Below are 72,089 nucleotides of genomic sequence, written 5' to 3'. Positions count from 1 at the left end.
TTTTTTAACAAATCTAGGTGTTTAGTTAAAAATATTGATAACCCCGAAGTCATACTTAAGGGATTTAGGAAGAATAACATCTACACAATTAATCTACCCAAATTATCAATAAAGTGCCTCTTGACACAATAAGAGGAAACCACCCTGTGGCACAGAAGACTAGGTCATACTCATGTCAAACTCATTTCAAAAATGAGTCAAAATGGCTTAGTTAGAGGGCTACCCAAATTAAGAAACCTAGAAAATACAGTTTGCCAAGCTTGCCAACAAGATAAGCAAACCAAATCAACCCACAAGTCAACCAACCTAGATAGAACTGATTCCTTACTTGAGCTCCTACATTTAGACCTATTTGATTCACATGGAGCCAAATCACTAAGTAAGAACCAGTACTGTTTAGTCATAATTGATGATTACTCTAGGTTCACTTGGGTAAAATTTCTAAAGACAAAGGATGAAACCTTTGAAATTTTTAATAATTTATGCAAGTTAATAGAAAATGAAAAAGACACCAAAATTAAAAGAATAAGAAGTGATCATGGAGGTGAATTTGAAAATCAAAGGTTTACCCAATTTTGTAAGATTAATGGATACAAACATGAATTTTCATGCCCTACAACCCCTCAACAGAACGGTCTAGTGGAATGGAAAGATAGAACCCTACAAGAGGCCGCTAGAACCATGTTAAGCGAGTATAACTTAAGTCATCAATTTTGGGCGGAAGCAATAAATACGACAAACTATATTCAAAATCGAATTCTAATTAACAAACTTCACAATAAAACCCCTTATGAAATATATTATAATAAAATTCCCAACTTAAACTATTTAAAAGTATTTGCATGTAAAGTTCATATTTTAAACACTAAACATTACTTAGGAAAATTTACACCCAAATCAAACCAAGGAATCTTTTTAGGATACTCTTCAACTAGTAGGGCCTTTAGGGTATATAACCAAAATACTTTAAAAGTTGAAGAAACAACTAATGTAATCTTTGATGAAGACAATAACCTACCTAATATAAATGAAAACGTTGACATCAATCCAAAAATTACAGAAGACGATGAAATTCAACCTAACATTAGTAAACCAGAGGAACTAACTCCTAACACAAATATAAGACCAACAAGAATAAGTACTACTCACCCACCTGACCAAATTTTGGGTGACCCAAACCTAGGAGTTAGAACTAGGTCTTCTTATAGAACTTGAGCCAGATTACCCTTATTTCTAAAATTGAGCTTAAGACTATAGAGGAAGCCCTACCTGACCCAGATTGGATCATTGCTATGCAGGAAGAGTTAGCTCAATTTGATAGAAACCAAGTCTGGGAACTTGTACCTAAATCCGTAGATAAGTCCATAATTGACACCAAATGGGTATTTAGTAACAAATTAGATGATCAGGGTGAAATAGTTAGAAACAAGGCCAGACTAGTAGCCAAAGGTTTCAGTCAGGTTGAAGGTTTAGATTATGACGAAACCTATGCACCAGTAGCTAGACTCAAATCCATTAGGATGCTGCTGGCTTATGCAGCACATAAAGGATTTAGATTATACTAAATGGATGTCAAGTCAGTCTTTTTGAATGGATTTATTAAGAAAGAGGTATATGTAGGTCAACCCCTAGGTTTTGAGGACTTAGATCATCCAAACCATGTATTTAGACTAAAAAAGGCCTTATATGGACTAAAACAAGTACCTAGGGCATGGTATGAACGGTTATCTAATTACCTAATATCCAAAGGCTTTAACCAAGGTCAAATAGATCAGACTCTATTTGTCAAAATCATAGAAAAAGATATTTTTATTGCCCAAATCTATGTTGACGACATAATTTTTGGCTCAACCAACACTAAACTTTTAAAAGAATTTGTTAATTTAATGGAAAACGAATTTGAGATGAGTTTGGTGGGGGAACTCAATTTTTTCTTAGGCTTACAAATTAAACAAACCAAAGATGGAATCTATATTTATCAAACCAAATATGCTAAAGAACTAATTAAAAAATTTGGCATGGAAAACTCAAAAATTCTAAACACTCCAATGGCAACAAATAGCAACATTGATTCTGACCCAGAAGGAAAACCAGCAGACCTAAAGTACTATAGAAGTATAATAGGTAGTCTACTCTACCTAACTACAAGTCAACCCGATATTTTATTTGCAGTAGGTATGTGCGCAAGAAACCAATCCTGTGAAAAAAGAGTCACACCTAACATATGTTAAAAGGATACTTAGGTACATTAAGGGCACCCTAAATGTAGGACTTTCGTACCCTAGAACTTGCACCCTTAACCTTTTTGGCTATTCTGATTCAGACTATGCTGGGTACAAATTAGATAGAAAAAGCACAAGTGGTAGCTGCCAAATTCTAGGTTAGTGCCTAGTAAGTTGGTCAAGCAGAAAGTAACACTGTGTTGCTCTATCCACTACTGAAGCTGAATACATAGCCCTAGGAGAATGTGCTTCCCAACTTTTATGGATGATGCATACACTAAAAGACTATCAGATAGAATACAAAAATACAAAAATTTTAATTGATAATGTGAGTTCAATTAACTTAATCAAAAATCCAATTCACCACTCTAGGACCAAACGCATAGAGGTAAAACACCATTTTGTAAGGGATCATGTAACTAAGGGTGAAACTGAACTCAGCTACGTTGAGTCCAAATCAAACCTAGCTGACATTTTCACAAAACCCTTACCTGAACTTGAGTTCAGTGCACTTAGAAGGCAAATAGGAATGTGTTGGATAGAATAGTTTTTGATTTTCAAATCAGTTTCCTACATTTTTTTACTTATTTTCAAAATCATCTTATGTTTTAAAATTCTAGGAAAATATTGTTTTTAAAAATTCCAATTTTACTAGATTTTCAAAATATGGAATTAGCTTAGGCTCTACCCTAGAAATCTTGCTCCCTTAGAATTCAGCCAGAGCATCTCACAAACACTTAGGTGTACCTTGATTGTGCCTGAAAATCTTAGAATGGTGTGAGATGCATAGGGTACAGCCTAGACTCAAGAATGCTTATGTCTGTGCATCAATATGAGTCTGGGCGTTAAACACCTAATTAACAGTAATCAAGTCAAGTCATCCAGCCCTAGTTCAATCTAACTAGATCTATTGACTTAACTTGACTAACCAAGTGAAAGCTGTTGCCCTCTAGGTAATCAATAAGTAGCTAAATGGTTAGACATGTGGCCGCGAACCTAAGTGCTTGACTGTTAAATTTTTTTTGTTCACTTAGGCTTGAACATTAGGGCTCTGATACCTTACGTAAAGAAATTAGCTAATTTACAATCAATCTAACTCAACTAATGCTTGGACATTAAGGCTTTAAGCTCCTCTTTTGCCTTCAAAAATTTTAAATTGACTATTCGTTTAAAAGAAAAATCCTTTCAAATTTAGCTAAGTTTTTGCAAAATTTAGCTTATTACTTTAAAAAATTTCCTTTCAAAAATCATTTTGTTCTTTTTAGCCTTAGCCGTTCTTAAAAGTCTTTTTGAAATTATTAATTGTCAACAATGCTTTTTTCGAATTTAGCTAAGTCTTTTAAATCTCTCCCTTAATAACTGTTGACAATTTAGCTCTAAAACATGTTTTTCAAAGAATTCAACTAGGCTTCAAAATTGGCTAAAGTTACATCTCAAAGTCAACTTTTTATTAGCCTTTTAAACTTAGTTGAATGAAAAATTGCCCTTTCGACCTTGATTTCACTTAGCTAAGACCTTTATAATGAATTATAAAAAGCTAAGTGTCCTAAGGAATTTTTTTAAAATGTTTGAAACTATAGTTTTTACTATATTGCAAAGAAAAATCTTTCTCTAAGCTAAATTAATTGATAAAGTTTTAGAAAACCAACTTTGAGCTCAAACTATCTTACTTAACGAATTTGATTTACAAGAAATATGGCTTTTAAAAAATAAAGTAACTTAAAGAATCCTTACTTAGTCTTTTTCCTTTTACCTTTTTCCTAAAATCTTCATAAAAAGTTAAATTTTTTTCAAACATGTTTATTTTTTGATAAATGGCAAAACGGGGGGGGGGGGGGGGGGGGGGGGGAAATTCAAAAGAAAGTTTTATAAAGAAAGCCTTTATTAAGGGGGAGCCTGACAAAGTTTAAGTTTTAGCTTAACCATGTGTGCATTCAAAATTTATTAAGCTTGCTTACTTAAACTTTATGCATCTATTTTACTTAGCTTTGAATTTCAGTTGCCATAATCAAAAAGGGGGAGATTGTTGATGCGGGAAGCATCCGACGATCGACCGTTGTTTTGATAATGGAAAAGGAATTCAAAGTTAAGTTGTTTTGTGATCTAAGGTACTTAATTGAGTGTTTCATAAAAGTCCTAGTTGTGGTTAGGCAAGTGGAAAACCCTAGGGGGTGGTAACCCTATGCGGGAAGTCTTGGCGGGTCGACAACTTCAGGCAAATGTCCTGGGGGGGTAACCCTAGGTGGAAAGTCCTGGTGTCGCGAACCAGGTGAAAGACTGGACCGGCCAGGAAAGTCTGGAAGCTTCAAACACTGAGCAAGTCTGGAAGCTTCAAACACTGAGCAAAAGTCCAGTCGATCTGGAGGATCGCACTGGCAACAGGTAAATCTCCTGAGTGGAGTAGGTGAGGACGCGTTCCCCATAGAGGGAACAGTAGGCGTCGAGTCGACCTAGGGTTTCCGGTTGAAAATCTGAAGTCAGACCCGGACAGTCCGATGACTATCAATTATGTCTATCATATTGTTTCTGTGCTAACTTTGTTTTTCAGGGTTTATGTTTGGGACTAACACATTTTATAGGAACAAAGAAGCACACTTATCCTCAGATGAACAGTGTCTGAGGCGCCTCCATAGGGCTTCGAGGCGCCTCAGGTGCTAGCCGAAGCCAGCTGTCCAGAGAAGCTGGAGGCACCTCGGAGGAAGCTGGAGGTGCCTTGGACCAGGCTTTGGAGGTGCCTTGGAGCAGCTTGGAGGATCCTTCAATGGGATAAGGTGTGACTAGATCAGAGCTGATCCACGCGTGCGACTCGGTGGCCTGGAGGCGCCTCAGATAAGCTTGGTGGCGCCTCCATGACTGTTTATAAGGAGGGTTCGAGCAACACTAAATTCAAGCATTCACAAGCGATCCTTCTGCGTTCAACTGCTAACAAGTTCATCCCGAAGTACTGCAGCAACTTTCCGACGACCCGGAGCTTCGCTGTTTTAGAATCTGTCGTTCGATATAATTTACATTCTCGCACTCATTGTAAATCTTAATCTGTACTATTGTTTTGAGCTTATAGTTGTTGCCCACCGGAAGCGATCAACGATCGCGGGCCTTAGAGTAGGAGTCACCACAGGCTCTGAACCAAGTAACTCCTCATGTCCTTGTGTATTGTTTTTGTTCCCTTTTCTTTATTCCGCTGCTTAAACTCATACGATTTATGAATTCGAAAATAGTGAAAGCCACGAGCGCTATTCACCCCCCCCCCCCTCTAGCGCTTCTCGATCCAACATATTCTTGTCAACCTAACTTTATGACAAATAAAATTAATAGTTGGTTTTTCCTTCGATCGCACAAATAATAGCAGTGACTTTGATGGGGAGGATACTATTAAATGTGTCTAAGTGTATACCATTACTTGATACTTAGTCCATTAAATAGGATTGTGCCCCTTCAGATGGAGAAGATCACATGCTCCTAAATAATTTCCTATAACCATCCATAAAGGAAGTTTGATCTAGTGATCTGCAAACCCAGATGGGGAGACACTCGAGGGGAGCAGAACACTAGACAATAGATACCGTAGAATTTATTTACTAATCCCTCTCCTACTTAGTTATTTAAGGTGAGGAATTTTAACTATGTAAACACACATCACAGCAAATAAAGCAACAAATATGGAAAAAAATAATTTTTCAACTATTATGGCCTTTTCCATCACTGTCCTCCGTGTGCTGCCAACCCTAGTTGCTGTCATCTTTAGCCACCGCAATCGGGTCCAGTCGCCGCATCTAGCATGCTTCTTTTTCCACTACGCCTCTGGTCCACAAAAAGTGCCACGCCTCACAAGGATACAATCCGCGACAAAAATAGAATTTTACATATATCGATCCTATATACTATAAAGGAATGTACATGTAATCTAGATCGAAACAAAAATGAAAAATCCTAAAACTAATACAACTCCTACTTATTTAATACATACAATCATGTGCACATAAAAATGCCCTTGACATGTCCAAGGGTCCAATCACATACAATATCTATAAGTCATAATAGTTTGAGTCTGCAACCACAGAGTTAGCACTGTTGGAGTATATACTGAAAGCCTAAGCTTTGTAAACATTCATTATGAATAAAGAATCACATTTGGTCAAATTGTCTACATTTAGTTGTAGTTGTTCAATTAATTTATACTGTAGATAACATAGTATGTGGTGTCACATGCAGAAGATGATGTTATCAGTACCTTATAAATTATAAACAGTAGCTCACGACCAAAATGGAAAGGAACAAACCATTAGAAGGTCGTAGTGTAATTAGGTATCAGTTTATCTTGACTGTATAATTACACTAGTACACTTAGAGTGTATTGAGTAGGACCATTTGAGATCGTTTCTTTTATACTGATTTTATAAAGAAACAAAGACCTCGGTTATTATGGAAGTGTGTGCTCTTAATCCAAATATAATAACAAGCATATATATTTGATATTTATTTCTTTAATTTATCAATGGGTGAGATTTAGTTCGATGAATCAATAAGCCCAATAAGTTGGGAAATGGTATCACTTATAGTGTGTGTTGTTGATTATAGAAGGAAACTGTGTCCTAGAGATACTAGGTTGATAATGTCCCCAAGAGGAGCTCATAAGGATTGTCATGTTAAACCCTGCAGGTGGACTTAGTCCGACATGACGATAAGGTTGAGTGGTACTACTTTTGGACTAAGATATTAATTAAATGAGTTGTCAGTAACTAACTTAATTAGTGGACATTTGATATCTTAAACACAGGGAGACTAACACACTCATAATAAGAAGGAGCCCAAAAATGTAATTTGGGATTGGTGCGGTAGTTCAATAATAGTTCTCTAGTGGAATGAATTATTATTGATAAAATTAAGTTGTGTGTTCGGGGCGAACACGGGATGCTTAATTTTATCGGGAGACCAAAACTAATTCCTCCTCTCGGTCCCAATCGTAGCCTCTTATTTATAGAGTACTATACCCACCTATACCCACCTTCTATACCCACCTAAAGGGGGTCGGCCAAGCTAGCTTGGGAACCAAGCTAGGGCTGGCCTAGGTATAAATTGGGGTGGCCGACCCTAGCTTGAACCCAAGCTAGAGGGGTCGGCCAAATCAAATTCAATTAAAAAAGAATTTTTATTTTTATTTTTATTATGTGGAAGATATAATTTATTAAAGAGAATTAAAATTAAAATATCTCTCTTGTAAAAGATCTACAAAAGATTAAAGAAAGAGATTAGATCTCTTTCCTTATTTGTAGATTGGTGAGATATTTTATTTTCTCTTTAAAAATTATTCACATGTTGTAAAATTAAAATTATGGAAATTTCTTTTTATCAACCATGAAGATATTTTTGAAGAGAAATTTTAATTTTAAAAATTTCCGGAAACAAATTAGGAAGTTTTAATTGTTGATTAAAACTTGTCTAATTTATCTCTTTTAATGTGGCCGGCCATTAGAGATTAATTGGGAAAATTTTATTTTATTTTTCTCAATTAAATCATGTCAAGGGAATTAAGGAAATTTTATTATAATTAAATTTCCTAATTTGCCTAGGCTAAGGAATATAAAAGAAGGGTTGAGGGTGCCTTCATGAGATACAACCTCTATTATTTCTCTCACTCTTTTATTCCTTGGAGTGGCCGGCCATCCTCTTCCTCTCTCCCTCTTTGTGGTGGCCGAAACTCTCAAAGGCTTGGAGCTCTCGTGGTGGCCGGATACTACTTGGAGAAGAAGAAGAAGAAGAAGGAGAGAAAGCTAGCATCTCTTGGAGCTTGGTTGGTGTTTTGTTCTTCATCCTTGGTTAAGCTTTTTGTGGCCGAACCTAGCTAGGAGGAGAAGAAGGTGGTTGGTGGTTTCTCATCTCGGAAGATCGTTGCCCACACAACGTCCGAGGTTAGAAGAGGAATACGATAGAAGATCAAGAGGTCTTTCTAGAAGGTATAACTAGTAGTTTTTCCTTTTCCGCATCATACTAGTTATTTATGGAAATAATACCAAATACAAGAGGCTTATGTTCTAGTATTTCGAATATGTTTTTCGATGTTGTGTTCTTTAGTTTTATTTTTCCTTGTGATTTGATTGTTCTTTTCGGTTAACCTAAAGTTATTTTAGGAAATTAAATATTAGCTTTCTATAAAAGGTTTTGTCTAGTCGGTGGTGGTTGCTCCCATATCCAAGAAGGTCATGTGCCTCGCCACGTCAGTACTGGGAACCAATTATGGAAATTAATATTTAATGGAATTAATAACTTAAGGTGATTTGGGTCGAACGTGTTAAGTTCCGCAGGAGACCCAAGTCAAAACCTAAAAGAACGAATAGATTAAGTTTTGGATCAAACATGTTAAGTTCCGCAGGCGGTCCAAAATTTAATTTAAAAGAACACATGGTAGCTAGGAAAAGGTTCAGACCTTTGTACAAAATTTTTGTACAGTGGAACCTCTAGGTTTTCCAAGTAGCAACCAACAAGCACATCCTACTATTATCCTACCTAAATTATGTATGACATGTAACGATCCAAATTTCCTCATTTTGAGCCCCCAAAAAAAATAATTCAAAAATATTTTTAAATGCTATAGAAAAATTCTAGAGATTTTTAGAAATTTTTAGAGTATTTTTATGTAATTTTTGGAGTTCGTTTGGTATTTTTACCAAGAGGAAGAAGTTTAAAAAAAAAGAAAAAAAAAAGTGTTGAAGCCGGGTTTTGAACACAAGACCTCGGACTCAGCCCGAGTCTCAACCGAATCCAGCTAGCCAACTAGTCTGCAACCTGTTTGTGAACATATAAGGGATGAAATATATATAAGCAGTATTTAGGAACATTTAAATAAATTGGAAATAAAAAGTGTGCGGCTGAGGAATCGAAGCTGCGACCTGGGATTTAGTTAAAGCCGGGCTGACCAAGTGTTCTAGCGATCGTTTGTTATTAAAGAAAGAGAAAAATTATATTTAAGCAGTAGTTAGGAAATAGAGAATAATAGGAAATAAAATGGTTGCAGCCGAGACTCGAACCCACGAACCGAGTTTTAAGCGGAACGCAGCCAACCAAGTGTTCCACGAGAGTTTTATTAATCAAGTATGGAATAAATGTATATAAGCTATAGTTGGAAACGAAAATAACCTTAAGTATAAGATTTAAATCTTTTTCCTAAAAGCTAAAAATTTCTCTCAAAATTCCTCCTCTCCTCACGCGTGCGACGACGACTTTGTTGTTCGGGCGAAAACGAAGACGACGAGCCTAGAGCTTTGTCTCCGGCGGCCGACGAGGACCTTTCCCGTGAGATATTCACACTCTCGAGACCCCTTCATCGAGGAGAAGGTGTAGACGCAAGAGATCACTGAGATCCTCACCTCTCCGAAACCCTAAGTTGTCACCTTCTCGGTTGTAAGTCCCGAAAGCAAAGGTAAGTTGCTTACTCACCTGCGGTAAGAGTAGTTCCAGGATTTCTTTTAGTTTTCTGCCATATGTTGAGGTTTCGGATTCTTGTTTCCTTTTGGATTTCGAAGCATGTTTTAAGGGGTTTTGTTTTTGATGCTTACTACCATGAACCCTAAGGAAAGGAAGATAATTGTATAGGTTCAATTTGAGGTTTCCGTGAGTTTTATAAAGAAGATTGTTCTTCCCTTTTAGGCTTTTGGAATTGGTCAGATTGTTGGGGTTCTCGGGTTTGATCAAGGATGTTTTTCGTATAGTTTTAGAGTGTTAGTGAGGAATTCATTTTATGTTGTTCAGTAGTTGAGTTTCCATGAATCTGATGTGGATGTAATTCCTTGTAGTTCAGTCTCTACCTGTAAGTTTCAAAGAAGTGTTTTACATTAAGGTGCTTTTCGGATCTGTTGACATATTTGGTTTCATAGGTTGATTTCGATGATGCTATTCTTCTGCTCCATGAGGGATTCCAGGTTGTAGTCAGATCGGATGTTTGTGTAGCATATTAGCTTCCCTGTTTCCTTACTGCGATTCTAAACATGAAAAAGGATTTAATTTTCCGGCTTGAGTTTATGGTTTGGTAATCCGGTTTACATCATGCTGTACATGCTTAAAGATCTCTATTGCTCTTTAAAGGTGTAAGTTTTTCATAGGTAGGTTTTACATAGATTTTACAATCTGAACCCTACATAGGTTGCCTGAGACCTTAACCGGATTTAGTTGTGGCGTAGAACTATTGAACATGAACAACCATGTTTTTAAAGCCTTTCAGTTTATTCTTAGCATTGCAGAATTTGGTTCTTTTGCAATTAACTGAACACGAACAGCCTTACTACTTGTTTCGGTTTGTGCCATGCATTGAAAAGAACAACTCTTATAGTTAGCATTTCAAATTTAGATTTCCCTGTTATCTTAGTGGACAAATTTTTATTAAGTAAATAAGTGCAGACTTTTACTAAGAAGAGCAGTACAGATTTTATTAAGTAATAGAGTGCAGTTTTAGGTCTCCTTATCGTGTAATTTAAGGAATTCAGATTCAGCTTTTTCAGTGGGTTTCAGTTCCAGAATTTTCAGTAAACCATCTGTTCTGATTTTTGTTATTTATACATGTATCATGAACAGATAGCCTTAGTTTCTAAGGATTATGAGTAGCTATAAGTAAGAAAAGACCAAGGTCTTGATAGGATCTCTAAATTTCAGAATTTGGGATCAGCAGCACGCCAAGTGCTCGAAGAAATGCCGAGGCATTCTATATTAAAAGAATTAGAAGATAAGAAACATTTTAGTTATTTCTTTGCTTGTGGAAATTTCTGGTGTAGATTAAGAGGTTTCAAGTATATTCCTTTGCAGATTTGTGAGGTTCTGTTGAATTAAAGATGTTGTTTATATGATATGATATGATAAGTTTTGACGAAGTCTTTAATGAAGATCTCATCACAGTAGCTTAGATTTTAGCGTTGTAGTTTAGAATTGAGTAGTTAGGGATTTAGCCCTCCTTCCTTGCTTTTGGATTGTGTTTGTACAGAATTGAGGAAGTCTTTAGGCACGCTTTCTGATTGTATTTGTACAGAATTGAGGAAGTCTTGCAGTTTAGAATTGAGGAAGTCTTTAGGCATGTTTTCTGGATTGATCTTCAAAAGAATAGATAACTACATTTGATGAAGATTCAAGTTGGTTTGTTCTTTAAAGGATGACATTCTTCTTAATTAATATCTTCATCCTTAATTCTCTTTCAAACTGGAGAATTGAGAAAATGGATAGAATTGGATTCCAATATTCATATTTTGACAAGCAATTAATTAGAAGAGAGATTCAATATCTAAAATTACGCTACAGACAATGAGAAGATATCATGCGTTAGATTGAGGGATGATTTGGCATCTACTTGAGAAGAAGAAATGAGCTTATCTAGACCTTGCGTTATTAATTGACTAACCTACTGTTAGACCCATTTTGTTATTAATTCTTTAACATGCAGTGTTAAGTTGTTTAGTGGTGTACATTAGCAATCTAGTACAGATTTCTGTTAAGCATTAGTGCAGATTTCTGTTAAGTCTTAGTGCAGATTTTTGTTAAGCTTAATATGCAGATTTTTGATAAGCTTAGTATAGTGCAGATTTTTGTTAAGTATCATAGTACAGATTTGGGTTAAGAATTATAGTTTTAGAATTTGTTTAAGCATACAGATTTGAGTTTATTTGCTACTTCAATATGCATGATTGTGTGTTACTTAGTTGATTTCACTTATAGATGCAGATGGAAAAATACCCTAACAGTATTTTGGGTTTAAGAAAAGTATAAGAAAGATAAGGAAAAGAAAGAAAAGGCCAAGACCTTAAGTAAATCCCAAAGTCAAGACTTTAGGGATTTTGGCACACAAGGTGCGTATTAAAATGACAAGGCATTTAAAGAAGAAGTAATTAAGATTATAAGTATTTTACTTTTAAGAAGAGGCTAGTACCCGACTTCATAAGGTTGTCGTTAAACAAATCCAGGTGTCCAATTCTAAGGTCTTGGCCCTGGTAGACCAAGGTCTGCTCTTTTAAGATTGGTGGCTCGCTACCCCAACCTATTAGGGAACGCGCATAAGATGGTACTAAGCCTGGGCCCAAGAAGAAGTTGATTATTATTTTGAAGTATTATAAATATAAGTTTTTGAACAAGTAAAACGAGTTTTACATAAACATAAAGTATTAAAGATTAAGTTTAGAACAAATGAAATAAGTTTCATATAGTTCTAAAAATCTGTAAATTTAGTTCTTTATTCTACCATGTTTATCTAGTAGATGAGTAGTTTTTCATGTTTACCTATTAGATGAGCAGCATGATTAGCTATTAGAATTCCATGAGTAGTTTCCTTAGCTTTTCTTTGCTATTAATTTGACATGAGCAGTTATGTTTATGCTTTATTTCCTTTTAGAGCATATAGTTTCTAGTTCTTTCTGTATACATGCATATTCATGTTTTTATGAGTTAGATAGCGCTTACTAAGCAAATTTTGCTTATAGTTTGCATTTCCTCTTACTGCAGATATAGGAAAGGAAAAGATATAGAAAGGAAGGCAACAAGGAGGTGTACGAAGGATGTGTGATGCCAGGACTATGGAGAGACCTGGGAAGTTTTGAGTTTTCATGTTTAGTGGATAGAAATAGTTGAGTTGTACCTTATGGTTTATGTCTTTTGAGATTGTATTTTCATTCCGCATTGTTAGTTTGGTTATTTTCCACTGTTGGAGTTTTATTCATTTGTTATTGGTAGAATAGTTTTTTTTTTAGTTGTTGTGTCTTATAAACTGCGTGGTTGTTTGATAAATGTTCCAGCTGCCTGTGGCTGTGTATATTATGTTATGTATTAATGATTATGGTCACCGGTACAGGGGAGACTCTGTCGAAATTTTTTGGTAGGGATTTCTCGTGGTTTTTAATTATACCGGTTATGTAGAGTTAGTAGTTAAGCAGCGGTCACTCTTAGAGAGTAGTAGAGTATTAAGAAGGGTGGTCGTTACAGTTGGTATCAGAGCAATTCCCATTCTCCAACATCACACATCTGCACTAGCCTTGCCGTCTTCAAGTAAGAAAGTATTTAATTTTCTTTTATTCTTTCTTTATTATTTGCAGTATAGAGTATCTACTTATATGCGCTTTGGAAAGAAGAAAGTTCATGTTTTAATTTTCTATGTTTTAATACATATGCTTAGGAAGAATAGAGATGATTTTAGCTTTATTTCTCTTCTACATAATTAGATGTCAAGATGGAGGACAAGACAGTGGGGAGTCAGAAACCCTAGTTAATTAATTAGAGCTAGAAGGACAATGATAACAAGAAAGACCCAAGCAGGAAGACGTTTGAATAGTCTGTGAGTATCCAGAAGAGTTACCTGAACTACTGTAAAGCCCAAAAAATTCCCGAATTTATTTTAGAAATATCCTATTATTTCTCTAGATTTTTAGGATATTTTTACATAATTTTTGAAGTACCGGAAGTAGCAAAAACAAATAAGTCGCAAAATATCTTAGGCGGGAATCGAACCCGAGACCTATGGTGTAAGGGATAATGTTAGTAACCAGTTGAACCCAGCAGGGCCGTGCTGAAAGAAGAGGGAATCAATTATATTTATAATTGATTTTTGGATGAATTAATTAGTAAATATAAATAAGGAGTTAAGTGAGAAGTTTTAGATTATTTCTCACCGTAGTTTTTCCTCACCCGAAACCTAAAACCGCCGCACCTCTCTTCTTCTCCTTTTCCTCACGCACGGCACACCAAGCCAAGGGGCAAGGGAACATCTTCCAGCGACGACTCCAACACGAAAAAGGTTCTTCTCCGCGAGAGGAACGCGAGGACGTAAGCGGTTCGTCGAACGGAGCAGTTTCCGGAAAACATAGCGGATAGAATCGTAAGAAAACCTTGCGATTGAGGTAAGAAACCCCTCACCTGCAGTATAATTGCTCTCGCTTGTTAGTTTTGGGCGTTAGTTCAGTAGTTCTCAGCAGGTTTTAGGGTGTGCTTGTAGTGCACAAAGTATTCGATAGAATGCCCGATTCGAAGGATGCACCAAGAAGGCCCTAACATGTAAAATGTATTAGAAACATTTTATTCAGCTTATTATCGTTATTACAGCTATATGGATCAGATATCCATTGGGTGGGCTCCCAAGCCTCTAGGTTCAGATAACCTAGCTCTAGGTTCGATAACTTAGAAAAAAGTAAAATAAACAAGATTCATTGATTTTACTTTTATTCAGATGGCAACTTGGATCAGATATCCATGGCTGGACTCCACAGTCGTCCCTAGGTTCGGATAACCTAGTAACCCTTGGATTCGAACTTGCAATCCGGGTCTCGTAGGGACGCGCCGCATACAAGTCTGATTGTCGTGGCCCCAGTATGTCTAGTATTTTCATCTATTATTATATATAGTTTTCCAAATATGTAATCAGTGATGGAAACACTAACTTAGTTTCAGTTTCAGTTAATTATCTCAGTTAAGTGTCATGATTTGAGTTCATGACCAATTAGATGTATATGCATGACCGGTTCAGTATTCCTGCTTAGTTTCAGATACAGTATGCTATGCTCAGCTTGTTTGTATGCCATGATTAGTTCAGTACATGTTTGTATGCCATGCCATGTTGTCATGCTCAGTTCAGTTTTCAAACAGCGTGTTTTAAAAACATTATCGCATCGTTGCATGTTTTTGTGAGGTAGATGGTTTTTACTAAGCTCTTTAGCTTACAGATGCTACTTTTCTTATACTGCAGATACCGGTAAAAGAAAAGTGGACTAGAGGAGGCTGGAGGGCGATGCTACGATGATGTGTGTATGCAAGGGGTCTGGAATAAAGATCATTGGGATCTATACGCTTTTATTTCAGTTTTAGTACTTAACATGTCTAGTTTTATGACTTAGTCTTGTTACTAGGTGTTATAGCTTAGTAAACTATGTCTTGTTTAGTTTATCATGTTTAGAATGTTAGTATTTACATGCTAGAGTGGTTTTCATGTATCTAGAGCTTGTGTATGGGATTTTTGGCACGAATCAGTGCTGGAAACCGAAATTCGATTTCGTTAGACTCTCGAACACTGATCGGTCCGCCAGACCGATCCAGTTATTCTTCCTGACGGTGCCACCGACCGATCCAGATGGATACGAAGAGCCATCAGATCTCCACGATCGGTCACCGACCGACCCAAAGATCGAACAATAGGCATCCCGTCTCGTGCTCGGATCGGTCTGCAGCACCGATCCGACACACCGAATCGGTCTTCCGATCGATTCCTGATGGTCATCGATCTTGACAGCATCCGCAAGAGGAATCGCGGCAAGTTTGATCGATCCGTGGATCGAACATCAGCTAGCTGGGAAGTTAGCTTTGAGTTCTAGCCCAGATGGGAGGTCAAGTATCCTCCTTAGTACATATACCCCAACCGGAAAGGTCTTGAACCCTTCCTTATAACAGCATGGGTGTACCAGTTGTCAGTTTAATAGAGTCAGTTAGTGAAATTTTATTTTACCCAGTTTCCGCACAGTACAGCACAGTAGTTTCAGTAGTGGAGGTAGCGATCCGAGCAAGTTCCTCACTTCCTACACACACATCAGCATTGTGCCTACAGCTTCCAAGTAAGAACATCTCTCACTCAGTTTTGTTTTCAGCTTTCATATCATTTATATGTGCTTTCATGTTTGCTCTCATGTTGGTAGTTAATTAATTCATGTTTACAGTAATAGTATTTAACATGTTACCTGTAGTTAACTATAACATGATAGCCTAGTTATATATATGTATTCTCTGCTGTTTAGAAAATGGTACGAGGACGTTCGGCTAAGAAAGCATCAGCGGCTGAGCCCCAGTAAGAGGCAGGCAGTTCAGTGCCTCCCCCAGACCTTAGAACCTCACGACTCCAGTAATCACAGAGGTTGTACCAACTCAGCCTGCAGTACCAGTCCCAGTAGCCCCAATAGCAGGGGCTAAGAGAGAAGCTTACCTTATCCAGTGGCAGAGAATTAAGCCCGAGAACTTCTCAGGCACCAGCGAACCATGGGATGCTCAGGCATGGTTTAAAACACTGGAAAGCACAATGGAGCTTCTAGACTGGCCAGAGCACGAAAAGGTGAAGTGTTCCTCCTTCATTTAAACCAGATGACATGGGCCAACTTCGAGAAAGAATTCTTCGAGGAATTCTTTCACATGCAAGTCACGAACCGACACTATGACGAGTTTACAAAATTTCGTCAGGGCAACCTATCGGTTCAGGAAGCCGTGAAGAAATTCAACAGGTTGGCCCGTCTGTGTGAATGTGGCTGGTGGCGTTCATAGGCCACAAACCACAGAGGAGCTAGTGAGTAGTGCTCGATCACCGAACACTATCAGCAAAGATCACCCAGCAGGCAGGTTTCCACAGAGCCCAAGGGACAAGCCGGCACAGGTACTCAGCAGAAACAACAGGACATAGCTCCAACTGGAAGGGGAAACGCAAGGCGCAGTGACCCAAAAGGGGGCCAGCTGGAAAACATTCCAGACATCCCAAGTGTGCTATTTGTGGGAAACATCATCCGGAGTTTGCCGCAAGGGTACGCGAGGATGTTTTGAATGTGGATAGAAGGGCACATGGCTAAGCCGAACAAGAACAGCCTCAACCTCACCGGATGGAGTTTGGCAGTGGTATGATTAGATGGTCCATGATCAATCAGATTAGAAGCCCCACAACACGAATGCCGGATTTTCTCCGACCAGAGGACGTAAATGCCTCGGCTTGTCACAGTCGATCAAGATTTTACAAAGATAATGCAACCTTATTCGACATCGGGCAACCCACTCTTATGTATCTAGGAGAAATTAGCAACACCTCCGAGTTACTCAATAGTCAGTTTCGACAACACTACCCTCAGAAGACATTATGGCATCTACGCACTAGCTTAGAGCAGTGCCAGTCGTTATCTGATAGTGCTAGAAATAACTGACTACAATGTCATCTTTGGAATGGATTTTCGATCGATGCTTCTATAGAGTGCCGTAAACAAAAGGTCATATTCCAACCTGAAGAAGGAGTACAGTTTGAGTACATAGGAAAACCAAAGAGAAAAGCCGAAAGTTTCTCGCAGCTATTGGATTCAGGATGCATGGGATTTTTAGCAAATGTAGTCAACATCAGCCAGGACAAGAACCAACAGCTATCCAGGCTTAGCACCAGACAGTGAGATTGAATTTGAGATAGAGCTCATTCCCACAAATCCAATTTCCAAGGCACTGTATCGTATGGCTCCAGCGAATCAAAGGAACTTCAGGAGCAATGCGAGCTTCTTGACAAGGGTTTCATACACCCTAGTCACTCACCATGGGGAGCTGTTGTTCGTGAAGAAGAAGGATGGAAGCATGATGCATAGACTACCGTGCCTTGAACCAGGTCCCAATTAAAAACAGTACCATCTCCCAGGATAGATGACTGTTTGATCGCCTAAAGGAGCCACAGTTCTCTAAAATTGATCTCGGATCGGGATATCACCGTGTTAGAGTCAAGAAAGGTGATATACCTAAAACAGCTTGACGGACATTATGAGTTCGTAGTCATGCCTTTGGCGTGACTCCAGCTACTTTCATGGACCTCATGAACAGAGTATTCAGAGAATACTTAGACAAGTTTGTCATCGTGTTCATCGATGACATTCTTATCTATTCAGCACCAGGGACCATGCAGCATCCGAAGACAATAGCAGATCCTTGACGCCAAATTCAAAATGTGAATTTTGGCTAGACCAGTAGCCTTTCTCGCACATCATCTCCAAGGATGGTGTTATGGTAGATCCCGAAGATAGAAGTAAAATAACTGAAGAGACCTAGGAACGCCAATGAAATCGAAGCTCGGGATTAGCGACTATAGGAAATTCAGAGGACTTCTCCAGATAGCCTCCCTCTCACCAGAAGAACAGAAATTTCAAAGGATGAGGATCATGAGAAATTTTCGAACTAAACGGAGATTGACCAGGTTCTATTTTAGCTATACCAGAAAACACGGACAGCTTTGACATCTACAGTGATGCCTCAAAACCGCCAGACAACTCAAGGATTATGAGAGGAACTATCCTACTCACGACCTTGAGCTTAAAGCGAGGGTGTTCGCCTCAAGATTTGGGCATTATTCTAACGGAGCTCAGGCATGAGTGTATACATCATTCAAAGGTATTTCTTTAATAACGATTACTCAAGGCGTCGATATGGATGGTTAGAGGTCAAGGATTATGACATAGATATCCTCTCTATCAGGAAAGCTAATAAGGTAGCACTGCGACCAGAAGGTGCACCTATTATCTTTCACGATGTCACCACCCCTAAGGAAGGAGATTACCTTTTAGTCTCGAGCTTATAGTCGGGCAGCTTTCCACTATGTCCTTAGCATCTACCTTGCTTGATGATATCCAGGACCAGGAGCAAGATCCCGAAATCCAAAATCAAGCAAGGGTTAGCAGAGGCGAAGTGGAGAGTTCGAGTGTCCGCCGATGGGGTAGTGTATCTTGTGTGAGGACTTTTGTGTTCTAGATCGGGAGGAACTACGAAAGCAGATTCTAGACGAGGCTCATAGGACTCCCTATGCGATGCATCCGGTTCCACCAAAATGTATCGGGATCTAAAGAAACGATTTTGGTGGCACAGGATGAGCGAGATATCGCCAGAATCACGCCAAGATCCGTCTAACTTGCCGAGGGTTAAGGCGCAACATCACCAAGAGGAGTTCTGCGGTGATCCAGATTCCGAATGGAAGTGGAGGATATCTCTATGGACTTCATAGTGGGATTACCCGAACCACAAATGGTTTTGATGCCATCCGGGTAATAGTCGACAGGTTGACTAAATCAGCCCACTTCTTAGCTATCGAATATCCTATTCCATGGAGCAGCTAGCTCGGTTGTATCTCAAGGAGATTGTCAGCCGCATGGAGTCCCACGAACCATTATATCGACAGACAAGAGATTTACATCACACTCGAAGTGTACAGTCATATGGGTACCCGAAAAATTGGCCACCTTCCATCCCAGCACGGATGGTCGAGACAGGAGCGAGTAAATCGTGTACTTTGAAGATATGCTCCGGGGCCAGCCCTAGATTTCAAGGAAGTTGGTGCAAATATCCGAGTCTAGCGAATTTGCATACAATAATAGTTATCGTGCCACTATCGGCATGACACCTTATGAGGCACTCTATGGGCGGAGGTGCAGATCACCAATCTGCGGTATGAGAGTGGTGAATGCGAAGGAACTAGAGCTTGAGCAGATCTAGTAGCGATACCACAACTGCCATACAAGAGATTCGCGGAGAGGATAGAGACAGAGACAGGGAGGGAAGAGCTATGCGATACACGCACGCAGACCCTAGAGTTTTCAGTTGGGGATACAGCTTTCCTCGAGTAGCTCCTATGAAGGAGTCATGCGTTTTGGGAAGAAGGGCAAGCTAGCTCCCGGATATGTGGGACCATACCTTATCAGGAGAAGAGTGGGCAAGGTAGCATATGAGCTAGAGCTACCCTGAGAAATGTCACCGTCCACAACGATTTCATGTCTCCATGTCAAGAAGCATATTCCGATGCCACCCAGTGATTGAGCCCCGTGCTGTACAGTCCGTGATGATCTCAGCTATGACGATCGGCCTATTCAGATAATAGACCGAGCAGTAAAGAAATTACGAACAAGGAAGTACCATTAGTCAAAGTCACCGGCAAAATCACACAATGAAGATAGGCGACTTGGGAGACAGAGGCCGCATGAGATGAGTACCGGAGATTGTTTTAAGTTCGGGACGAACTTTTATAAGATATGGGGATTATAACGAAAAATTCCCAATTTATTTTAGAAATATCCTATGATTTCTCTAGATTTTAGGATATTTTACATAATTTTGAAGCACCAAAAGTAGCAAAACAAACAAGTCGCAAAATTGCTTAAAGTGAATCGAACAGAGACCTATGGTGTAAGGGATAATGTTAGTAACCAGTTGAACCCAGCAGGGCCGTGCTGAAAGAAGAGGGAATCAATTATATTTATAATTGATTTTTGGATGAATTAATTAGTAAATATAAATAAGGATTTAAGTGAGAAGTTTTAGATTATTTCTCACCGTAGTTTTTCCTCACCCGAAACCTAAAACCGCCGCACCTCTCTTCTTCTCCTCTTCCTCACGCACGGCACACCAAGCCAAGGGGCAAGGGAACATCTTCCAGCGATGACTCCAACACGAAAAAGGTTCTTCTCCGCGAGAGGAACGCGAGGACGTAAGCGGTTCGTCGAACGGAGCAGTTTCCGAAAAACCTAGCGGATAGAATCGTAAGAAAACCTTGCGATTGAGGTAAGAAACCCCTCACCGGCAGTATAATTGCTCTCGCTTGCTAGTTTTGGGCGTTAGTTCAGTAGTTCTATAGTTTTCAGTTTTAGGGTGTGCTTGTAGTGCACACCAAGTATTCGGTAGAATGCCCAGTTCAGAAGGATGCACCAGTAGGCGTCCTAACAGCATGTAAAATGTATTAGAAACATTTTATTCAGCTTATTATCAGTTATTACAGCTATATGGATTAGATATCCATTGGGTGGGCTCCCACAGTAGCCTCTAGGTTCAGATAACCTAGCTCTAGGTTCAGATAACCTAGAACAGCAAAGTAAAATAAAACAGTATTCAGTATTTTACTTTTATTCAGATGGCACTGTACTTGGATCAGATATCCATGGGCTGGACTCCCACAGTCGTCCCTAGGTTCAGATAACCTAGTTCGGAACTTGCAATCCCGGGTCTCGTAGGGACGCGCGCACAGTAAGTACAGTTGCCAGGGCCCCAGCAGCATGTCTAGTATTTTCATCTATTATTATATATAGTTTTCCAAATATGTAATCAGTGATGGAAACACTAACTTAGTTTCAGTTTCAGTAATTATCTCAGTTAAGTGTCATGATTTGAGTTCATGACCGGTTAGATGTATATGCATGACTGGTTCAGTATTCCTGCTTAGTTTCAGATACAGTATGCTATGCTCAGCTTGTTTGTATGCCATGATTAGTTCAGTACATGTTTGTATGCCATGCCATGTTGCCATGCTCAGTTTAGTTTTCAAACAGCGTGTTTTAAAAACATTATCGCATCGTTGCATGTTTTTGTGAGGTAGATGGTTTCTTACTAAGCTCTTTAGCTTACAGATGCTACTTTTCTTATACTGCAGATACCGGTAAAAGAAAAGTGGACTAGCGGAGGCTGGAGGGCGATGCTACGATGATGTGTGTGTGCAAGGGGTCTGGAATAAAGATCCTTGGGATCTATACGCTTTTATTTCAGTTTTAGTACTTAACATGTCTAGTTTTATGACTTAGTCTTGTTACTAGGTGTTATAGCTTAGTAAATTATGTCTTGTTTAGTTTATCATGTTTAGAATGTTAGTATTTACATGCTAGAGTGGGTTTCATGTATCTAGAGCTTGTGTATGGGATTTTTGGTACGAATCAGTGCTGGAAACCAGAAATTTTGATTTCGCCAGATTATCAACTCGGATCGGCCGCCAGACCGATCCAAATTATTTCTTCCTCTCCGGATCACTGGACCGATCCAGATTCTGATACAGCTCATTGATTCTGGATCGGCCACCGACCGACCCAAAGAACAAGAGGGCATCCCGGCCTCTCTGCTTAGCCTGCTCGCCGCAGACGACATCCAGACACACCGGATCGGTCTGATCCGACCGCCGGATCGTCCGCACCGTCCATCGAAAGCGAATCGCCGTATCGCGATCGGATCGACGCCGGATCCCGATCTGCGTATCGTCTCGCACGCGGCAGATCCAAGCAGGCCTGAATTCGGTCGATTCGATCCAAGTCCACTACACTAAGTGGAAGTCGCCTTGAGTTCTAGCCTGATGGGAGGTCAAGTATCCTCCTTAGTACATATACCCCAACCGAAAGGTCTTGAACCCTTCCTTATAAACAGGGGTGTAGGCTGTCAATTATGCTTAGTGAGCCAGTGAATATATTCCCAATCCGACACAAGACAAGTGTTTTGAGGTGAGGTAACGACCTTCAAACTTAGTTTAGGTGAGTCCTGCAACTACCTCCCAACAGAGAGAAGTGAAATTTGACGAATTGAATTTCAAAAGCTTCAGCATCAATTTCTAGCAGAGAAAAGAGTTACAAAAATTTTAGGAGCTACTTGACAAGGGTTTTATCCACTTCTAGTCATTTACACGCGAGCTCAGTGTTGTTCGTTAAGAAGAAAGACGGATCTGACATTGGCATGGATTTAGAGCCAGCGAGCAAAAATGCGAACAAGTACCCTCTTCTTAATAGATGATCTATTGGATCGCTAAAGAGGGCAATAGAATAGTGTTCTAAACAGACTGCGTTGGGGAACCATCGAAGTGAAAGTGAAAGTGATACACCTAGAATCGTTTGGGACAAATGGACACTATGAATTTGGGGTCATGCCATTTGTGACTAATGCACCTATGGTCTCCAGAGACCTTATAACAGCCCTTCCAAGGACTACTAATGGGTGCGATGCGATATGAATGATAGAGGACCGAGAAGTTAAGAGACTAAGGAACAAAGAGTATTAGTGAGTCAAGTGGAATCATAAGTACGAGTTACAGTGAGGTGTGAGGAGGACAGTGTGAGATAGAAATATCCGGAATTATTCTAAGTTCGAGGACTAACTTTTTATAAGGTGTAAAATTATACCCAAATTTCCTCATTTTGTAAAAAAAATAATTCATATTTAAAATGCTAGTAAAAATTTTTAGAGTATTTTAATAATTTTCGTGTACCAAGAGGAAGAAGTTTTACCAAAAAAAAAAGAAAAAAAGTGTTGAGTTTTGAAAGTAAAAAAAACCTTGTTGGCTAGCCAGTGCTACGCCTGGTAACCTAACCTGTTCATGCATATATGGGAGAACATTGGATGAAATAAAGGTTTAAATAAATTGGCAACAAAGCTTGAATGGAATCGTCGCACCTGTGGATACCGCTACGCATTAAAGCAAGTGTGCTAGCGATTGTTTGTTATTAAAGAAAGAGAAAAATTCTATTTAAGCAGTAGTTAGGAAATAGAGAATAATAGAAAATAAAATGGTTGCAGCCGAGACTCGAACCCACGAACCGAGTTTTAAGCGGAACGCAGCCAAGCAAGTGTTCCACGAGAGTTTTATTAATCAAGTATGGAAAAAATGTATATAATGTTGGAGTGTATACTGAAAGTCTAAGCTTTGTAAACATTCATTATGAACAAAGAATCACATTTGGTCAAATTGTCTACATTTAGTTGTAGTTGTTCAATTAATTTATACTGTAGATAACATAGTATGTGGTGTCACATGCAGAAGATGATGTTATCAGTACCTTATAAATTATAAACAGTAGCTCACGACCAAAATGGAAAGGAACAAACCATTAGAAGGTCGTAGTGTAATTAGGTATCAGTTTATCTTGACTGTATAATTACACTAGTACACTCAGAGTGTATTGAGTAGCACCATTTGAGGTCGTTTCTTTTATACTGACTTTATAAAGAAACAAAGACCTCGGTTATTATGGAAGTGTGTGCTCTTAATCCTAATATAATAACAAGCACATATATTTGATATTTATTTCTTTAATTTATCAATGGGTGAGATTTAGTTCGATGAATCAATAAGCCCGATAAGTTGGGAAATGGTATCACTTATAGTGTGTGTTGTTGATTATAGAAGGAAACTGTGTCCTAGAGATACTAGGTTGATAATGTCCTCAAGAGGAGCTCATAAAGATTGTCATGTTAAACCCTGCAGGTGGACTTAGTCCGACATGACGATAAGGTTGAGTGGTACTAATCTTGGACTAAGATATTAATTAAATGAGTTGTCAGTAACTCACTTAATTAGTGGACATTCGATATCTTAAACACAGGGAGACTAACACACTCATAATAAGAAGGAGCCCAAAAATGTAATTTGGGATTGGTGCGGTAGTTCAATAATAGTTCTCTAGTGGAATGAATTATTATTGATAAAATTAAGTTGTGTGTTCGGGGGAACACGGGATGCTTAATTTTATCGGAAGACCAAAACCAATTCCTCCTCTCGGTCCCTATCGTAGCCTATTATTTATAGAGTACTATACCCACCTATACCCACCTTCTATACCCACTAATAGGGGGCCAGCCAAGCTAGCTTGAAGCTAGTGGGGGCCGGCCAAATTAAATTAAAAAAGAAATTTAATTTTAATTTTTATTATGTGGAAGATATAATTTATTAAAGAGAATTAAAATTAAAATATCTCTCTTGTAAAAGATTTACAATAGATTAAAGAAAGAGATTAGATCTCTTTCCTTATTTGTAGATTGGTGAGATATTTTTTTTCTCTTTAAAAATTATTCACATGTTGTAAAATTAAAATTATGGAAATTTCTTTTTATCAACCATGAAGAGATTTTTGAAGAGAAATTTTAATTTTAAAATTTCCGGAAACAAATTAGGAAGTTTTAATTGTTGATTGAAACTTGTCCAATTTGTTCTTCATGATGTGGTCGGCCACTTGAATTTAATTGGGGAAATTTTATTTTATTTTTCTCAATTAAATCATGTCATGGAAATTAAGGAAATTTTATAGTAATTAAATTTCCTAATTTGCCTAGGCCAAGGAATATAAAAGAAGGGGTGAGGGTGCCTTCATGAGATACAACCTCTATTATTTCTCTCCCTCTTTTGTTCCTTGGTGTGGCCGGCCATCCTTTCCCTCTCTTCCTCTTGTGGTGGCCGGGAGCTCTTGTGGTGGCCGGATACTACTTGGAGAAGAAGAAGAAGAAGGAGAGGAAGCGAGCATCTCTTGGAGCTTGGTTAGTGTTTTGATTTTCTTCCTTGGTGAAGCTTCTTTTTTTGTGGCCGACCCTAGCTAGGAGGAGAAGAAGGTGGTTGGTGGTTTCTCATCTCGGAAGATCGTTGCCCACACAACGTCCGAAGTTAGAAGAGGAATACGATAGAAGATCAAGAGGTCTTTCTAGAAGGTATAACTAGTAGTTTTTCCTTTTCCGCATCATACTAGTTATTTATGGAAATAATACCAAATACAAGAGGCTTATGTTCTAGTATTTTGAATATGTTTTTTCGATATTGTGTTCTTTTGTTTTATTTATCCTTGTGATTTGATTGTTCTTTTCGGTTAACCTAAAGTTATTTTAGGAAATTAAATATTAGCTTTCTATAAAAGGTTTTGTCTAGTCGGTGGTGGTTGCTCCCATATCCAAGAAGGCCATGTGTCTCGCCACACGTCGGAGGGAACCAATTATGGAAATTAATATTTAATGGAATTAATAACTTAAGGTGATTTGGTCGAACGTGTTAAGTTCCGCAGAGACCCAAGTCAAACCTAAAAGACGAATAGATTAGATTTGGATCAAACGTGTTAAGTTCCGCAGCGATCCAAAATTAAATTTAAAAGAACACATGGTAGCTAGCTAGGAAAGGTTCGGACCTTTGCAAAATTTTTTTGACAAAGAACCTCTAGGTTTTCCGAGTAGCAACCAACATGGTATCAGCTAGGTTTTGCCTCTGTGTATTTGGTATTAGTTTAATTATGCACATGTCATACATAATTTAGGCAGGATAATAGTAGGATGTGCTAACTTTGTGGATGCAGGATCCAACTATTATGGCTTTTAGTTATTATGTGTGTGATTGGACCCTTGGACATGTCAAGGGCATTTATATGTGTGTGCATGATTGTATTAAAAATATAGCAGGAGCTGTATTTAGTTTATTAGGATTTTATTTTTGATCTAGATACATGTACATTCCTTTTATGGAATATAGGATCAAAAATTTAAAATTCTATTTATGTTGTGGATCGAATCTTGCAAAGCGTGGAACTTTCTAAGGACCAGAGGCGCAGCGGAACTAGGAGCAAGATGGATGCGACAGCTAGACCCGGTGGCGGTGGCCAAATATGGCAGCAGTTTGGGATGACAACACACGGAGGACAACTAGAGATAAAAGCCATAATAGTTGAAAATTAGATTTTCTATTTATTGCTTTTATATTGTGTTGTGTGTGTATGTTAGTTTACATGTTTAGTAGTCTAGCATAGTTAAAATTCCTCATTTATAAATAACTAAGTGGGAGAGGGATTTTTAAGTAAATCCCATGGTCTCCATTACTGGTTTGTAAGTGATGCAAACAAGCTTGCGCGTTGGCTCTGAGTGCCTTCCTCCATAACGGATGAGCTTGTTTGTGGATCACTAGAACAGACTTCCATTTTTGGATGACTATAGGAAGTTAATTAAGAGCGTGTGATCTTCCCCAACGGAAGGGACATAATCTTATTAATGGACTTAGTGTCAAGTAATGGTATACACTTAGACACATCTAATAGTATCCTCCCCATCGGAGTCACTGCTATTATTTGTGTGACCAAAAGACACCAACTATTAATTTTATTTGTCAAAAAGTTAGGTTGACAAGATAATAAAATTAATGGGTTAAAACTCTCCTTTTACAAATGTTGAATTTGTATACGTCCACACTAACGTGGCATACAAAATTCACGGTGTTTTGAGGTGTTGGTTAATTTAAAATAGTATTGTTTGAGGAATCAATATTATTCTAAATTTAGAGTTCTGACCAAAAGTTATTTGTGATTCTTAGGATGACTTTCAACCCACTGTCCATCATACTTCAACAGAATAGACTTACTGGACCAAATTACATAGATTGGAAAAGAAACCTGGACATTGTTCTTACTACTGAAAGCTATAAATTTGTACTGACTGAGCCTTGCCCTGAAGCACCTACTGGTGAATCTACCCAAGAGGAGATTGAATATCATAGGAAATGGGTAAAAGCTGATGAGATGGCGCGGTGTTACATTTTGGCTTCAATGTCAAATGTATTGCAACATCAGCATCAAGATTTACCAACAGCTTATGATATTATGAACAATCTCAAGGAACTCTTTGGTCATCAGGATAGGGCTTCTAGGCAAGAAGCCATGAGAAAGATAATGACAACCACCATGCAAGAGGGTACTCCTGTGAGGGATCATATCCTAAAGATGATGGCTTATCTAAATGAAATAAAAATCCTTGGAGGAGAAATTGATGGGGAAACTCAGATCGATATGATCCTCCAAACGCTACCGAGAAGTTTTGAGCAGTTTCGCCTGAACTATAATATGAATAAAAGGATTTATTCATTAGCGGAACTACTGACAGAACTTCAAGCAGCAGAAGGATTATTTCGTCACAATGCTCAAATTCACTATGCTGAAAATGGTTCTACTTCTAAACCGAGAGGAAAGAAGAAGAAGAAACAAGCTGGTTCAGCAAAGAAAGTGAATAAATCTCAGAGTACGGGATTTAAAGCTGGAGTGAAGAAGCCGAAGGGCAAGTGCTTCATCTGCAAGCAGGCAGGACATTGGAAGGCGGACTGTCCTCGTAGGAACCAAAACAAAGGTATATCTCATACTCTAGTTGTTGAAACATGTTTAGCGGTGTTATCTACCAAAGACCGTGTGTAGATACGGAGCCATCGATCATGTCTGCAATTCTTGCGGGTTCCGGAAACCCGACGACTATCTGAAGGAGAGATTACCGACTACATGGGCAATGCTACTAAGGTGGCAGCGGTTGCAGAGGCGTCTACTTATCTTTTAGTAGAAATAGAAATTTGATTTTAAGAAATTGTCTTTATGTACCCAGTTTTAGAAAGAATTTAATTTCAGTTTCTAAACTGTCTTTAGATGGATATTCAGTTTCTTTCAGTAACGATATAGTTATTAAAAGAAATAAAGTGATTATCTGTTCTAGTGCATTAGTTGGCAATTTGTATACTTTAAATCTAATTTCTTCCACAAAATAAAACATGGAAATTTATAACTCATCTTCTAACTCTAATAAGAGAAAAGAACCTTCGGAGATGAACCAAGCATATCTTTGGCATCTAAGGCTTGGTCATATTAACTTAAGTAGGATTCAGAGGCTTATAGCCGATGGACTTTTGAGTTCATTAGAGTTGGAAAATTTTCCAACTTGTGAATCTTGCTTGGAAGGAAAAATGACCAAAAGGTCGTTCAAGGCCAAGGGGTATAGAGCTAATGAAGTGTTAGAATTGGTTCATTCTGATTTGTGTAGTCCTATGTTTGTCCAAGCAAGAGGTGATTTTGAATATTTTGTCTCTTTTATAGATGATTATTCAAGATACGGATATATTTACCTAATGCGCCGCAAGTACGAGTGCTTTGATAAGTTCAAAGAATACAAGGCTTATGTGGAGAAACGATTAGGTAAAAGTATCAAGACACTACGATCTGATCGTGGTGGCGAATACCTCTTAGGAGAGTTTAGGAATTACTTATCAGAGGCCAGGATTCAATCCCAATTGTCTGCACCTGGAACACCCCAACAGAATGGTGTAGCAGAACGAAGGAATAAAACTCTTATGGAGATGGTTAGATCGATGATGAGTTATTCAGAATTACCAAATTCGCTTTGGGGATATGCTCTGGAAACAGCAGTGTATGTTCTGAACTTAGTACCTTCTAAATCAGTTTCTTCTACTCCCATAGAATTATGGAATGGGTGAAAACCTAGTGTAAGACATATTCGGATTTGGGGTAGTCCAGCACATATGCTGAAACCATATGCTGATAAGTTAGAATCCCGTACAGAAGTTCGTGTGTTTGTAGGATATCCCAAAGGAACGAAATGTGATTTATTTTATAGTCCTAAAGACCAGAAGGTCATTGTTAGCACCAATGCCCAGTTTTTAGAAGAAGACTATATAATGGATCACAAGCCCAGTAGTAAAGTTGTTTTAGAAGAACTTAGAGAGGACACGTCTACTTCAGTACCAACAGTACAAGATGAAGTACCACAAGAGACTGCAACACGTGTCACACATGATACACAACCATAGACAGTACCTCGTCGTAGTGGGAGGGTTGTAAGGCAGCCTGAAAGATTCATGTTTTTGCGAGAGTCTTCGGACTTGATCCCGGGTAAACATGAACCTGATCCACGAACATATGACGAAGCACTCCAAGATATAGATGCAGCATCTTGGCAAAAAGCAATGAATTCTGAAATAGAGTCTATGTACTCTAATAAGGTCTGGGAGCTTGTAGAACCACCTGATGGTGTAAAAGCCGTTGGATGCAAGTGGATCTACAAAAGGAAAAGAGGGACAGACGGGAAGGTAGAAACCTTCAAAGCTAGGCTTGTTGCGAAAGGGTACACTCAGAAAGAGGGAATCGATTATGCGGAAACCTTTTCACCGGTAGCCATGCTTAAGTCTATCCGGATACTCTTATCCATTGCTGCTCATATGGATTATGAGATTTGGCAAATGGATGTCAAGACAGCTTTCCTTAATGGAAGTCTTGAAGAGAACATCCATATGAAGCAACCAGAAGGGTTCATTGAAAAAGGCAAAGAGCATCTAGTGTGCAAGCTCAATCGGTCCATTTATGGACTGAAGCAAGCTTCAAGGTCTTGGAACATCCGGTTTAATGAAGTAATCCAGTCGTATGGATTTATTCAATGTCCGGATGAGTCTTGTGTATACAAGAAGTGTAACGGAAACGTGGTGATATTTCTTGTACTATACGTAGATGATATTTTGTTAATTGGCAACAATGTCAAGGTATTATCAGACGTAAGGGTATGGTTGTCCAAATAATTTGATATGAAGGACTTAGGAGAGTGTGCACACATTCTTGGGATCAAAGTGATAAGGGATCGCAAGAAAAGAATGTTGTGTCTATCCCAAACTTCATATATAGATACAATCCTTGCTCATTTTAGTATGCAGGATTCCAAGAAAGGTTTCTTACCTTTTAGGCATGGAATAGCTCTATCTAAAGAGATGTCTCCTAAGACATCAAAGGAGATAGAAGACATGAAAGCAGTTCCTTATGCCTCGGCTGTAGGAAGCCTTATGTATGCAATGCTATGTACGAGACCTGATATTTGTTTTGCCGTGGGCATGGTCAGCAGATATCAGAGTAACCCTGGACAAGGACATTGGACTGCGGTAAAGCATATATTAAAGTACCTGAGAAGGACTAGAGATTATATGCTAGTTTACCAAGCAGACGATTTGCTCCCTGTGGGTTACACGGATTCAGATTTCCAATCAGATAGGGACAACAATAAGTCTACATCAGGCTATGTGTTTACTTTAGGAGGTGGAGTCATTTCATGGAGGAGTGTTAAGCAGAAATGCGTTTCGGACTCAACCATGGAAGCAGAGTATGTAGCAGCCTCTGAGGCAGCTAAAGAAGCAGTATGACTCAGGAACTTTCTAATAGACTTAGATGTGATTCCTGGTTTGCCCAAAATCATCACAATTTATTGTGATAATAGTGGTGCAGTTGCAAACTCGAAGGAACCACGAGCTCATAAGGCAAGTAAACATATAGAGCGCAAGTACCACCTGATACGAGATATCGTGAAGCGAGGAGAAGTTGTCATCGTCAAGATTGCATCAGCAGATAACCTGGCAGATCCTTTCACTAAGGCCCTTCCGGCGAAAGCTTTTGATCGACATGTGGAGGGAATGAGAATCAGATGTATGGTAGAAGATATGACAGCTTAGTCATTAGTATAAGTGGGAGATTGTTGGAGTGTATACTGAAAGTCTAAGCTTTGTAAACATTCATTATGAATAAAGAATCACATTTGGTCAAATTGTCTACATTTAGTTGTAGTTGTTCAATTAATTTATATTGTAGATAACATAGTATGTGGTGTCACATGCAGAAAATGATGTTATCAGTACCTTATAAATTATAAACAGTAGCTCACGACCAAAATGGAAAGGAACAAACCATTAGAAGGTCATAGTGTAATTAGGTATCAGTTTATCTTGACTGTATAATTACACTAGTACACTCAGAGTGTATTGAGTAGGACCATTTAAGGTCGTTTCTTTTATACTGACTTTATAAAGAAACAAATGTAATACCCACTAAGCTTGTAAGATAAATATATGAATATGGGATTTTTGCTTTAGAAAAATAATAAGAAGTGAGTTGAAGCAAAAAGAAATAAAATGAAATAAAAAGAAGAGGAAGTCAAGGATTGAACCTTGAACCTCTTATATGATATAAATGATAGGATTAATGGGTAACAACCAGTTGGGATAGGAATAATATATTGATAGCAAGGAAAGGGAATGCATGATAAAGATAGGAGTAAAGATCTAAGAAGAGAAAGCAAGAAAAGAACAAGAGAAAGGCAACTTGCCTTCCTCCCTTTCTCTCCCTCTTCCTCTTTGATTTTTGTTTTCCTTCTCCCTTAACCCATTTTCATTTTTCTTACATTTATTTTATTTTCTATTTATTCTCACCATTCATGATAAAATAAGGGGGAATGAATCCCCTTAATTCCTCTTTAAGTTTTCAGTAAAAATCAAAGAGGAAGAGGGAGAGAAAGGAGCAGCAGGAGGGGCAACGAAGATGTGTGTGGCGGTGGCTAGGCAACTAATTAAGAACCTGCTTTAAAACCTTTAAGAACTATGCTTTGGTTTTGTGAAATGTAATACAATATGGGTGACTTGATGTTAAGTTTTTATTTATTTTGTTATCATGTTATGAAACCATGTTAGTGTAGTTCGGTTTTAATTAAGTTAAGAAAAATAATTTTAAGTCTTCCGCTGTAATACGTACGTAGAGTATCGTAGCCCCGTCCCTTGTTGATAGCAGGGAGGGCGGGCGTTACAGGTTGGTATCAGAGCCAAAGTTTATTGCCAGCTCACTACACACACATCAAGCCTCCTACCTGCCGCTCCAAGTAAGAATGTTTATGCTTAATTTACTTGTTATATTCTTATGTTTAATTTTCTTGTTACATGCTTATGTTTAGTTTCATGTTATATAACTTATGCTTTATTTTTCTTTCTTGTTATATTGCCTATGTTTTATTTCTTTACTACATTGCTTATGCTTTATTTCCTTATGTTACATTGTTTGTCATTATATTCCTTATTTTTCCTTATGTTGTTTATGCTTTAGATTCATGTTTCACTTGCTTATATTTGATGCTTTATTCTATTCTTTTAGTTATAAATTAGATTAGGAGTACATGTTGGTAGGTTAGGAATAATACCATAACAAATAGATGGAAACAAACCAGTACGTTAGATTGGCTAAAATCGATAACCACTTACACTAGTCTATTTCTTTTAGATAAATATGGTTAGGACACGCAATGCCCGAACCGGAGGGACAGTGACTCCACCAGATCTGACGCAGGTAGTCGCAGACCTCCAGCATCAGATCGCAGAACAACAACAACTGATCACTACCTTAATGGGTCAACAAGGCAACCCAGTCACCCCACCGGTGAATCCACTACCTGTTGTACCTATAGCCGCACCAGTGCCCCCGGCAGCCCCTACTCCGATGGTCTGACAAGAGGCCTATTTGATTCAGTGGCAAAGGCTTAAGCCGAAAGCATTCTCGGGGAACTGAGAATCATGGGATGCGCAAGCCTGGCTCAAAACCGTGGAGAACATAATGGAACTATTGGATTGGCCTGAACAAGTGCGCGTCGTTCTGTCTTACCGGAGATGCCCGGATGTGGTGGGACAGAGTAAAGGCGAAAAGGCAAATAAACCAAATGCAGTGGACAGATTTTGAGACAGAGTTCTTAGAGGAATTTTTCCATATGCAAGTGACCAACAAGCACTATGACGAGTTCACTGAGTTTCGGCAAGGTGATCTGTCAGTCAATGAAGCCGTCAAGAGGTTCAACCGCCTAGCCCGACTGTGCCCAGAACTGGTCCGTACTGATAAAGAAAGGGTCCTGTTGATGTTAAAGATGCTCCGACCCGAGATAGCTCTGAACGTAGCCGGCGGAGTTAATAGACCGCAGACTGCAGAGGACCTGGTCAGCAGCGCCCTGATTACCGAGCACTATCAGGAAGCAATGCATAAGGGCAAGAACCAAGTACTGACCGGAGGACAAAAATCGCACAGTACCAGAACTGACTGGAAAGGAAACTCAAGTGGAAAGAGGAAACAGTGGAATAAAACAAAGGGTGGTCCAGCCCATAAGCAGACCAAGTACCCTCAGTGTGCCACATGTGGGAAGATGCATTATGGAGTATGTCGTCTGAGCACCAGAAAGTGCTACAATTGCGGAAAGGAAGGTCATTTGATAAGAGATTGCCCTACTCAGCTTCAAGCACCACCTTCGCAGAACTTCCAGAACAGGAGTGCCCCCGCACAGCTTCACCAGATGCAAGCTGCCATAGAAGGGACTTCAATCAGCCAAGGAAGATTGGAGGCCCCTCCCACTATGACCGATGCCAGAATCTACTCACTTACCCAGGAAGACGTGGTGAACGCCTCTACTGTTGTCATAGGTCAGCTACTTATTTACAATCAGTATGTTGTAGTATTATTTGATACCAGGGCAACACACTCGTTCGTCTCAACGCCTTTTATGAAGAAGCTAGATATACCACTCCGAACTCTAGAGGACACGTTCTTAACAACCTTACCATCCGGGGAGATTATGCCATCGGACCATATGCTGCAAGCAGTACTCATTCGGATCGCAAACAGAGAACTCTACTGCAATCTGATAGTACTTGATATGCAGGATTATGACATAATTTTGGGCATGGATTTCCTTAGTAAGTACGGCGCTTCAATCGAGTGTCGTAAAAGAAAAGTGATTTTCCGACCCGAAAATGAACCAGAGTTTGAATTTTACGGGGAATCAAAAGGAACGGAGAAGTTATTGTCATCCATTAAAGCACAAAAGATGTTAGATAAAGGATGTATGAGGTTTCTAGCACACGTGGTTGATACCAATCAAGTCCAAGATCCGAAGTTAGAAGACATCAGAATAGTATGCAACTATCCAAAAGTATTTCCAGATGAACTACCAGGGTTGGCCCCTGACAGAGAGATAGAATTCGGAATCGAATTGATTCCTGGTACTCAACCGATTTCAAAAGCACCTTATCATATGGCTCCGGCTGAATTAAAGGAACTTCAGGAACAGTTATCCGAATTACTCGACAAGGGACTTATTCGTCCTAGTCACTCTCCATGGGGAGCTCCAGTGCTATTCGTAAAGAAGAAGGATGGGTCTATGCGAATGTGTATAGACTACCGAGCGCTGAATAATGTGACGATCAAGAATCGATACCCACTCCCACGGATCGATGACCTGTTTGATCAACTGAAGGGTGCGACTATTTTCTCAAAGATAGATCTACGATCCGGTTATCATCAAGTGAAGGTGAAACCAGATGATATACCAAAAACAGCATTTCGAACCCGATATGGACACTATGAGTTCATAGTTATGCCTTTCGGAGTAACCAACGCTCCTGCAGTATTTATGGACCTGATGAATCGAGTATTTACGGCATATCTTGATAAATTTGTAATCGTCTTCATTGATGATATACTTATCTACTCAAGAACCCCAGAAGAACATGCTGAACACCTGAATACTGTACTACAGATCCTTCAAGAGAAACAACTATATGCAAAATTCTCCAAATGTGAGTTTTGGCTTGACCGGGTAATATTCCTAGGTCATGTCATCTCCAAAGATGGAGTTATGGTGGATCCAAGTAAAATCGAAGCTGTAAATAACTGGAACCGACCAAAGAATGCCAGCGAAGTCAGGAGTTTTCTCGGACTAGCAGGTTATTACAGGAAATTCGTAGAGAATTTCTCCAAAATCGCAGCCCCTATGACAGCCCTCACCAAGAAAAATACAAAGTATGAATGGACAGAAGCTTGCGAGAAGAGTTTCGCAGAATTAAAAAGGAGATTGACCAGTGCTCCGATTCTTACTCTTCCGGAAACCAACAGAGGCTTCGATATGTACAGCGATGCTTCCATCACAGGACTTGGAGCTGTACTCATGCAAGATGGCAAAGTCATTGCCTACGCTTCTAGACAACTTAAAGAACATGAGAAGAATTATCCCATTCACGACTTAGAACTAGCAGCCGTGGTCTTCGCTCTCAAAATATGGAGACATTATTTATATGGAGCTCAGTGTAAGATTTATACCGACCATCAGAGTCTGAAATATTTCTTCACGCAAAAAGACCTGAATATGAGGCAACGCCGATGGCTCGAATTAGTCAAAGATTATGACTGCAACGCCCAGGAAAGGCGAACAAAGTGGCCGATGCACTCAGCCGAAGGTTCAGTGCCACCTGATGCAACTATTTTAAAGTTCGAGGACGAACTTTTTATGAGGTACGGGGTACTGTAATACCCACTAAGCTTGTAAGATAAATATATGAATATGGGATTTTTGCCTTAGAAAAATAATAAGAAGTGAGTTGAAGCAAAAAGAAATAAAATGAAATAAAAAGAAGAGGAAGTCAAGGATTGAACCTTGAACCTCTTATATGATATAAATGATAGGATTAATGGGTAATAACCAGTTGGAATAGGAATAATATATTGATAGCAAGGAAAGGGAATGCATGATAAAGATAGGAGTAAAGATCTAAGAAGAGAAAGCAAGAAAAGAACAAGAGAAAGGCAACTTGCCTTCCTCCCTTTCTCTCCCTCTTCCTCTTTGATTTTTGCCGAAAACTTAAAGAGGAATTAAGGGGATTCATTCCCCCTTATTTTATCATGAATGGTGAGAATAAATAGAAAATAAAATAAATGTAAGAAAAATAGAAAATGGGTTAAGGGAGAAGGAAAACAAAAATCAATTTTGCTACTTCTTCCCCCTTAACATAAAAGGGAGCAAGAAAAGAGAAAATTATTTTTCTCTCATTTTCTCTCATTCATCCTCTCCCTCACCGAGAACACCACAGTCCCCTCTCCTCCATCTTCGGCCCCAAAGCCAAGTTTGTTCCCTAAGAAAGCCTAAGATACAAGGAGGACTTATCAAAGGAATCAAGGGAAAGGAACTAGAAGAAGAGGCTACTCCTTCTTCACCATACCTTAGATCCACAAGCGAAAAGGATGTAAGCTTCCCCTCACCTGTGGTACAAGGCTTTTATGTGATTTTCGGATTCTATAAGGATTAGAAAACCTAGAAAAGAATTTAAGAAAATTCGGCTAAAGAAAGGGTTTTCAAATCTAGGATGGTTTAAACAAGTCCTTATTTCATGATATTCTTTCTATGCTATGTAGGAAGGATTTTCTTCATGTTTTTATACTTAAATGATGCTTGATCAGAGGAGTACCTAACCCTATAATTTTGGCCAAAAATATGTTAAGGAGGTTAGGGAAAAAATATTGTTTAACTAAACTAGTACAAAATTTCTCCCATGAACTACTAAGGGTTTTTATTGGTTTTCTTGCTTGAAGGTTACTTAGAACCAAAGAAATCCATTTATATGTTTCGGCCAAGAAAAGGGCTTAGGGTTAGGAAGACCTTTAAATTTAAATAACCATGTTTGTATGATAGAATATAGAGTTCTCTTAAAGAATTGCATGTTGTACATTGCTAGAAATTCATGAACTCTTGTTTTAGATTTTCGGCCATGATAAGATGGATAGTTTAGAAAAGCTTGAACAAAATTCTAATATGCTCAAGACCTCTATGATATTATGATATGAAAGTTGTTTAATGCTCTTATGTTTAAATTGAGTATAGAAAATTAGTTACATGATATATGACATGTAAGTTCACAAGGGTCCTAGCTTGTTTATGAACCAACTTTGTATAGGATGTTCTTAGTAATTTTTGCCATGAAACTTACTTAGGTTTTCCATGCTTTAGGACACTTAAAACCTAGTTTAGAGATTGGTAGGTTTCGTCCATAAGACAAAATAAAAGAAAAAGGGAAAGAAACCTAGGAAGCCCAAGACACAATTCACATGTATGTTTATTATGCTTGTCTTTATAAACATGCTATGAAACTTGTATAATTTCTCATGATTTTAGGCTATTTGAAGCAAGTTTATATTCTGTGAGTTTCGGCCAAGTAGGGTTTAAAAGACCTAGAGGCCTTAGAAATGAAACCAAATGTGTTAAAAGTGCTTCTTATGAAAATATGATAATGTGTTGATTGTGTCACATATTTGTATAATTTTTCCATGACCTAAATGGATCATTGTGTGTTTCGGACATGAAGGGATAAATGCCCTAGAAACCCTAGAACAAAAATTAAATATGCTTATGTCACTCTACATGAAATATGATAAGTAGAAAACTAAAGTTCTCATACTATATGTTGTTTAGTGACCTAAATGAGGCTAGGGTAAGTTTCGGCCATACCTATTGTGTGATGTCTTGTTATGAATTTATACATGATGTTAGTTCAAGTTCACATGCTTGTATGTTTGTTTTTAGCCCTAATGAATACTTGTTAAAAGATTGACCAAGACATACGTTAAGGGCTTGAAGGACTTAGGAACTAGCTCAATATGCTTACTATGCTATTTGGAAAAAAATGCTATAAATATGGTTTAAGGTTTCCATGCTTTCATGACATTTGGGACCTTGTTTATATACTGATAGGGTTCGGCCACATGAGTTTAAGGACTTGGAGAACTTAGAAACCAAGTTAATCATGCTTATAATGCTTCCTATGAAATTTATGTAATGATGATTTAGGGTTCACATGCTTGGAGGTTGTTTTTACCTAAATTGAGACCTAAGGGGGTTCGGCTATGATAGGAACCCAAGGGTTTAGGAAGCTTAGAACCCAAGTTAACTATGTTACCATGTTTCTTATGATAGTATAATCACATGATATACCCTTATGCTTAACCATGTATGCTTGTGATTTATACCTTTTTATGATATGATATGTGGATAGGGATATGCATGTTTTAATAATATGCTATGTGCTTAGAATATGCATGCTTTTATGATATGCTATGTGAGTAGAAATATGCATGCTTTAATGATATGCTATGTACTTAGAATATGCATGTTTTTATGATGTGCTATGTGTTTAAAATATGCCTACTTTTTCTTATGACATGATGTATGCCTAAGTGATGCATACTTTTTATGATATGATGTATGCCTAAGTGATGCATACTTTCTTATGACATGATGTATGCCTAAGTGATGCATACTTTTTATGATATGATGTATGCCTAAGTGATGCATACTTTCTTATGACATGATGTATGCCTAAGTGATGCATACTTTTTATGATATGATGTATGCCTAAGTGATGCATACTTTTATGACATAATGTATGCCTAAGTGATGCATACTTTTATGCTATGCTATGTGACTAAATGATGCATTTTTATACATGCTATTTTACTTTGTAAGGCTTGTACCAAGGGTGGACTCCTAATCAGTCCCTAGGCCTTGCTTTGTGATCTAGGCTAAGCCTTGCTTTGTGATCTAGGCTAATAAGGGATGGGCTCCTTAGTACACCCCTAGGCCTTGCTTTGTGATCTAGGCCAAGCCTTGCTTTGTGATCTAGGCTAATAAGGGATGGACTCTTCAAATACGCCCCTAGGCCATGCTTTGTGATCTTGACCTAGTTCCTAGTATGATTCAAGACTTGCTACCTTGGATATACTTAGGACGCGCGCATCTATGTTATGTATGTATGGTACAAGCCGGGGCCCTAAATATGTTGATATTATGTTCAAGTATATATATGTAAGAAGAAAATGGTTTTAAAAGATCCATACACATGTTTTTCGGATACATGTTTTTAAAATCATGATGCATATAATCTATGATTATGTTGTGTTGAGGCTATGATTTAAGATATGCCATGATATGATTATGTTATGTTTCATGCTATGTTTTAAGAGATGGATAAGATTATGAATTATGTTATGTGTTTTAAGAGATGATATGCCATGGATAAGATTATGTTATGTTTCATGCTATGTTTTAAGAGATGATATGCCATGATATGATTATGTTATGTTTCATGCTATGCTTTAAGAGATGATATGCCATGACTAGTTATAATGTTTGTTATGTTGCATGATATGCTTAAAGAGTATGATATGTTATGCCATGACTAGTTGAGATCATGTTAAGTTGAGACATTATTTGATTATGTACTGATTGTTGGTTTTAGTGAGTAGAAAAGGAACTTACTGAGCCATGAGTGCTCATAGCTTACTTTCCTTGTACCACAGATAAAGGAAAAAGCTGGATGAGTTAAAGGAGCAGCAGGAGGGGCAACGAAGATGTGTGTGGCGGTGGCTAGGCAACTAATTAAGAACCTGCTTTAAAACCTTTAAGAACTATGCTTTGGTTTTGTGAAATGTAATACAATATGGGTGACTTGATGTTAAGTTTTTATTTATTTTGTTATCATGTTATGAAACCATGTTAGTGTAGTTCGGTTTTAATTAAGTTAAGAAAAATAATTTTAAGTCTTCCGCTGTAATACGTACGTAGAGTATCGTAGCCCCGTCCCTTGTTGATAGCAGGGAGGGCGGGCGTTACAACAAAGACCTCGGTTATTATGGAAGTGTGTGCTCTTAATCCTAATATAATAATAAGCACATATATTTGATATTTATTTCTTTAATTTATCAATGGGTGAGATTTAGTTCGATGAATCAATAAGCCCGATAAGTTGGGAAATGGTATCACTTATAGTGTGTGTTGTTGATTATAGAAGGAAACTGTGTCCTAGAGATACTAGGTTGATAATGTCCTCAAGAGGAGCTCATAAAGATTGTCATGTTAAACCCTGCAAGTGGACTTAGTCCGACATGACGATAAGGTTGAGTGGTACTACTCTTGGACTAAGATATTAATTAAATGAGTTGTCAGTAACTCACTTAATTAGTGGACATTCGATATCTTAAACACAGGGAGACTAACACACTCATAATAAGAAGGAGCCCAAAAATGTAATTTGGGATTGGTGCGGTAGTTCAATAATAGTTCTCTAGTGGAATGAATTATTATTGATAAAATTAAGTTGTGTGTTCGGGGCGAACACGGGATGCTTAATTTTATCGGAAGACCAAAATCAATTCCTCCTCTCGGTCCCTATCGTAGACTCCTATTTATAGAGTACTATACCCACCGATACCCACCTTCTATACCCACCAATAGGGGGCCGGCCAAGCTAGCTTGGGAACCAAGCTAGGGCCGGCCTAGGTATAAGATTGGGTGGCCGGCCCTAGCTTGAACCCAAGCTAGTGGGGGCCGGCCAAATTAAATTAAAAAAGAAATTTAATTTTAATTTTTATTATGTGGAAGATATAATTTATTAAAGAGAATTAAAATTAAAATATCTCTCTTATAAAAGATCTACAATAGATTAAAGAAAGAGATTAGATCTCTTTCCTTATTTGTAGATTGGTGAGATATTTTATTTTCTCTTTAAAAATTATTCACATGTTGTAAAATTAAAATTATGGAAATTTCTTTTTATCAACCATGAAGAGATTTTTGAAGAGAAATTTTAATTTTAAAATTTCCGGAAACAAATTAGGAAGTTTTAATTGTTGATTGAAACTTGTCCAATTTGTTCTTCATGATGTGGCCGGCCACTTGAATTTAATTGGGGAAATATTATTTTATTTTTCTAAATTAAATCATGTCAAGGAAATTAAGGAAATTTTATTGTAATTAAATTTCCTAATTTGCCTAGGCCAAGGAATATAAAAGAAGGGGTGAGGGTGCCTTCATGAGATACAACCTCTATTATTTCTCTCCCTCTTTTTTTCCTTGGTGTGGCCGGCCATCCTTTCCATCTCTTCCTCTTGTGGTGGCCGAACCCCTCTCTTTCCTTGGAGCTCTTGTGGTGGCCGGATACTACTTGGAGAATAAGAAGAAGAAGGAGAGGAAGCGAGCATCTCTTGGAGCTTGGTTAGTGTTTTGATTTTCTTCCTTGGTGAAGCTTCTTTCTTTGTGGCCGAACCTAGCTAGGAGGAGAAGAAGGTGGTTGGTGGTTTCTCATCTCGGAAGATCGTTGCCCACACAACGTCCGAGGTTAGAAGAGGAATACGATAGAAGATCAAGAGGTCTTTCTAGAAGGTATAACTAGTAGTTTTTCCTTTTCCGCATCATACTAGTTATTTATGGAAATAATACCAAATACAAGAGGCTTACGTTCTAGTATTTCGAATATGTTTTTCGATGTTGTGTTCTTTTGTTTTATTTATCCTTGTGATTTGATTGTTCTTTTCGGTTAACCTAAAGTTATTTTAGGAAATTAAATATTAGCTTTCTATAAAAGGTTTTGTCTAGTCGGTGGTGGTTGCTCCCATATCCAAGAAGGTCATGTGCCTCGCCACGTCAGTACTGGGAACCAATTATGGAAATTAATATTTAATGGAATTAATAACTTAAGGTGATTTGGGTCGAACGTGTTAAGTTCCGCAGGAGACCCAAGTCAAAACCTAAAAGAACGAATAAATTAAGATTTGGATCAAATGTGTTAAGTTCCGCAGGCGATCCAAAATTTAATTTAAAAGAACACATGGTAGCTAGGAAAAGGTTCAGACCTTTGTACAAAATTTTTGTACAGTGGAACCTCTAGGTTTTCCGAGTAGCAACCAACTTATAAGCTATAGTTGGAAAAGAAAATAACCTTAAGTATAAGATTTAAATCTTTTTCCTAAAACCTAAAAATTTCTCTCAAAATTCCTCCTCTCCTCACGCGTGCGACGGTGACTTTGTTGTTTGGGCGAAAACGAAGACGACGAGCCTAGAGCTTTGTCTCCGGCGGCCGGTGAGGACCTTTCCCGTGAGATCTTCACACTCTCGAGACCCCTTCATTGAGGAGAAGGTGTAGACGCAAGAGATCACAAAGATCCTCATCTCTCCGAAACCCTAAGTTGTCACCTTCTCAGTTGTAAGTCCCGAAAGCAAAGGTAAGTTGCTTACTCACCTGCGGTAAGAGTAGTTCCGGGATTTCTTTTAGTTTTCTACCATATGTTGAGGTTTCGGATTCTTGTTTCCTTTTGGATTTCGAAGCATGTTTTAAGGGGTTTTGTTTTTGATGCTTACTGCCATGAACCCTAAGGAAAGGAAGATAATTTGTCTAGGTTCAATTTGAGGTTTCCGTGAGTTTTATAAAGAAGATTGTTCTTCCCTTTTAGGCTTTCGGATTTGGTCAGATTGTTGGGGTTCTCGGGTTTGATCAAGGATGTTTATCGTATAGTTTTAGAGTGTTAGTGAGGAATTCATTTTATGTTGTTCAGTAGTTGAGTTTCCATGAATATGATGTGGATGTAATTCCTTGTAGTTCAGTCTCTACCTGTAAGTTTCAAAGAAGTGTTTTACATTAAGGTGCTTTTCGGATCTATTGACAGATTTGGTTTCATAGGTTGATTTCGATAATGCCATTCTTCTGCTCCATGAGGGATTCCGGGTTGTAGTCAGATCGGATGTTTGTGTAGCATATTAGCTTCCCTATTTCCTTACTGCGGTTCTGAACATGAAAAAGGATTTAATTTTCCGGCTTGAGTTTATGGTTTGGTAATCCGGTTTACATCATGTTGTACATGCTTAAAGATCTTTATTGCTCTTTAAAGGTGTAAGTTTTTCATAGGTAGGTTTTACATAGATTTTACAATCTGAACCCTACATAGGTTGCATGAGACCTTAACCGGATTTAGTTGTGGCGTAGAACTATTGAACATGCACAACCATGTTTTTAAAGCCTTTCAGTTTATTCTTAGCATTGCAGAATTTGGTTCTTTTGCAATTAACTGAACACAAACAGCCTTACTACTTGTTTCGGTTTGTGCCATGCATTGAAAAGAACAGCTCTTATAGTTAGCATTTCAAATTTAGATTTTCCTGTTATCTTAGTGGACAGATTTTTATTAAGTAAATCAGTGCAGACTTTTACTAAGAAGAGCAGTACAGATTTTATTAAATAATAGAGTGCAGTTTTAGGTCTCCTTATCGTGTAATTTAAGCAATTCAGATTCAGATTTTTCAGTGGGTTTCAGTTCCAGAATTTTCAGTAAACCATCAGTTCTGATTTTTGTTATTTATACATGTATCATGAACAGATAGCCTTAGTTTCTGAGGATTATGAGTAGCTGTAAGTAAGAAAAGATCAAGGTCTTGATAGGATCTCTAAATTTCAGAATTTGGGATCAGCAGCACGCCAAGTGATCGAAGAAATGCCGAGGCATTCTATATTAAAAGAATTAGAAGATAAGAAACATTTTAGTTCTTTCCTTGCTTGTGGAAATTTCTGGTGTAGATTAAGAGGTTTCAAGTATATTCCTTTGTAGATTTGTGAGGTTCTGTTGGGTTAAAGATTTTCTTTACATGATATGATAAGTTTTGACGAAGTCTTTAATGAAGATCTCATCACAGTAGCTTAGATTTTAGCCTTATAGTTTAGAATTGAGTAGTTAGGGATTTAGCCCTCCTTCCTTGCTTTTGGATTGTGTTTGTACAGAATTGAGGAAGTCTTTAGGCACGCTTTCTGATTGTGTTTGTACAGAATTGAGGAAGTCTTGCAGTTTAGAATTGAGGAAGTCTTTAGGCATGCTTTCTGGATTGATCTTCAAAAGAATAGATAACTACATTTGATGAAGATTCAAGTTGGTTTGTTCTTTAAAGGATGACATTCTTCTTAATTAATATCTTCATCTTAAATTCTCTTTCAAACTGGACAATTGAGAAAATGGATAGAATTGGATTCCAATATTCATATTTTGACAAGCAATTAATTAGAAGAGAGATTCAATATCTAAAATTACGCTACAGACAATGAGAAGATATCATGCGTTAGATTGAGGGATGATTTGGCATCTACTTGAGAAGAAGAAATGAGCTTATCTAGACCTTGCGTTATTAATTGATTAACCTACTGTTAGACACATTTTGTTATTAATTCTTTAACACGCAGTGTTAAGTTGTTTAGTGGTGTAGATTAGCAATCTAGTACAGATTTCTGTTATGCATCAGTGCAGATTTCTGTTAAGTCTTAATGCAGATTTTTGTTAAGCTTAATATGCAGATTTTTGATAAGCTTAGTATAGTGCAGATTTTTGTTAAGTATCATAGTACAGATTTGGGTTAAGAATTATAGTTTTAGAATTTGTTTTAGCATACAGATTTGAGTTTATTTGCTACTTCAATATGCATGATTGTGTGTTACTTAGTTGATTTCACTTATAGATGCATATGGAAAAAAAATATTCTAACAGTATTTTGGGTTTAAGGAAAGTATAAGAAAGATAAAGAAAAGAAAGAAAAGGCCAAGGTCTTAAGTAAATCCCAAAGTCAAGACTTTAGAGATTTTGGCACACAAGGACTCTATTAAAATGCCAAGGCATTTAAAGAAGAAGTAATTAAGATTATAAGTATTTTACTTTTAAGAAGAGGCTAGTACCCGACTTCACAAGGTTGTCGTTAAACAAATCCAGGTGTCCAATTCCAAGGTCTTGGCCCTGGTAGACCAAGGTCTGCTCTTTTAAGATTGGTGGCTCGCTACCCCAACCTATTAGGGAACGCGCATAAGATGGTACTAAGTCTGGGCCCAAGAAGAAGTTGATTATTATTTTGAAGTATTATAAGTATAAGTTTTTGAACAAGTAAAACGAGTTTTACATAAACATAAAGTATTAAAGATTAAGTTTAGAACAAATGAAATAAGTTTCATATAGTTCTAAAAATCAGTAAGTTTAGTTCTTTATTCTACCATGTTTATCTAGTAGATGAGTAGTTTTTCATGTTTACCTATTAGATGAGAAGCATGATTAGCTATTAGAATTACATGAGTAGTTTCCTTAGCTTTTCTTTGCTATTAATTTGACATGAGCAGTTATGTTTATGCTTTACTTCCTTTTAGAGCATATAGTTTCTAGTTCTTTCTGTATAAATGCATATTCGTGTTTTTGTGAGTTAGATAGCGCTTACTAAGCAAAATTTACTTATAGTTTGCATTTCCTCTTACTGCAGATATAGGAAAGGAAAAGATATAGAAAGGAAGGCGACAATGAGGTGTATGAAGGATGTGTGATGCCAGGACTATGGAGAGACCTGAGAAGTTTTGAGTTTTCATGTTTAGTGGATAGAAATAGTTGAGTTGTACCTTATGGTTTATGTCTTTTGAGATTGTATTTTCATTCCACATTGTTAGTTTGGTTATTTTCCACTGTTGGAGTTTTATTCATTTGTTATTGCTAGAATAATTTTTTTTTTTTAGTTGTTGTGTCTTATAAACTATGTGGTTGTTTGATAAATGTTCCAGCCGCCTGTGGTTGTGTATATTATGTTATGTATTAATGATTATGGTCACCGGTACAGGGGAGACTCTGTCGAAATTTTTCGGTAGAGATTCCTCATGGTTTTTAATTATACCTGTTAAGTAGAGTTAGTAGTTAAGTAACGGTCACTCTTAGAGAGTAGTAGAGTATTAAGAAGGGTGGTCGTTACATGACATGTGCATAATTAAACTGAAAACCAAACACACAGAGGCAAACCCTAGCTCTGATACCAATTGTTTGTTGCTATGCGGAATATCATACCAGTTCCCCTGTACAAAAATTTTATACAAGTCATGAACCTATACTAACAACCTATTGTGTTCTTTAGAAATTAAATTAGGAATCGCAAATAGTACTTAATATTATTGATTCCAAATTTAACTTATCTGTTCTTAGTGGTTTAGACTTGGATCACAAACGATGCTTAACATTATTGATCCAAATTCACCCATGTTATAAATTCAATTAAATATTAATTTCTAAAATTGACTTCCAGGACTGCATGGTGAGGACTAGGCCTTCTTGGGTATGGGATCATCCACCACCGTTTAGACAAAGCCTTTCAATGAAATTTAATATTTAATTTCCTTATAGTAACCCTAGGTTTAACCAAAAAGAACAATCGAATCACAAGTTTGAAAAAACAAAAAAACACAAACTTGAATCACAAATTCAAAACCTAGAATCATATGTCTCTTGTGTTTGGTATTTCAAAATCTATACAAAGAAAACTAGTATGATGCGGAATAGAATTACTAGTTATATCTTTCTTTGTAAGCAACAACCTCTTGATCTTTTATCGTTTTCCTCTTCTTATCTTGGACGTCGTGTGGGCGACGATCTACCAAGACAAGAACCACCACCACCTTCCTCCTTGCAAGTTTCGGCCACCAACCTTCAAGCTCCAAGGGATGCTAGAACAAAGTCTCCTTTCTCTCCTTCTTCTCCAAGCAAAATCCGGCCACCACAAGAGCTTCAAGAGAGGGTGCCACCGGTCACTAAAGAAGAAGAGAAAAAGAGACTAGGGGTTTGCCACACCAAGGAAGAGAACAGAGGGAATAATAGATGTTAGGTTATGAGGTGAGGCACCTCTACCTACTCTTTTATATTCCTTGGTCTTGGCATATAAGGAAAGTTTTAATAAAAACATCCTTATTCTCCTTGCCTACAAAAGGAAAATTTAAACACAATTTCCTTTTTAAACTTCAATGGTCAGCCACCACCTTGAGCTCCAAACAAGGAAAGTTTTAAATACAAAATTAAAACTTCCTAATTTGTTTCCAGAAATTTTTAAAATAAAATTTTTCTTTAAAAATTTCCTTCATGGTTGGTTATAAAAGGAAACTTTTATAAATTAAAATCTCTCTATTAAAACATGTGGATGATTACAAAAAGGAAAGTTTTCTCCAAAATTAAAATCTTTCTTTCAATCTACAAATAAGGAAAGATATCAAATCTTTTGTAGAAAGCTATAAAAGGAAAAATTTATAATTTTTAAAACTCTCTTTTAAATCATGAGCATGGTTAAAAAAGGAAACTTTTATCAAAAATTAATATCTTCCTTTTAACTACAAATAAGGAAAGATATCAAACATTTCTCTTAATCCTTTGTAGAAAACTATAAAAGGAAATATTTAAATTTTAAACTCTCTTTTAAAACATGCTTTCACATAAGAAAAGATTTTAAAAATAAAATCCTTTTATTTTTTATTTTTTATTTTTTATTGTGGATGACCACTACCTTAGCTTGGGTTCAAGCTAGGGTCAGCCACCTAAGCAAACCAACTCACCTTGGTTTGGTCGGCCCTAGCTTGGGCTCCAAGCTAGGCTTGACCGACCACCTTAAGGTGGGTAAAAAGGTGGGTATAAGTGGGTATAATACTTTATAAATAAGAGGCTATGATAGAGACCGAGAGGTGGAATTGGTTTTGGTCTCTCGATGAAATTAAGCTTCCCGTGTTCATCCCGAACACCCAACTTAATTTCATCAATAATAATTCATACAACTAAAGAATTATTATTGAACTATCACACCAATCCCAAATTACATTTTGGGCTCCTTCTTATCATGAGTGTGTTAGTCTCTCTGTGTTTAAGATATAGAATGCCCACTAATTAAATAAGTTACTGACAACTCACTTAATTAATATCTAGCTCCAAGAGTAGTACCACTCAACCTTATCGTAATGTCGGACTAAGTCCACCTGCAGGGTTTACATGACAAACCTTATGAGCTCCTCTTGGGGGCATTATGAACCTAGATTACTGGGGCACAGTTTCCTTCTATAATCAACAACACACACTATAAATAATATCATTTCTCAACTTATCGGGTCTCTTGATTTATCGAACTAAATCTCACCCATTGATAAGTCAAAGAAATAAATACTAGATATATGTACTTGTTATTATATCAGGATTAAGAGTACACACTTCCATAATAACAAAGGTTTTGTTCTTTTATTCAGTCAGTATAAAAAGAACTTATCTTAAATGGTCCTGCTCAATACACTCAGAGTGTTCTAGTGTAATTTTATAGTTAAGACAAACTAATACCAAATTACACTACAACTATTCAATGGTTTGTTCCTTTCCATTTTAGTCGTGAGCTACTGTTTATAATTTATAAGAAATTAATAACATGATCTTCTGTGTGTGACTGTAACGACCCGCCTTCTACTAACTAAGCTGTAAGGTCGATCGTCACATTATGCTGTGCTAAACTATTCCCTGACCACCATTAAATCTAGGTGCGGAAGCTGTACTAACTGAAATTTTGCTAAACTACTGACATTTCTTGGTTCTATACATGCTAAGGGGTGTAAACTAACTATTCATAACATGTTTTACCTTCCCCATGGTCAAGGAACTAAACTTAACATTTTCCCGCTGATATCAGACCTCCCAATCGATCCACCGATCGATTGGAATAGTCGGATCGATCCAGTGATCGATTCAGCCGGCTACTGTATGCGGGACATAGGTTGGATCGATCCAGCACGCTACTATGCTCGGGACGATATTCTGGATCGATCGGCTGATCGATCCAGACTGGTCAATCGATCCAGTGATAGATCCCAGAGCTCTTTGTTCGCAACAGAAATTGCTGGATCGATCGGCTGATCGATCCAGAAGCCTACTGTTCGCGGAACAGATTGCCCAATCGATCAGTTGATCGATTGGGAACCCCCAATCGATCCACCGATCGATTGAGGTTTCTGATTTTGCAGTTAAGCTATGGTTTCAGCACTGTTTCGTGCCTCAATCACATTACAAGTTCCAAAATGACTAGGAAACACTCTACCAGTGATAAATAACATTCTACGTCATAAAAGAAATGTTCTAAGCATAATAGAGTGCATGGTTAACTAATTCATGACCATTAACATACTAAAGTGCAAAATACTAAGACACCGAAAAGTTCTAATGTTTAAAACAATTTGCTAAGTCCCTAAGATCTTCATTCCAAGTTCCTGCCCACACACATCTTCGTAGCATTGCCCTCCAGCCTCCGCTAGTCCATCTTTCCTTTACCTTTATCTGCAGTATAAGGAAAAGAAAGTATCTATAAGCTTTCGCTTAGTAAGAAACCATCTACCTCACTAAAACATGCATACGATGCATTTATGCTTTTAAAATCATGTTGTCAAACATATGTTAAACTTGTCAAAACATGGCATACTGGAATCTTTGAACATGAACACTAAACATGACATACAAAGCAAATCATAAACTATCATGAGTATCAATAAGAAAGAACTGAACTGAAACATAGCTAAGTTAAACTAAAGCTGAACTAGAACTGATTTAGAATGTAATCACATGACTGATTGTGAATTTGGAAAACTAATATCATAATAGATTAAAATACATAATCATGCTGCTAATGGGCCCGGCAACTGTACATGCTATGCGCGCATCCTTAACTAAACCCGGGGTTGCAAATCCCGAATTTAGTAAGGTTTACTAGGTTATCTAAACCTAGGGACCGACTATGGGAGCCCAGCCCAATGGATGTCTAATCCTGTACAGTGCCCCTACTGAAAGTAAAATACTAGATCATAGCTAATTAATCTATCTTGCTTTTACTAGGTTATCTGAACCTAGAGGCGACTGTGGTGCCCACCCATTGGACCGTAGCCCCATATAAGCTGTAGCAAGACTAACTCAACTATTTAAATGCTTCTATTGCATTTACTGAGCTATTAAAAATGTCTACTGTAGTATTTTACTGAGCTAAGCATTTTATCGAACACTTAGTGTGCTCCAACTCTCCTCTCTATTAGGGAGACCACCTCTAGGCACCCGACAACGTCTAGGATCTCCAACTGAAAGGAGAAAACGTGTCTGGCCCATCTAGAGGTGCTCAACTAGATCCCTAAACCTGCGAGGACGGTTAAATACACCCTATGCGTCGAAAAGTCTACATATAGCTAATTTAAAAACATTCAATCGTATGAAAAGCTACTTATACTGCAGGTGAGAGGTTTCTTACCTCCTGTTCGGATTTTCTTACGATTCTAATCGCTAGATTTCCGGAGGAGACGATCCTTTCGACGATCTTCTCGCGTCTATGCGTTCTTCTCGCGGAGGGGAACGTCCACGTGTCGAAGTCATCGCCGGAATTGCCCTTGGAACTGAACCCTTGCTTGTTCTTGTGGTTGGCGCCGAGAGAGGGAGAGGAGAAGTGGGCGGCGGAATTAGGTTGGGGTGGAGAAAAGCTACAATTAAAGAAAATAACTCTTCACTTAATTATTTCCTATTTATATTAAGTGATAATTCCGGCCCAACTCCAACTTAAATAAAATTGTTTCCCTTTCCTTTCAGCACGACCCTGCTGTTGGTGCAACATCCCTCAGGTCAAGGTTGACCTGGTTGACCAAGCTTGAGTCTTTGTTTGGGTTTCGATGTTTGACAATGCAAGGTTGATTGAAGAAGAGTCAAGTAGGTCAAGGATGACCGGATACTTGACTGGGAAGTCCTAGTGAGTGAAGCTAGGCAGGAGGAAAATCCTGGTGAGTGAAGCCAGGTGAGAGACCTAGTGAGTGAAGCTAGGCAATTGGGAAAGTCCTGGTGAGTGAAGCCAGGTGAAAGACCTAGTGAGTGAAGCTAGGCAATTGGGAAAGTCCTGGTGAGTGAAGCCAGGCAAGAGAAATCCAAATGGGTCAAGGTTGACCAAGCATTTGGTGAGAATCCAAGTAGGTCAAAGGGATTGACCGGATACTTGGCACGAGAAAGAAAAGTCCAAGTAGGTCAGAGGGACTGACCGGATACTTGGCAAGAAGAGAAAAGTCCAAGTGGGTCAAAGGGATTGACCAGACACTTGGTGAGAGAGTCCTAGCCGGTCAAGGGTGACCGGATGCTAGGTCTTATGTACCAACAAGTCATGGTTGACTAGATGTTGGTTTAGGGGGCTTTAGACTTGGTTTTGGACAAAAACCAAGGTTTGGATTGATCCGTGGATTGATCCAGCAGGTTTGGATTGATCCGTGGATTGATCCAGCAGGTTTGGATTGATCCGTGGATCGATCCAGATCTGGATCGATCGGTGGATCGATCAGAAGATCCGGATCGATCCGCCGATCGATCCGGCGAGTCCCGCGAAGAACCCCTCGGATCGATCCGTGGATCGATCGAGGTCCCAATCGATCGATGGATCGATTGGGATCCGCCGCCAGCGATAGCGTGGATCGATCCGTGGATCGATCCGGTGAACAGAGCGCCTGCGGATCGATCCGTGGATCGATCCAAAGCCTCCGATCGATTGGGAGCAATCCAATCGATTGGGATTCGACCGTTGGCGTCGTTTATAGCTGTTGGCGTGCGATTCCTTCAGCATCTCTTCACCGATTCAACTCAGATCTTCACCAGCTCCTCCACAGCTCTCTCCAAGCTCGAGATCACCAGTTCTTGAAGGATCTTGGAAGTTCTCCAAGTCAAGAGGCGGATCTATTGCAAGAGGAAGAAGTTAGGGTTAAGGTTTTTATTGCACATCTTGTAAGCTTTTGCTTATCTTGTATTTCCCTTTCTTCTTCTTGTATTGAGAGGGTTGTAGGGCTTCTCCGCCTTTGGTAGTTACCATAAAGGAGTGTTATTCATAGTGGAGGGTGTGTGTGTTGGTGTGGATCCTTGGATTAGTCACCTCTTGTGAGGTGGATACCAAGTAAACCAACCGTGTTAGCGTTGTGTGATTGTTTCTTTGTATTTCCGCTGCACATCTTTGAAGGATCAAGCACCGCCGAGCACCGAGCGAACGCGACGAGCTATTCACCCCCCCCCCCTCTAGCTACTTTTGGTCCTAACACCTGCTGGGTTCACTTGGTTGCCATGGTTCACCATAAGTCATAGGACCCAATAGGTCTCGGGTTCAATCCCCGCTTAAGCTATTTCGTTTTCTATTTATTTTTGCTACTTCCGCTACTCTAAAAATTCCATAAAAATATTCTAAAATTCCAGAAAAATCATAGAATATTTCTAAAATAGCTTTGAGAATTTTTGGGCATTACAGTGACACCACACACCATGTTATCTACAATATAAATTAATTGAACAACTACACTTAGCATATAAATGTAGACATTTGACCAATGTGATTCCTATTTCTAAATAAATGTTTATACAAAAAGCTAGGCTTTTAGTATACACTCTAACAAAGACTAGGTTAGAATCATAGTTGAACATGTGATAACTGCAAGTGCAGCTAGGAAAAAGGAAAGAGCAGAAAGGACCAAAGTCGAGGATTTTGAAGCAGAGGAAGAGGAAATCCTCAAGGAAGAAAATGAATAGGAGGAAGAAGTCTTTTATCAGGTTATTAATATAGTTTGAAAAATATAATTTTTTATGAATTTGTACGAAGATCCTTTTGATTGAAAGTAACAAATTATTAAGTAACCTATGAAATCAATTTATTGAATATTTATCAGCTTCTCTAGTTAATCCAATTCAGATTGGGGAGTGCCTTAGAACTCTGATTAAGACTTTCAAGGCCTCTTTCCTTCCATTCTTTGATGAGCTCTCTCTTTATATTACTCTGATGCTGGTATGCTTGACACACTCTTGCTTATTACTCCAATACCTATGTTTAATACAACAATTTTCTTTTTATCACCATAGTTTGATTTTGAAAATGTTTTTGTGTTGTAATGCTATGTATTTTTTCCTCAATAATTGAATTTTCTTAATAAACATCATGATCTAGTTGAAGTAGAAATGAAGTATATATATTCTTGGAATCACCAAGACACTGAATAGTAAGATTAAAACTGAAGCTTTTTTTGGGACTAATATGTATTTCTGACACAATTATGAAATAATTTATCTTATCATAATTTTTGATCCATGAATTAATATTGTATTATCCTATGAATGGTGAAGTTTTTGCAAACTGCTGGTTGTTAAATACCTTGGAATATGGAATCTGGAATCAACTTCTATGCTATCTACTAATGTTCACTCCCCTTGTTTGAGCTAAACCTCTGTTAAGTTTTACTGATACTGATATTTATTTATCCATAGATACACCTCTATGCACATCATTGTTGCTCATTAGAAGGTTAATTTTGCTATGACTTTATTCTGATAGTTAAACCTTTTTTTGTTGTTGTTTATTGATATTTTTGGACCGTCAACAAAAGTTTCTTATGCTAATTTTTCTACTTGCATGTTGTTCTTGCTCATTAGGTTTAGTTTCTTTTATTTTTCAACTTCATACTACAGTTCCTTGTCACTATTGCTTTGTTTTATGATGCTCTTGGACTAGTAGCAAATAATTCCTTTGTTCTACATTACAAACTTGTAGTTTAGCATGCTCTTTCATTGTCTTTTGTGCAGAAAAAGGATAAAACTGTTGGTGCAGGTAGCACTAACGGTCTAACCCAGGTTTTGATGAATGACAAATAGGTTAAGTTAGTTATGTTGTTGTCTGACACTTTGATCAAGTGTGCAGGAAAAGTCCAGACAGGTCGACGGGCTGACCGGATGTCCGCACGAGTCCAAAGCTAGGTCGAGGTGGCCGGATAGCTAGCGAAGTCCAGCGGTCGACGGGCTGACCGGACGCTTGGCGAGAAGTCCGGCTAGGTCGACGGGCCGGATAGTCGCGAGGTCAGCGGTCGACGGGGCCTGTGGGGCGGTCGGAGTCGATGGTTGGCGAACACGAAGTGCGGCTGGCGGACGGACGTCTGGCGGTAAGTGAGGTAAGTCAGGAGGGAGTAGCGTGAGGACGCGTTCCCGGGAAGGGGACATTAGGCGTCGATCCGGCTTAGATCCATTTCGGATGTCTAAGTCGAGATCGTGACTAGATTCCGGTCTCGGAAAGATGGAATCTAAGTCATACTCTTTTTATTTATTTGTTGAACTTTAACTGTGCTGACAATCTGTGTTGCAGGATATACATTTGCCTCGGACTAACTTTGTTTTGTAGGAAAAAGGAGTTTTCTGGAACAAGGTGGTCCGGGCGCCCGGAGGGGATCCGGGCGCCCGGAAGGTGAATTCTATCCAGCCGAGTCGTCGCCACGTGGAGCATCATGGTTTGTGCAGCTGCGTCACATTCCAGGCGCCTGGAACAGCATATAAAAGAAGCCCCAGACAGGAGCTTCAGAATCAATCAATCAATTAAGCTGAGAACTCTTCTACTGCTAGTCTTGCTGCTCGACGTTCAGTGCGATGCCAACAAAGCTCCGACACTACGCTCCGTTCTTTTCCCTTTTGTCGGTATTTGTTTTTAGTTTTCATTAGCATTCACTGTACGATTCTTTTGTAATCATTATTTCGAATTACTAGTGATTGCCCAACGAAAGTGGTCAAGGACCACGGGCCTTCGAGTAGGAGTCGTCACAGGCTCCGAACGAAGTAAAACAACTGTGTCTATTTTACTTTTCCGCTGCGCTTATACTCTTGTTTTGCGAATCGATATTCACCCCCCCCCTCTATCGAATCTAACGGTCCTACAAAAACACCCGAGGAGAGAAAGATTGACATTTGCATCTTTAATGATGTTACAGAACAATGTTGGGAAATAGCTCTTAGGTATGATTTTCAGTTAATTTATTGTTGTCATGCTTGTTTATGTACAACAACACAAGTATCCAATATTTCTATTTTTCAATTTGGTATATATTATGATACCTACCTTCCTTTCCTTTTAGAAGCATGGAATGATGATAATGCAGATGTTAGGTAGGTGAGGTATCATAATGTACTTGTGCTCTTTCCTATTATATGTACTTGTGCTCTTGCTATCCATTTAGCACATATGTACATAACTTCAATGGAATATGGTTGTTATTTCTAAGTAATCATTTCTAGGCTACTATTTATGGTGTTGGTGTTTATGCTAAATTTGGCAGTTTTGTGTTTCACCTTTTGGTTGGAGGTAGCTTTATATATAAGATGTTTTTTTACATACAAGTTAATGCTTCAATGCTGCTGCTAATAACAATTTGTCCAATATTTCTTTTTGTACAGAGACTCTCTTTAGTTTGAATAATGTGATTGGACATCCTAATGTATTGCAATCAGATAATATAATGCCATATGATAATGCTATTTTAGCACTTGGAAAAATATGCCAATTTCATCGTGATGTTATTGATGCAGCTAAGGTATTGTTATTACTCATTTCTTTGCAATTTTTTTTGGTGTGTGTTTCATGTGCTTTATGATTGTCAATTTTGCTATTTGAAGACTTGTCAAAATATTTCAATTTTCTTTTCTTTATAATTGTGTTGCCCTTCTTTTTTTTGTTCTAGCATTTGGTAATTGTAATTATGAAGATCGGTCGGATAATGGAAGAGTGGAAAGGATAGTGTTACTGGGACTTGAAACATTTGAATAATAGAAGTAGTAGAAGAGATGGAGTTAGTGGGATAATGGAAGGTGGAAGCAGTGGGGTTAGTGGAAGATCAAATCTTCACCCTACCATTATAAATAACCCCACACCTATTGGAGGGAAGATTTGACTATAAGAGAAGACAGAACCCTGGTAGATTTATTTTGGGCAAGGAAGAAGAGCACTGCCATAACAACTTCTAAGGAACGTGTAAGTGGACTTATTACGCAAATTTTGGATTTTTTGAAGTAATATTTTTTATTCTCTAAAAATTTATTTGTTTCACTTCTGAACACTTTTGATTACTGATTACTATTATTTTCATAATTTTGGGCACTAGACTGATCATGAAGTAAAGGTAGAAATACGTATTCTGAACATGTTTGACTTCTGAGTTCTACAATATTTCTGATCTCCGGTCTCTTCTCTAGGATGGATAATTCTAGAGGGCTAATATCAATTAATCCATGAGGAACATGATTTAATTTAAGTGTCAACGTGAAAATCTGTCTAGATTTTTTTTTTGTTATTTTTACTACTACTTCGCAAGAATTTTAGTTTTTGTATTTTATCCCCCGCCCGCTGAGTGATTCCCAAATCACTCATCCCCTTAATTTCATTAGGAGATGTGCAAGGTGATGTCCAAAATGAGTTTAATGCAACATCATTATGGATGTGAATTATATGGAAACAGAAGAACTTGTTATTTCTAAACTTTAAACAAAGTCATACATTGGATGTAATTTAATTACTTGAATAGTCAAAATAGTGTACTATTTGTTGTGAATAGATTTTATGTGATGTTACCATTTGCATACTAACCAAATTGTTTTTAGATTTGGGTTGAAATGCCAATGTTAGTCCCGGGTGATCTCCGATCTTGGGGCATGATATTTAAGTGGTATCAGAGCCAAGTTCTTTTCCCCTAATTGGGTTGCGTAGAGTCCTACTGAGAAGAAAAGAAACCCCAACTTAAAACGACTAAATTTGATTCTATAATTTGACCGAGTTGGATTGGCCAATTGAAACACACTAAGGTAGAATTTTGGGTTTTTTATTTTTACGTGTACAATTTTGGATTTTTGTGTACATGATTTCCACTTCTATTCTTCTAAATGTATGTTAACTAGATTTTATCCATCCTATTTTATTTATTTTTAATTATTTATTTATTTTGTTTCTTTCTTCTTTTATATTCTCACTAGTTTAAATTTTATCCACTTCTATTCATACACATTAACTAGATTTTATCCATTTCGTGACCTTCCTTATCTAGTGATATGTTAATGAGTTTAAAGTCCAATCATTATCCAGTATGTCATGGGATGTTAATGTTGTGAAATCCTTAAAGGGTTATATATACATATGACATATATTAAACATTTGAACCAGTGGCATGGCAGCTTGTTCTCCAATATTTCATGAGAGAACTATATATTTATCCACTCGAGAGAACCGCTACCCATCGGGGCTTTCCCTTTGCGCAAATCCTGCACGAGTGCATCTCCCAAAGATGATACTTTGAGAATCTCTTTTAGGCCCATCTCCTCAAAAGGAGTGTGGAATCGTGCTCGGTGATGTGCTATCGAGGATGGTGGCACAAGTGGTAGGTTTATTGGTTGGATGGGTGACTGTACGAAACCAACCGTTAGTGGAGGAGGAACTGGTTGAAACCCAGTTGGCTCTTTACTCGAGTCCCTCTTTTAGTGTGAGGACACATCCTAGACACAGCTGGATAATGCGGCAATGTACCAGTGGCAGATGTTTGCTGCTGTTGCATCAACCTTTGTGCTTGGGCGGCTACCAGCAACTTGACATCCTCTTGAGATAGGATGATGATGGTGAATCATCCAGCTTCTTCCATCTCTTTTAGATTTAGGTGAAAGTTCTCATAGACAACGCTAAATTTGATCCTGTCTAAAAATTGTGGAGATGACACACTAGGAAAGGTGGCTCTAATGTTGACTTAGAGAAGACACTAATAGGGAGAAACGGTAACGCCTGGCACTCCTTTCGGCTCCTCTTTGTACACACTCGGAAGAGCCAACATAACGTTAGGGAAAAAACTAGGGAAGGGATCCCTAGTGGGTCCTCCAACACTCAAGTGAGTATAGTGGCCAAGCGAAATATAGAGGAGAAGAGCAGTAAACTTGAGTGAGCGTAGTAAAGAATAATGTTGCGTAATAATTTGTAAACAATACCTCACCAACTGTCACGTCCCAGAGGAGTCCCTGCCAGAAGAAATTTCGACAACATTTCCCCTGTACGGGTGACAATATGAAGCATTACTACATACAAAATATACATCTAACCACACTCTTACAGCAATAAAAATTAAAAAACACAACCACCAATAAATCACCCAATTATTACATAAACTATAGGTATGAGAAAACCACTGAAATCGAAAAACCCAATTCAAAACCATCCAAATTGCAAACCTAAGAACCAAAGTTCACAGTTCAAATCTAAAACATCAACAACCACCAAATCCAAGTGAAAGCAGAACCAAAAATCAATTTTTGAATATGAGCCGGGACCAAGCTAATCGGCATCTCCAAGCATCCATGAATCATCTACTGCTACCTGGTGAAAGAAAACCAATTTGCGAGGTGGTGAGTATTGAAACTCAGCGGGTATAGAAAGATAGTGCATGAATATAACGTACAACTAGAAAGTGAGCCAAGAGTATACAGTCTCATAAAGGTATAGCAGACACTAAAATAAAGTCATAATAAATGCTCATACCTGAAACGATATCCTATGCTAGGTATAGTGGTATAGGTGGTACTTACTAAAGTGCTACATGCAGATACTTAGGAAAGGTAATAAGCAAGGTATATACATATTTCCAATGACTAAACATCTACAATGAGAATATATCTCAACCTAAGACAGCATATCAGCATAAGTGAACAACAGCAAGAAGCAACGACAGCATAAACATACCACATCAGCATAAGTAACCAATAATAACATACGTAAACAGCAGCAGCCAAAGCAGGCATAATAACAGCGTATGCACGGATGGTCACCCCGCCCACCTCTCTGCACCATGACCCCTATATGGTCGAGAGGTCGGATCAATGACAACTGTACCACCCAAAGGTCGCCACTCCCGCGAGTGACCGGATGGACAGGTGCTGAGTAGTTAACTAGCTACACAACGAAGGGGGTCCCTGCTGCTCGCAACTCCAGCTACCACTACCACACGTGACCGAGTGCGGCACGACAGGACAAGCGGCATCAACTCCAGTTACCACTCTCCCGAGTGGCCGAGGATGCGGCATGCATGCAATGACATGATGCGAACAATGCAACAGTCATCATATATATATAAGCAGAAACGGGTATGCTACATGAAGCTAGCATGTTTAATATCGTACATAAATAAGCAACAGACAAATCATACAAACATGGTATCTAAAATCTGCTACTGATCATGGACAACAACAAGAGACTGTATAGATATGGAAACGAATATCTCAAAGATCACGTGGAAGTATCAAGCGCAGGAAAAATAAGAGTGGAGTCAAGGTAAACATTCCTTATCCAAAATAATTCATGCACTAAGGTCAAAGTACTAAAAGAAAACAAAGCAAGAAGTACCCGCCTTATATGTAGATCGGATCAAATATCAACTTCGTCACGACACCAGCCTCGATTAAAGTCCTGCGTCAACATACCAATTTTTACCAAATTCGTAAGAATTATATAGCTAAACCAGTATGCGAAACAAGTAACTAATCCGAGCTCATTCATTACCCTCTACTAATCCCCATTATTGTTCTACTCAAACAAATCCAAACCCCCGGCTTTACACTACAACAATTAGGGTTACCAAAACATGAATTTCTTCCCTCAATACCAAAATAACACCGATACAGATTCAATTAACACTAAGTATTCATAACCCAACGCATTACTCTACAATAGTCTCACCTCCGTTGACCCACTGCCAAGAGGTGTTACTGCCGGCACAAGCATAGTTGTGCTGCCCTCTGCCACAGATCCACAACCGAAGTTTCTACAAAGCTAGAAGCAATTGTAATCACTCTAATCATAACACAATCCAAACTAAATCCCACTCCCAGATCATCAGACCAAACTCATGAAGTTGTAGAGGTCTTACCTACTGATTCACGACCGGAAAACAACTGCCGAGGCTCCCCGCCGGTGATACCTGCTGCTGGAAATTTGCAGCCGAACCTTTACGGTGAGGCACTCGATGACAGAACCACGTCACGCGACTCAGATCAAGCGGAGAAGGGCATTTTGTAGGTGAACTCGGTCCCAAGCCGAATCTCTACTGCCCGGCGACGATTCATTGAAGGAAGGGTAGACCGAGAGTGAAGACCAATCCTAGAGCAGAGGAGACGATACTAGGGCACGGAAGAGGGAGATGGTGGCGGCTTCGGCTTCCGGTGAGTACTTGGCATCCGCGATGAGAAAAGGAGGCGGCGGCGCTGCGGCTTCAAGATTGCAAGGGCGTCGTCGGCTGAGGAGAAAAGGAAGGATGGAGGAGCCGGCGATTGAGGAGGGAGCGGAGTCGGGCGGCGGTGAGGAGGAAAAGGGGAAGTTCGGCACCGCGAGGGGGGGAGGGGAAGCTAGGGCATGGGCAAAGGCAAGGGTTTTAGTGCCGAGAGCTTAGGGGAGGAGAGATATTTATACTTAGAACTTAGGTTTTGATAAATCAAAACCTAAGTTTATTCCTCAATCAACTCTCATGTTTGGGGATTCCAAATGGGTTTTTATCGGGTCCGTTAGTACATCCCCTCAAAATATATCATACGAGTTCCGATTAAATCTCATAAAATTTCTAAAAATTCCTGAAAAATCTAATACGATTATTTGTCAAATAACCCTATTTTTTTATTATTTTGTTGTCGTATTTTACATTCTCCCCTACTAATAAAAATTTGGTCCCCAAATTTACTACTAACTCAGGAATCCTTATCTAAGGATAACAACCAAAGAACACACCCATATACTAGTCCATCGTAGTGCCATGATCAAATTCTTAACTAAAAAGGATTAACTCTGTGGGTTATGAGCTCACCATGCTTCTGCTACTCCACACTACTTTCTAGCTAACCGTAATTAAGTCAACTACTTCAGAAACCCATAATCCACTATTAATAGATCCTCCAAATACTCAAGTATCCACCATACAAAAGTTCTAATCCAAAATCCAAGGGTCAATCAACCGTAAGATCATTGAAATCAGATCACCAACTACAAATCACCAAACCCATAACCATCACACAAGTGCTACTCCTTATGTTTCTATCCACCTCAAATACCAAACAATAAATCCTCAAGTCATATATCCACTAATAAAGTATCTGAAAATTAGATATTACCACATTTAAATGTTGTGTAAGAGGATATCCACCTGTAAACCATCCAGAATCCACATATCACAACATATGATCTAACCAATGACTGACACAACACAAATCATACATGGCACAAACAACTAGTCAAGTAACAATAAAGATGTACAATGACATTATACGAACATACCTAATTTGTCATGAATAGGTAGATCAAATCATTTTCTCATATTTAAGATCTCCTTAGTCCACAACATGCACATTTTCTCATACTTAACATTTGTTGAAATTCTGAATCACATGCTTAAATGTTGACCAAACAAAGAATGTGCAGGTTATGATCAGATCTAGGCTAGCTTGATAGCGTACAACCCCAAGCATTTTATTAAAGGGTGGAATGCAACAGAATAGGAAGAATGTATCACCATGTGTATCACATAATTTAAGCAGTAAGACAACAAGAATAACACCATGCGGATCAAAAGTCCCAGAAGGACAATGGTAACTAAGTGGATCAGCAACCCCATGTCAGGACAACTTGTCATAGGGATCTCTGCCCTTATGAGCATTCCGACAGGAGGTGCACAATTCTAAGCTCGACGGTTCAACTTTAATTCTGAAGTGGAAACCATAAAGGTGTGACCACTTATTTAAACATCAACAAATCCAAAAGATAACAACACTAGAGATATACCTTACTTCCTATAGCTTGGAGATGTCCTGCCGTTGCCTGGTCCCAAAACTCAAACGACACATCGAGGAATCAACTTACAAAGGGAAAACAAAACAATCGGAACACCGAAAACCATAAATCGAAACAAGATCAAGATTTCAAAACACAAAACACAGCATTTGACTCGAACCATGCTCTGATACCACTAAATTGGTATCAGATTAACTCAAAAATCCAAAACACTAAAAACAAATCGCAACATCGGAAACATAAAAAATGAACGCCGCTACTCACCACCACTAAGTTGTCACGCCCGAGAGGAGTCAGAAGAAATTTCGACAACATTTCAGACGTGACAATATGAAGCAATTACATACAATATACTACACCACACTCGTTGGAACATATACACAATAGATGAAAACAACACAACCACGCTAGTTATATACTCGACCTTACTCCTTTTGGACAAAATGAATTTAAACAGTGAAGAAAGCGAAAAACCCACAAATTTGCAAAGTTATCAAAACATCACAAATACCAAACACACCAAGTATCAAAACATAGTTCTCACAACACCAAATCCAACGAATCTGAAATACAAATAGAGAAAGCAACCAAAATCAATTTTTCGTAGGACCAGGGGCTGAGCAATAATCATCTCTCAAGCATCCATTATCTGCGCGAGAAAACCAATTTGGTGAGTATTGAAACATTGGGTATAGAAAGATAGTGCATGAATATAACGCATAACTAGAAAGTGAGCCAAGGTAGTATACAATCAGGTATAGCGTACACTAAGACACTAAAATAAAGCCATAATAAATGCTCATACAACCATATCCTATGCTAGGTATAGTAGGTCGAGGCGGTACTAAAGTGCTGATCTGCTCATACTACAGAGGTAATAAGCAAGGTATATACATATTTCCAATGACTAAACATCTATAATGAGAATATATCTCAACCTAAGACAGCATATCAGCATAAGTGAACAACAGCAAGAAGCAATGGCAGCATAAACATACCACATCAGCATAAGTAAGCAATAATAACATACGTAAACAGCAGCAGCCAAAGTAGGCATAATAACAGCGTATGCACGGATGGTCACCCCGCCCACCTCTCTGCACCATGACCCCTGTATGGTCGAGAGGCCGGATCAATGACAACTGTACCACCCAAAGGCCGCCACTCCCGCGAGTGACCGGATGGACAGGTGCTGAGTAGCTAACTAGCTACACAACGAAGGGGGTCCCTGCTGCTCGCAACTCCAGCTACCACTACCACACGTGGCCGAGTGCGGTACGACAGGACAAGCGGCATCAACTCCAGCTACCACTCTCCCGAGTGGCTGAGGATGCGGCATGCATGCAATGACATGATGCGAACAATGCAACAGTCATCATATATATATAAGCAGAAACGGGTATGCTACATGAAGCCAGCATGCTTAATATCGTACATAAATAAGCAACAGACAAAGCATACAAACATGGTATCTAAAATCTGCTACTGATCATGGACAACAACAAGAGACTGTATAGATATGGAAACGAATATCTCAAAGATCACATGGAAGTATCAAGCGCAGGAAAAATAAGAGTGGAGTCAAGGTAAACATTCCTTATCCAAAATAATTCATGCACTAAGGTCAAAGTACTAAAAGAAAACAAAGCAAGAAGTACCCGCCTTATATGTAGATCGGATCAAATATCAACTTCGTCACGACACCAGCCTCGATTAAAGTCCTGCGTCAACATACCAATTTTTACCAAATTCGTAAGAATTATATAGCTAAACCAGTATGCGAAACAAGTAACTAATCCGAGCTCATTCAATACCCTCTACTAATCCCCATTATTGTTCTACTCAAACAAATCCAAACCCCCGGCTTTACACTACAACAATTAGGGTTACCAAAACATGAATTTCTTCCCTCAATACCAAAATAACACCGATACAGATTCAATTAACACTAAGTATTCATAACCCAACGCATTACTCTACAATAGTCTCACCTCGGTTGACCCACTGCCAGGAGGTGTTACTGTCGGCACAAGCACAGTGGTGCTGCCCTCTGCCACAGATCCACAACCAAAGTTTCTACAAAGCTAGAAGCAATTGTAATCACTCTAATCATAACACAATCCAAACTAAATCCCACTCCCAGATCATCAGACCAAACTCATGAAGTTGTAGAGGTCTTACCTACTGATTCACGACCGGAAAACAACTGCTGAGGCTCCCCGCCGGTGATACCTGCTGCTGGAAATTTGCAGCGAACCTTTATGGTGAGGCACTCGATGACAGAACCACCTCACGCGGCTCAGATCAAGCGGAGAAGGGAATTTTGTAGGTGAACTCGGTCCCAAGCCGAATCTCTACTGCCCGGCGGTGATTCATTGAAGGAAGGGTAGACCGAGAGTGAAGACCAATCCTAGAGCAGAGGAGACGATACTAGGGCACGGAAGAGGGAGATGGTGGCGGCTTCACCTTCCGGTGAGTACTTGGCATCCGCGATGAGAAAAGGAGGCGGGGGCGCTGCGGCTTCAAGATTGCAAGGGCGTCGTCGGCTGAGGAGAAAAGGAAGGATGGAGGGGCCGGCGATTGAGGAGGGAGCGGAGTCGGGCGGCGGTGAGGAGGAAAAGGGGAAGTTCGGCACCGCGAGGGGGGGAGGGGAAGCTAGGGCATGGGCAAAGGCAAGGGTTTTAGTGCCGAGAGCTTAGGGGAGGAGAGATATTTATACTTAGAACTTAGGTTGTGATAAATCAAAACCTAAGTTTATTCCTCAATCAACTCCCATGTTTGGGGATTCCAAACGGGTTTTTATCGGGTCCGTTAGTGCATCCCCTCAAAATATATCATACGAGTTCCGATTAAATCCCAGAAAATTTCTAAAAATTCCTGAAAAATCTAATACGATTATTTGTCAAATAACCCTATTTTTTTATTATTTTGTTGTCGTATTTTACACCAACGGAGAGAGCCCCCATTTATATCACCTCTCATAACCTCCACAATAATGAGGCGATAAGGAATATTTGATGTCAAAAGATGTCAGATAATAGAAGGTGTACAGTCTAAAATTTATACAGTTATCCTCCAAGGAATCTTTTGTTATATGTATATGAATAATCTCGTGTAACTTCCACGATAATGATAGAAGTTGCATAGTCATCTTCGTAAGAAGGTTCCATTGAATGCATATGTTGTAACTGAAGAAAATTCTCTAACAAATAGTTGTTGCTCTCTGATAGGTGGTTGTGATTCTCTAATAATGTTGTCCCCTGAATATATCTCGACCGGACCTTTAACTGACCGGCTGTATATTATGCTGGTAGATTAATATGTACGTAGGGTACTGAGTCCCATAATACCATCCAGCCTATAGGCCGCTCGACTATATTCTATGTGACTCTGGGATCTGATATTGAAACAGGGAGCCAAGTGTTGGTGCGGGTAGCACTAACGGTCTAACCTAGGTTTTGATGAATGACAAATAGGTTAAGTTAGTTTTGTTGTTGTCTGACACTTTGATCAAGTGTGCAGGAGAAGTCCAGACAGGTCGACGGATGTATGGCTCGGCTAGGTCGGATGTGGGATGGTGGCGAAGTCAAGTCCGGACCTATAAGGGGTCGTGACTGGGTTGACGGGCTGACCGGACGTCTGGCAGGTAAGTGAGGTAAGTCACTGGAGGGGAGTGACTGCGAGGACACTTTCCCGAAAGGGAACATTAGGCGTCGATCCGGCTTAGATCCATTTCGGATGTCTAAGTCGAGATCGTGACTAGATTCCGGTCTCAGAAAGACGGAATCTAAGTCATACTATTTGTGCTAATTCATACTATTATAAAATGTGCTAACAAACTATTTTCCAGGAAACATATTGCCTCGGACTAACTTTGTTTTGCAGGAAAAGGGAGTTTTCTGGAACAAGCGGCACGTGGAGCATCTCAGTTTGAGCAGCTACGTCACATTCCAGGCGCCCGGAAGGAATCCAGGCGCCCGGAGCAACATATAAAAGAAGCCCCAGGAAGGAGCTTCAGAAATAGATCTGAGAACTCCTCTACTGCTGGTCCTGCTGCTCTACGTTCTTGCGACGCCAACAAGCTCCGACAAAGTGCTCCTTCGGGTTTTAGTTAATTTCCTTGTCGGTATTTTTTCACTAGCATTTCCTGTACTTATTTTGTAACTATATTCGAATTGATAGTGATTGCCCAACGAAAGTGGTCAAGGACCACGGGCCTTCGAGTAGGAGTCGTCACGGTCCTACAAGTGGTATCAGAGCAGGTACCGCTCTGATTTGGTGCAACCACCAATCAGACTGGGGGTGAAACATTTCCTTTGTTTTTTTATTCCTCTTAAAATTTTTTTTTTCTAATTCTAAACTGGTATATCATTTTTTTTTGCAATTAAATCTAAATTGGTGCAACACCAATCTAGATTTGTCTACTATTTTTTGCGTCCCGCACTACTAATCCAAGACCAAGTCTTGGGATTTTTTTGTCTCTTTTCTTTCGTCTGTACGCAGGACTAAAATGTCTCAGACAGAAGGATTCAGCACAGTACGCCCTCCACTCTTCAACGGGGACGATTTTCCGTACTGGAAAAAGCGGATGGAGGTTTACCTCAAGACAGACTTCGACCAGTGGATGAGCATTACGAGACCCTACAAAATTCCAGAAGACAACTCCGGGAATTTACTGGATCCTGAAGAAAAAGGCATCAACAGAAAATAAAGCGATCAACACTCTACAGTGCGGATTAACAAGAGAAGAACTAAACAGAGTCGGTCCACACAAAAACGCTAAAGAACTGTGGGACAAATTGATCGAGCTGCACGAGGGAACGAGCGACGCCAAGGTAACAAAACGAGACCTGCTTTTAAATAAAATTTTTAATATAAAAATGCAGGAAGGAGAAACGGCGAATCAGCTCCACGCGAGGATCAAGGACATCCTCAACGGGCTTCATGCGATAGGCCACCAAATAAGGTACGCATTAAACGCCTTTCCACGTAATAGTTTGTGGGCATCAATAGTGGATGCCTACAAAATTTCAAAAAATCTTTCTAAGTTAAAATTAGATGAGCTTTTCTGTAAATTAGAATTACATGAACAAACTAATGCTGGAGCCAAGAAAGGTATAGCTTTATTTGCAGGTTCCACCAAAGAAAAGAAAAAGCAAGCCTGAATTTGAAGAAGATTCCGACCAAGACTCCGAAGATGAAGAACACCTGGTGAACTTGGTAAGAAAAATGTTCACCAGGAGAAAGAGGAGCTTCAGTAAAAAGGACCTTCAAAAGATCAGCTCTCCCACAGAACAAAGGAACGTTACTTGCACTGAAGTTCGACAAACCAAAGCCAACCAAAAAGAAGGCACTCAAAGCAACGTGGGGCGACTCCTCGGACGAATCGGAGGAAGAAGAATAGAAACATCGAGCCACATCGCATGGCCTGGTGAAAGGGCAGTCGGAAGATGAATCAGTGCGAACCCGAAACAAGCCATGAGTCGTACTCATTGTTGGGATTATTCGTACTCGGCTAGGGGGTGTGAATAGCCCCAATTCTCGCGTTCTTCCCTGAGTTAGGGTTAGTCGCGGAAATACAAGCGGGGAGAAAAACAAACCGATGTGAGAGGTTGGGAGATGAACTCCTACTCCTCGTGTGTTAAAGTAAGGTGGAGCGAAACCTACCAATCCGTTGGTGGATGAGTCCCAGGGAGACTAAATATGAGCTCCTTATGGGTGGAGAAACTCGCCACAACTACTTCTTACAAGATGAAGATACAGATACAAATACAAGAGAAGCAAGAATACAATGAAATGTAAACGCCTTGCCTTCTTGCTTCATTGAAGAAACACTTGACTTCTCGGGCGTAACCAATGACGGCTCGGTCGAGTCGGTAGAAGGAAAATTTCGCATGAAGCTTCGAGAAAAGAGCTTAAAAGCTCAAACACCAAGAGCATTTCTGTGTGAGAGAGAAGAGAAAGAAGCTGTGCAGAAGATGCCTCGTCTCCCTTTTATACACTGCGAAAAGCTTGACGAAAAAGCGGCCGTTGGGTACCGCGCTAGAATCTGATCGTGCAGCGGACGATGAGCCCTGCGCTTCGGTCCCGAACCGATCAGTGGTACAAGCAATGCAATAAATACTCTATCGATGCGTAGGCCGTCGAGCCATTTAGATCGGTCACGAACCGTCAACAGCTCTTCCTTCCTGCCAGTTTCGCCCTTGTCGGTTGGGACTTTCTCTTCTTTGGCTTCACTCACGGGACTTTCCAAGCCTAACATCCCGATTGGTTTTCCCGCTGCTATAGCTTCCTCACAGGACTTTCCACCTTTCCTTCCAGTTAGGACTTCCCTTGCACAGCTACTCACGGGACTTCCCTTTCACCTAGCTTCCACTCCTAAGTTTTCTGGTTTCCTCCTTGAGGATTTCCATTGCTGGCTTCACTCACAGGACTTTCACAGCCAAACTCACTGTTGGACTTTCCCAGTATGAATCTCATACTTGGGACTTTCCGTGATATGACTACACCTTGGTCTCTCGATGCTGAGTCGATACTTGGACTTTTCGATCTTGATCTCCATGCCTTGGATACTGGCGTACTAGGCTCCACACTTGGACTTTTGGTCAGGTCAACGGGTCAGCCTTGACCTGGGTTGCACCTACAATCTCGAACACTATTCTTGTCAAGCATCAGGGAATACAGCTCTCTTCTCATCGAACATGTCGAACGTAAAGGCATAACTCAGTCAGTCCAGCAAGTCTGGTCAACAAGTCAACTTTTGACCCTGGGTTGCTGTAATCCCCACGATGTTTAATAAAACCCCATAAAAAGTTAGGTTAACCCGATAACCTAACTTAGGTGATAAACCCATAAACAAGTTAGGTTAACCCGATAACCCAACTTAGGTTTTCAAACATTCTCCCATTCTCCCCTTGGGACATCTCGACACACATCAAAAGAGGGAATCAAGGTCAAGAGTTTCTTCCCAATGAAAGTCCCATACCTTTCATTGAAACTCTTAATTTCCCCTTGATACTAAACTCAACAATCAACTTAGTGACAATCCTATGTCACTAATCCTCAAAAGTCTTAAGGAGTAAAACTCCCCTAAGAGTCAACTCCCTTGACAATTAGGTAAAACTCCCCTAAAGACCAACTCCCTTGACCATTGCACCAACAATGTCTTGGAGAGTTTCAAACCTTTAGAAACCCGAAACTCAACTCCCAAAACTGAAATTTCAGACACCGCTGAAGCACTGATCGGTCCTAAGACCGATCAAAACCCCCGGAGACTGATCCATGCTTCATTGATCGATCGTTCTTGATCGGTCACCGCACCGATCAGGCCTTCACCGCACCGCACCAAGCCTCGATCTTCTTTCGGATCGACCGATCCATGCTTTGGATCGGTCCGCACCAATCGGATCGGTCCCCCGATCCAGAGTCGACGAGAGATTTCTGAAATTTCCTTCCCGAAATTCAGAAACTCCTAGAAAATTCCAGAAAATTCGAAAAATTTGAAATTTTGAGGATACATTCCTCATAACATATACTATCATGGAAAAATAGTTTTCTATGAAAATAACTTCCATTTTTCAATCTTGATACAAAGTTCAAAAACTTTGAAATAGTTCAAGTTTAACTCAACTTTGTATCACAATGTTCAATGATGAATGCAATCACTAAGATGGCTTCATCAAGGTTTTCCAAATCAATTTCAAAATGATTTTAAACCTTTTAATTTAGGACCATAATCTTAGGGCTAAATGTATATGACTTGTACACAAGCTTTTCCTATGATCCTCCATTTCTTGAATTAGGCTCATCTAGGTACAAGAACTATGCACCTTGATCCTAATTCATGATCCTAATATCTCACACACATCTAAAGTGTATCAAACACATCCATGGCAATTTTAATGTGAGATATGGGTTTAGGTATCTTAGACTAAGGTCTCATGCATTTTCTAAACACAAATTTGATCTCAATATCAAAATGTGTTTTTCATCCTTAAATCAATTCAATTGATTATTAATGCAAGAGATGATGACATGGCATAAAATGGTATCATAAATGAAAACATGTGCCAATGTCATGATGTCATGGCATAAAGTTTGAAACTTAAATAAACATGACATAAAAACTAGCCTAAGCATTATCATGACATTTCAAATGATAATAAAACTAAACATGATGTCATGACATGTGAGGGCAAACAATCATGGCAAGATTTAGCATAAATAAATATACCTAGATTACCTATCTAAGTATCCTTAACCACTTGGCTAACTTCAAATTTAATCCTAGATTGCCCCAAAATGCCAAAAACCTAATTTTGACACTTCTTGAACTCTAGATTAATTCATGCCACTTAAAGATCAAATTTATCCTCAAAACTTGGCATGTTTCATTTTTTTTTCGAGAGTTCTCTAGATTTTCCCAAATTGTGCCAATTGAGATTAAAAATGAAATTTCCAATCTTTAGGCACATTTAACTCTTCAAAGGAGTAAATGATAATTCCATTTCATTTTCAAAAGTTCTCAAAACCTTGAAAATGCTCCTTGAGTGTCAATTTCCTCAAAGTTGGGTTAACTACCCTTCTAATCGGAGTTGACACTCTCTAACCCATCTATGGGGTAGAGAAGATGCTCCTAGGAACCCAATACCTATTAGAGCTCATTGGGTTCACTAAATATTCACTAGGGATAACTTCCCTAGCAACCCTCCTAATGACCCTCTTAGGCTTTAAAGCCTTGGTCATTTGGGACTCATCAAGATCAACTCTAGGGGTGACTCCCCTTGTGACCTTGATGGTGATCTTCCTAGCCCTAGACTTTGTTCCATAATCGAATGGAACATTATGATAAGTGGGCTTGACCACTTGGGACTTAGGTTTGTGACCCAAACCTTTCTTGTCCTTGGACTTGGGTTTTTGACCCCTAGACCCTAGAGTCAAATCCTTAAGAGCCTTTTCTAGAGAGTCAAGTCTTGACCTCAAGACCTGATTTTCTTTCTCTAATACCTCAAGTTTTGATTTATCATTTTTCTTTGAGGTATTCCTAGGCATGTGTCTAGATGATTTGGGATTTCTATCTAGATTTTCCTTAGCCTTAGATGAGTTAATTCTAGGGTTAGCATTTCTAGTACTGTCCTTATCTAGGCTCACATGTTTCGCTCCTAAGAACATGTATCGATTTCTAGTGTTAACATGCTTATCATTATTGACAATGGCAATAAGACTACTAGCATGCATCCTACTAGAATTTCAAGAATGAGTTTTAAATGTTACCTTAGGGTTTGCCTTAGCTCCCCCTTTACATGTGTTTGGCCTCTTGTCCTTGTGAGGTTGCCTCCCCCTTGGACATTGACTCCTATAGTGTCCCCGTTGCTTGCATTGGAAGCACACCACGTGCTTCTTGCTCTTGCATGTCGGGACTCCGGCTTCCTTGACCTTTGGTGCCGGTGGAGTCTTTCTAACCCTCTTTGGACACTTACTCTTGTAGTGCCCAAACTTCCTACACTCAAAACACATTATGTGTAATTTGCTTGAAATTACAGTGTTTGAGTTACCTAGGGTTGTGGATGTAGATGAGCTTTCTTCTTCATCCCTTCCGGAGGTAGATGCCTCTTCTTGCTCCGATCTTGAACAAGAGCTCTCCTCCTCTTCTTCCTTGGATGTTGAGTAGCCCTCAACTCCCAATTCGCTTCCTCCATGATGTGAGCTACTTGGCTCACTAGGCTCCTCTTCATGGAATTTTGCCAAATTGTTCCACAATTCCTTGGCATTGTTGTACCTATCTATCTTGCACAAAACATTATTAGGTAAAGCAAATTCAATAATTTTTGTTACCTCATCATTGATTTCGGATTGTCGGATTTGCTCTTTCGTCCACTCCTTCTTCTTGATAGGTTTTCCTTCCTCATCCATCGGAGGAAAACCCTTCTTGTACACAAAACCAATTTAACATATTAGTCCTAAGAAAATACATCATCCTTACCTTCCAATATGTGAAGTTGTCGTGAGACTCGTAGAAGGGTTGAATCGTGACATCTTCTCCATAGAGATCCATCTCTAGCCCGTGCTCCCCGGGTGTTGATCCGTCAAGAGCGGCCTCGATAGGATCGTTCGTACTCGGCTAGAGAGGGGGGTTGAATAGCCGCCCCAAATTCTCGCGTTCTTCCTACAGTTAGGGTTAGTCGCAGCGGAAATACAAGGAAGAAACGGGAGAAGAAAAACAAACCGATGTAACGAGGTTCGGAGATGAACTCCTACTCCTCGGCGTGTCCGTAAGGTGGACGAAGCCTACCAATCCGTCGGTGGATGAGTATGAGCTCCTTATGGGTGGAGAAACCTCGCCACAACTACTTCTTGCAACAGCAAGAAAAGGAGTACAAATACAAGAGAAGCAAGAAGTAAATACACAGCAAATGTAAACAACCCTTGCCTTCTTGTCGATTGTTGAAGAAGCAACAGCTTCTCAGACGCCAACCACAGGCTCACGCGAAGCTTGTGAAGAAGAGCTTAACAAAGCTCAAGCACCGAGCAGTAGCTAAGAAGAGAAAAAGCTATTGAAGATGCCTCGTCTCCTTTATACTGCGAAGAACAATGAAGAAACTAGCCGTTATGTTGCAGCGGCTAGAATCCCGATCGATCGTGGACCGATCAGGCCTGTGATCGATCCCGCACCGATCGACGGATTGCGTACGATCGACCGCAACCAGATGGGTCCCACCGATCCCAACTCTTAAGCTCTTCCTTCCGCGACATCGTCTCACGATCGGTCGCCACGACCGTCGAGGCTCTGATCGGTCCACGATCATGCGTCTTTCTCCATCGATCATACCGGCGATCGGTTATCGATCGGTCACGAACCGATCAGATAACTAGTGACTTGGTTTTGCCCAACCAAGTCTCAAGCCTTCCAAACCAACATTCGGTCAACCTCGACCTGTTGGTACT

At 39.0% G+C, this 72,089-nt stretch overlaps 1 long non-coding RNA gene and 1 pseudogene across 1 annotated transcript; one reads left to right on the top strand and one right to left on the bottom strand.

Annotated features, from left to right (window-relative positions):
* The first annotated feature begins 16,772 nt into the window (after positions 1-16,772).
* Positions 16,773-55,083, top strand: LOC122031430 (annotated as a pseudogene).
* Positions 55,084-62,805: 7,722 nt separating this feature from the next.
* Positions 62,806-63,603, bottom strand: LOC122032384. Its single transcript, XR_006126059.1, has 3 exons — positions 63,327-63,603; positions 63,137-63,229; positions 62,806-62,866 (listed from the first exon to the last, which is right to left on the bottom strand). It is a non-coding gene; the product is annotated as an uncharacterized LOC122032384 (long non-coding RNA).
* Between the last annotated feature and the right edge of the window lie 8,486 nt (positions 63,604-72,089).

This window comes from Zingiber officinale, chromosome 11A (genome assembly GCF_018446385.1).
Source record: "Zingiber officinale cultivar Zhangliang chromosome 11A, Zo_v1.1, whole genome shotgun sequence".
NCBI classification, from domain to species: domain Eukaryota; kingdom Viridiplantae; phylum Streptophyta; class Magnoliopsida; order Zingiberales; family Zingiberaceae; genus Zingiber; species Zingiber officinale.
The sequence above is the reverse complement of the archived record's forward strand: the minus strand, read 5'-3'. Positions and strand labels throughout refer to the sequence as shown.